Source organism: Lupinus angustifolius, chromosome LG08 (assembly GCF_001865875.1).
Source record: "Lupinus angustifolius cultivar Tanjil chromosome LG08, LupAngTanjil_v1.0, whole genome shotgun sequence".
In the NCBI taxonomy this organism is placed as follows: domain Eukaryota; kingdom Viridiplantae; phylum Streptophyta; class Magnoliopsida; order Fabales; family Fabaceae; genus Lupinus; species Lupinus angustifolius.
The window spans coordinates 15,308,296-15,374,125 of record NC_032016.1 but is presented as its reverse complement, the minus strand read 5'-3'; the positions used below and the strand labels follow the sequence as shown (position 1 = coordinate 15,374,125).

The window sequence follows — 65,830 nt, the reverse complement described above, 5'->3', positions numbered from 1 at the left end:
ATGTAGAATTACTTTCTTGCTTCACCTTGTAAATCCACCTGTTTTCCAAAACCTTCTTCCCTTTTGGCAATTTGACCAAATCAAAAGTGTGATTATCATGTAAGGACTTCATTTCCTTTTGCATTTCATACAACCAGTTCTTCTTTTCTTTATTCTCCATGGCCTCATGATAATATTCAGGTTCTCCATCATCTGTCACAACAACATAGTCATTAGAAGGGTGTTTGGTAGATGGTTTCCTCTGCCTATTAGACATCCGAAGTTGAACTTGAACACCATTTTGAACACATCTCCAAGCTTTTGAACACCAACATAATCATGTTGCTCACCATTTTGAACGTTATTCTCAACTGTATCCAAATCATGTATAGGCGTCCAGAATGGATCAAAATCAGACAATGTACTATCTTCCTCGGGTGTAGTCTTCTTCATCTTATCAATGTCTTCAATGGTTTGATCTTCCATGAACTTCATATCACGACTTCTAATAACCTTTTTCTCAATAGGATCATACAACCTATAGCCAAATTCATCTTCATCATAAATGATAAAGATGCACTGTCTTGTCTTCGTATCCAACTTGGACCTTTCATCCTTTGGAACATACACAAATGTCTTGCAACCGAAGAATCACAAATAGTCATACCTGACATTCTTGCCAAACCAAATCTTGTCTGACACCTCAACATTCAGAGCAACTGCAGGACTAAGATTAATAACATGCATTTCCGTGTACAAAGCCTCACCCCATAAATGTTTAGGTAATTTTGTTTCAGAAAGCATGCACCTAACTCTTTCAACCAAAATTATGTTCATCTTCTCCGCTAAACCATTAAGCTGAGGAGTCTTAGGATGAGTCTTTTCATGTCTAATACCTTGTTGCTTGCATTAAAAATCAAACGGTCCATAATATTCACCATTGTTGTTAGTACGAATGCATTTCAGCATCTTGCCAGAATGTCTCTCAACCAAAACATGGAATTGTTTGAACTTTTCAAGCACTTGGTCCTTTGTCTTCAAAGCATAGACTCAAAGCTTCATTGAACAATCATCAATAAAAGTAACAAAGTAAAGTGCACCACCAAATGACTTTACCTTCAATGGACCATAAATATCAAAATGCACCAATTCAAGCAACTCTAACTTCCTTGAGGGAGGATGCTTCTTAAAGGATACTCTAGTCTGCTTACCAACCATGTAATGAGAACATTTCTCCAACTCTACACTCTTCAATCCTGTAAGTACATCCTTTTTGGCTAAACAATTCAACCCTTTTTCACTGATATAACTAAGTCTGCGGTGCCACAAAGAAGTCTCCATATCCATGGCATTCAAACTTTCTTTAGCAACCAAAGCTTTTGTCCAATACAGTTTAGAAATTTTTTCCCCACTGGCCACAACCAAGTTACCTCTAGCGAGTTTCCATTTTCCAAAACCAAAGTAATTATCATAATCACCATCATCAAACATCTGCATAGAGATCAAATTAAAAGGAATATTTGGAGTATGTTTAACTCCTCTCAACAACAAATGCACTCCCATGTTGGTATGCAAACAAATATCACCAACACCAACTACCTTTGACACACCACCATTACCCATCTTCAACACTCCAAAATCACCAGAAGTGTAAGATGTGAAGAACTCATTCCTTGGTGTAACATGCAATGTAGCACCACTATCAATTATCTACACACTCTTATTCGATACAAGATTAACCAAATCACGGTCACGAAGAATAATAAGATCGTCACAAGTGGCAGTAGTAACACGATCATCATCTCCATAATTCTTCTCGTTCTACTTGCCCTTCTTGTCTTTCTTCTCCCTTTTCCATTGAAAACAATTCTTCTATATGTGACCGGCTTTGTGACAATAGTGATACTCCACATTCTTGTATCTGGACTTAGACTTACTTCTTCCTTTTTCTCTATCACCTTTCGGTTCCTTTCTATGACTTCTCCCCCCGTTTTCAATGACAAACACCTCAGAATGAGATGAAGTACCATGTGCCTTCCTTCTCATCTCGTCATTAAGAATAATACTTCACTTTATACTCTCGAAAGAGACAATACCATCAGGGGCTGAATTTGTAATTGAAACTCGAAATGTTTCCCAAGAATCTGGTAGAGTATTCAGTGGCCATAGTCTCAACACTTCATCATCAAACTTGATACCCATTCCTGATAATTGATCAAGACCCCTTGAAAATTATTCAAGTGATCTGAAATAGAAGCTCCCTCCTTGTACCTCAAAATCATCAAGGAATTCAACAAGTATAATTTATTATTCCCTTATTTAGAAGCATACAAGGATTCAATTTTCTTACATAAAGATTTTGAATTTTCCTTATTAGCAATGTGATTGTAGACATTGTCTTCTACATATTGCTGAATGAAACCACAAACTTGTTGATGTTGAAAATTCCAATCCTCATCAGACTTGGACTCTGGCTTCTCATTAACAAACATAGGAAAATGCAAATTCTTCACAGATAATAAATCTTTAATTTTTCCTTTCCATAAGTGATAGTTAGTGTCATTCAAAAATATCATTCTATGTGTATTCGCCTCCATCATTCAAGCAAGTCAAAAAACCTCAAACACCAAAGAGCTCTGATGCCACTCTGATGGGAAATTCAAGACAATAACAATGAAAACTCTAACAAAGTATATGCAACGGATAATAATTTCCCCAACTTGCTAGAATTTATGAGGAACAATAACAAATAATGCAGTAACTGATGTGAACCCAAATGAGCCTAAGGAGGATAATGAGGAATTAAGAGGCATAGGTGGGCCCATGACAAGGGCAAGGGCCAAACGTGTACACAATGCACTTAGCCTTCTCATGCAAGACATCAAGGGAATTCCCCTAAGCTCAAACCAAGGGAGTCACCTCTTTTATTACATCACCTTACATGTGGGTCAATGTGGGGAAAATAATTCCCAACCCTTTTAATAGGGCACGACCATGTTCTAAACATGGCTAGAACTCATTTATTGTGTCCTAAGTTGTTTTCATTCAAGCATTTAATTTGTCTTTTGTTTTAAATTTCAGAATAAATGAAGCCTTGAAAAGCTTTAAAGAAGGTCAAGTCAACTTGGCCATTTAGTGCAAAGCATTCAAGCCAAGACCAAGCATGGAAGGTTGCCGTCCAAAGCCTAGTTTGTGTCGTCCACTTAATTGTGACATCAAGTCAAGCATGACTTAATCTTCAAGGGAAACCGTCCACCAAAGTCATGCACAATTGACTGAGCCGTCCAAACTTGAACTCAAGGTGCCGCCCATCATAAAAGCCTAAAAATTGAGAGATGTTGTGTCGTCTAATTTTAATGCATTCATGAACCATTCAAGGTGCCGCCCATCATAAAAGCCTAAACATTGAGAGATGTTGTGTCGTCCAATTTTAATGCATTCATGAACCATTCAATGTGCTTTTTCGTGCAAGGCAATTAAAAATACATTGAATCATGAAGGCAATTAATTAATGAAGAACACAACTCCAAGGAGCCGAATTACTCATCAAAGAGTATAATGAAACCGAGACTTAGAACTAAGGCTTTGTCATGGAAATTCAAAATGTCATTTATGTGTAATTTGAAATACTTAGAATTTCGGTTGGAGCTAATTGACTAACCATGAGTTGGCCTATAATTGTAACACTTCGGATGGAATGAAACTAAGTTTAATTTTGAGTCAAATTACAAGGTTAATTCCTTTTGTGTGAGAGTGTATCTTGTCCAAACTTCTTGGCTGAACCAAGATTACAAATTCTTATCAAGAACCACGTTCTTGTGGCGAATATCACCCGACTTATCAACATTATTGTTGTGGCGCCATTCACCCTTCATTCCTTACCATATTCTTTTATTCTACATTGTTTCCTTTCGGCCTAAAATTTCACCTTCAAATACAACCACTCAAACCGTGGGTACTTTACACCAAACAAGATAGAATGTTGTAAAAAGGATCTCCTGAAGATATTCTCATCAGTAACTAAGAACACACAAGGGACACCAAAATTTTAACGTAGAAAACCTTTCCAATGTGAGAAGTAAAAACCATGGGCACAAGTCAGTCAATCAAGCTCCACTATGATCAAAATAGGAATACAATAGTGTCTTCAAAATACAGCACAAAACGTGCTCAACAATATGGCATACAACAGAGCAACAAGCTTGAAAATGAGAACAAGAAAAACTAGAAAAAACCAAAAAAAACAGCTGTTGTAATAGCTCGTTTTCTACCACCAATCCAACCGTTCAGAATGAAGTACTATAAGCCGTGAACCTGCTGTCCAAATTTCAGCCCGATCCATCGGTGAATGAAGACGCAGTCGCGAATTTCCCACGGCTGCTCGGAGTTCCTACGACTTGAGTTTTCTTATCTTCTCTCACACTTTTCAATTGCCTCTTTTTGCATCAATTTGCTACACACCCTTGCCACATCTGACCCCTATCTATTAAATTAAATGGGACAAGTGAGCTTTTCCCAACTGGGTCTTTCTCCACATAGAAAAGGTGCCCAAACCCAACATGAACTTTGTGAGCCTTTTGGTTTGTCAATTCTGTCTAGAAACAAAATGTTTTATTTTTGAAAAAAAATAATAGACAACTTGGCAAATTGAACAATGTCTTAGTACCCAAAGCGATTCCTTTAATAGTGGCAAGCAAAATGGGAACAACCTAAACCGTAACAACATGATTATGGAAGAGCTATATGTTAGGTAAAAGTTCAAATATTAGAAACTTAGTTGTTAGTTTTGTCATAGAATAATATTTTTTCCAAAATCTTTAAAATTGTCCTAAAACATTGATTAAAATCACGCTATGTGGAAAAAAATGAGTGTCTTATTTCCATTAGTTCATTTATTTTATGGGGGATTGTTTGATTAGATCTGCTCAATATTTTTGCTTTTTTGGTAGACTTTTTATTTTATTCTCATACTGAAGGTAATCATGTCCGAGCTAGAAGCATCTATAAGTATGCGTGATTAACTTTTCTAACATATATTTTTTTCATCTACAGACTTAACCCGAAACCTTGTTTATCATTAATTAATATATGATCAAAATGTACGTAGTTAGGTACTTTACTAATAAGTCGGTAGAGAATCTAATATCTTCCGCGATTTTACAAATGGAGTGCTGGTTCATTGCACATGTACAAAAAGACAAATTAAATCCATCTTCTTTTTCTTCTTACTAATTGATTAACATAATCTAGGATTATAAAGCATGATAATGTTAATTACTCATTCCATGTGAGTAAGACTCTTATCCATTACTAGAGAGGCCAATTATATTTTGTAGAGTATTTTTAAGGTCAAAATTATAACTTCAATATAAATTAAAGGTCATAAATATTATTATCTTTTGTTTTTAGTGCATTTTCTCATAATTATTATCTAGTAATGTAGAGGAGCCTAACACATTCCATGCATGACATGTGTCACAATCAAAGTCAATGGATGCAGGCCAATAGGGAGGTTTATATTTTCTATAATTCTATTAAAGATATTCATTACTATGGGATTTAACAAAGTTCATTTTCTTGTCCTTTCACTACATTTCCCTGTGTTTAGACCTATACTTACGCTCCCTCCAAAAACCCTCCAATTCATGAGAAATGTATGTTACTATGTTGCCTCTGACTTTTAGATATCAACTACACATTAATAATTTTAATCTTATATCATGATCTCTGCGTCTATAGAAAATTTAATCTTCGATTACTACTAGATGTGTGGAACATGAGATAACAAAGCACATGACTATTACTTCTAGAAAAATAATAATTCCTCATACCCACAAAATAGGTTATTTTAAACTAATCTTTAATAAATAAAATATAATTTTAACATATATGTTAATTTATTGTTGGTAAGTAAAAACATTTAGTAGGAATATATTACTCGCATTCGACTAATATGAAAGCTCATTTATTTGTTTCAACCATGTGCAACTCTATATCCCATGAGCAAATCAGTGAGTGAATGAAGATAATAATAGAACTAGCGTTATGTCCTTCTTGGACCACAGAAGAAAAAAAAGCATTTACCAAATTAAAACAAAGAGGTGTTAGAGTTAGAAACCAAGTTACTTTGGTTTCTCTTCTCTGCACTACTTGTAGAGCACGACCAAATGAGAAGAAGAAAAGAAAGAGTTTGTGTGAGAAGAAAACGTGTTGAGAGATTGAGAGAAAGAAGGAAGAAGAGGAAAGAAATCAAGATGAAAATCCTTTTTTTATTCAATGTATTGATTCCAACCTTGACCATTCTATTTATAGAAATTCATAACTACTTTGTTGTTATGATTTCTATTTATAGTAATGTGCCAAAACTAACTCAACTAATTTCTACACTAAGCTATGAATTACAATGCAATTATTACAAAATCAACACTCCCCCTTAATTCATGCTTTCTATACTAACAACACCCAATTGTGTTCTCTGCCTCTCAAAGTATTTACTCTTTAAAGGTTTAGTTAGCACATTTACCAATTGTTCTTTGTATTTGCAGAATTCCAACTTCAAATTGTTCTTCTCAACTTGATCTCTTAGAAAATGAAATTTGGTCTCTATGTGCTTGCTTCTACCATGAGCCACTGGATTCTTTGCTAGGTTTATTACTGATTTGTTATCAACAAACAGCCACATAGGTTCATCATCCTTCTGCATTCCTAATTCAGTGAGTAGTGCCTTCAACCACACAGCTTGTTGACCACCAAAACAAGCTGCAATATTCTCTGCTTCACATGAAGAAAGGGCCACTACTTTCTGCTTCTTTGAACACCAACTTATTGGTGCTTCACCAAGCTTGAATAGGTAGCCACTTGTGCTTTTCCTGTCATCCTTATCACCACACCAATCAACATCAGTGTATCCATGAATGATACTCCTTCCACTGCTTTGTTTTGTGTCTCTTGATGCAGGAAACAAGACGCCAAAGTTCATACTCCCTTTAAGATACCTTAATATCCTCTTCACTGCCACTAGATGAGTATGTCTTGGATTTTCCATGTACCTGCTTACTAGTCTCCCTGCATAGGCAAGATCAGGTCTTGTATTGCAAACATATCGAAGAGATCCTATCATTTGCCTGAAAAGAGTCGAGTCTACTGCCTTATCTTCTGAGTTCTCAATGCTGGAGTTGCATAGTGTGTTACCAGTTTCAATTGGAGTTGAAACTGAGTTGCATCCTAGCATATTGAATCTTCCAAGTATATCAGAGATATACTTCTTTTTGGTGCATTAAGATACCAACATCTGTTCTGAGAAATTCAATCCCAAGAAAGTATGAAAGGCTTCCCAAATCAGTCATCTCAAACTCATGTTTCAGCTTTTCTTTGAACCATTCAATTTCTTCAATATTGTTTCCTGTTATTACCAAGTCATCCACATATAGGCATGTAACAATAGAGGCTTCTGTAGTGACCTCTTTTGTGTAAATGTCATGCTCATTGATGCATCTCTGGAATCCTAGCTTCAACAAGAACCCATCTATCCTTTTGTTCCAAGCCCTGGGTGCTTGTTTCAATCCTTACAAAGCCTTGTGCAATCTATAGACTTTGTGTTCTTGATCTGGAATTACAAAACCAGGGGGTTGTACCACATAGACTTCCTTGTCTAATAGACCATTTAGGAAGGAAAATTTCATATCCATTTGACAAATGTGCCACCTTCTTGAGCTTGCTATTGCTATAACAAGTCTTATGGTTTCTAACCTGGCCATTGGTGCAAAGACTTCCTCAAAATCCAAGCCTTGCTTCTGTAGGAACCCTTTAGCAACAAGTCTAGCCTTATGCTTAGAAACTGATCCATCAGGCTTCAACTTTACTTTGTAAACCCATTTGACTATGATAGTTTTCTTGTTTTCTGGAAAATTTGTTAGTTCCCATGTAGCATTCTTTTCTATAGAGTTAATCTTTTTCTTCATTGCTTCTATCCAACACTTCTCTTTCATTGCTTGATCAAAAGACACAGGCTCCATTTCAGTTAATAGAGCCATGTGCACAAAATCTCATTCTTGAGTGATTGCAGAATCATCAAGAATTTCATAGTCTCTGAACCTTGATGGCAAGTGTCTTGATCTTTGTGGTCTTTCATTCGAAACAACTTGATCCTCATTACTTGTCTGAGTTTCCTCTTCTGTTTGTGTGTTGTCAATCATCATTCTGATTGATCCGTTAGGAGTTTCAGTTGTTTCATTTCAGTTCCATGCTTCACCTTCAATGAACTTCAAGTCTCTGCTATATGAGATTGTGTTGGTGTTAGGATTGTATACCTTGTAGGTACCTGTTGAATGGTAGCCTAAAAAGATCAACTTCTCTCTTTTGTCATCAAGCTTCTTTCTACTTTTTTCTGGTATATGGTATGTGTTTGAAGCAAATAGACCCAAATACTTTGAGATGTTTCACATTTGGCTTGTTTCCAGTCCAAGCTTCTTCTGGAGTCTTGTTTACCAACCTCTTAGTAGGACATCTATTTAGTAGATAGGTTGTTGTTGCTATTGCTTCTGCCCAAAACTTCTTTGGAAGTTCCTTGGTTCTTAGCATGCTTCTTGACATGTTCAACATGGTTCTATTCACCTTCTCTGCTGCTCCATTGTGTTGAGGAGTATATGGTGCAGTTATCTCATGAGTTATGCCTTCTATTTCACAGAAATTTTTGAACTCATGAGAAACAGACTCACCTCCACCATCACTTCTGACCAACTTCAGGTTCTTTCCACTTTGTTTTTCTGCTACTGCTTTGAAACTTCTGAATTTGTCAAACACATCCGATTTCTTCTCTATTGCATAAGTCCATAATTTTCTTGTGAAATCATCTTTGAAGGTCACAAAATACTTGTTTCCTCCAAGAGAATTTTCTTCTAATGGACCACACACATCGGTGTATACAACTTCAAGTGGTTGAGTGGTCTTGGTTGGAATTTGTGAGCATAATGTAATCCTTGTTTGCTTGCTTGCAAGACAATCATCACACACATCATTTGCAGCTTTGAGAGTAGGTAATCCATGCACAATTTCATCCTGACTTAAGTGCTCAAGACTCTTGAAGTTGAGATGCCCAAATCTCTGATGCCAAATCCATTTCTCATATGCTATAGATTCTAAACATTTCTAATTTCCAAGCTGAATGCCAATCTTGAAGGTCCTATTTTGTGCTAGAGGGGCCTTCAAGACTAACACTCCCTTCTTGTTAAACACTTTGAGCATCTTCTCTTCCAATCTCATTTTGTACCCTTTCTCAAGCAATTGTCCAAGACTTAGAAGATTGCTCTTCATTCTTGGCACATATAAAATACTTGAGATGTATGAGGTTGAGTCATCCTTCTTCTTGATCATCACTCTACCAATTCCTTCTGCTTTGATTATACTATCATCAACAAACTTTATTCTAGTTACCACTGACTTGTCTAATGTCACAAACCAATCTTTGTTCCATGTCATGTGGTTAGAGCAGCCTGAATCAAGATACCAACTACTTGAACTCTGATTTGTCATCATTAGTAGAGCATCATCAGATTTATTAGCTTCTTGAGAAGAATCAATACTCCTAGCCATCAACAATACCTCATCTTCTGATTCCTCATCTTTTGTCAGTCTTGCTTCTTCTTTTTTGGTTTGAATGACCCTTCTCTCTTTGCATTCTGAAGCAAAATGCCCCCAATTTCTACAATTGAAGCATTGAATTTTGCTCTTGTCTTTCTTGTTTTCCCTTTCTTGGTTTTGCTGACTTCACAACTATTACTCTGATTGTTAGAGTTGGTTCTCTGTTGTGAATTCAGTCCAAGCTTAGAATTATCAGTTTCAATTCTCCTACCACCTTGCCACTTTGCTTTGTCTCTTCTGAATCTATCATTCTGTCTAGGACCACCCTTCTTCTTGAACTGTGCACTCAAATCATGATCTGATTGTCTATAAATTTGCCTCTCCATGAATCTTTGCTCATGCACCTCCAAGGATCCTTGCAATTCATCAATTGTGAGATTGTCAAGATCCTTTGCTTCCTCTATTGCTGCCACCACATGATCAAACTTTGGATGAAGAGTTCTGAGAATCTTCTCCACTACATGTTGTTCCATTAGTGTCTCTCCACACCCCTTCATTTGATTGACCAGTCCCCTTAACCTGTTGAGATACTCAGCTATGGACTCTTTCTCATCCATTTGCATCAACTCATACTGCCTTTTGAGTGTCAGCAATCTCACATTCTTAATCTTCTTTCCACCAGAGTAATTCTTCTCCAATATCTCCCATGCTTCCTTTGAACAAGATGCTGCAGAAATCTTTTCAAAATTGGCCCTATCCACACACTGGTGGATAAAGAAGATTGCTTTGCAATCTCTCTTGCTTGCTTCCCTATACTCCACTGAATTTTTGTCTGCCATTGGCATTCCAGCTTTCACCACGTCAAGACACTCTTGAAACCCAAAATGGCCTTCATTTGAATGCTCCAATGTTCATAGTTCTTCCCATCAAGGATTGGAAGATTCATTGCAAATCCATTCGAAGTTGCCATACTTCTACACCTCTGATTTCCCTTCTGTTTTGCAGCCTTGGTTTTCAATCTGTGAGCTTCACTTCTTGAAGCTTCTTGTATCCAATCTTGGCACTACCACAGATCCCCGACCCTATAACTCTTGATACCACTATTGGAGTTAGAAACCAAGTTACTTTGGTTTCTCTTCTCTGCACTACTTGCAGAGCACGATCAAATGAGAAGAAGAAAAGAAAGAGTTTGTGTGAGAAGAAAACGTGTTGAGAGATTGAGAAAAAGAAGGAAGAAGAGGAAAGAAATCAAGATGAAAATCCTTTTTTTATTCAATGTATTGATTCCAACCTTGATCATTCTATTTATAGAAATTCATAACTACTTTGCTGTTATGATTTCTATTTATAGTAATGTGCCAAAACTAACTCAACCAATTTCTACACTAAACTATGAATTACAATGCAATTATTACAAAATCAACAAGAGGGAGGGAGTGCATGACCTTGCTTTATGTAAATCCAGCAATATTTATATATTGTTATTGTATAATTTATAATTTATTTTTAATAACATTGACTCTAAAAAATGTAATAAAAATAAATAATAGATGATATATTAATTGTCTATAAATATCTTCACACTAAAAATACATAGATATTACACTCCAATATTAATGTGGCATGGGCTAATGTATGCATATTCATTTTCTAACAACTCAACTTTGAAATGCTTCACTATCCCTTCCATTGGTTGGCTAAAGGCATGGCAAAGGTTAAAAAGAACCAAACCTTTTAGACAACATTTGATTTGAGAATTGAGAATAACCTCATTTCTTCATCCCCTTCAATGCCTTCACTCTAATTTAATCTTAATTTACATGTATTGTCCACTTGTGCAAATTGAATTTCTCTCCCAACTTATTTACCTAGATCTCCAATATCGAGTTAAAATAATGTATTCTAGATAGGAAAAACACTAGAGCATTTGGTGACCCCCAATTTCTATCAACCCAGCGAAGACCTTCCCACTAACCATGTGATGTGAATGAGTGACTTAGTGGAGTAGGGGTCTTCTTTATATTTCCACCACACAAAAATTGCACTATCTCTAAGCTATTGTGAATGTATCATTAAATCTTTTAAGCATATGCCACTATCTAAATGTTTTTATTGCTTCCTACATCCCATAATTATTTAGAGAGAAAAATATATGGATCAAGAGTTTGATACATTATTAATATTTAATATATTATCTATTATTTATATTTGGTAATCATTGACTTTTTTAAAAAATACAAATGAATAATATATTGACCGTGTATAAATGTTTATACTAATATTGTATAGATAATATACACAACTATTGTTGAAACTACCTAATGTCATAGCAGAAATTGCAGACTCAACTCATCACAGTCAAGAGGGAAACAATCAAGAAGAAATGACACTAATTGCAAATAAAGACATACATAGTCCTTTTAATTCCAGAAGAAAGAAAGAAAGAATTAATCCAAATTACAATAGAAATGTTACTTTATAAGTGTGCCCCTTGTGTTGTAGTTTTTCTGTTTTTGGTTGTTAAGTTTCCTTTATTAGAAAGTTAGTTTATAACTGATTAGAGTTAGTTAGCTTTTTAGGTCTTTTCTGTTTTTCATCTTCTTCTATTTAAAGGGGCACCTTTCTTCACTGTAGAATTAATTCATTCGAAATTCACAGTGGCATTCTTCAAGAATCTTTTTCTTGCCTTGTTTAGTTTCATTTTTCTTCTTCATTCTGCATTTTATTTTTCTCTGCTCCAATGGCAATTACTGTTTTGACAACTATTTCGAGTCAAATTTGATCAATATCCACTCAACTATTTAGAGTCAAAAGCACACTATGTACAGCTTGCTGATAATTGAAATTACGCATCCCTCACATAATTATTTGATCCATACAAATAGTGTTTCAAACACAACACATTCTAACTTCAACTTTAGTAGCTAGTTATAAAGATGTAGCATGTTATACTTTCCACACCAAATTAAATATATTGTATATGAAAAGTGATGGTTGTATTGCATACGAATTTTTGAAAAAATCACAGTGGCATGTTCTTTATTTTACATGTGAAGAGAAAAATATATTAAGCAAGGGGTTAACCCAATATAAACCAAGAAATAGTTAACATCACTCTTTAATACATGACTACAAATCCATATACCAATTTGCAAAGACAGAAGGATTAATTTCCATAGGCAAGGAGAATCAAGACCAAGACCTAATTTTGATCAAATCCATAGCATAGACATAACTACACTCCTTCCAATTGAAGACCATATATATCATTTCTCATCAACCAACTAGAGGGAACAATTGAGAACCAAAGCTTACACTATAGTTGAATCCCTTTCTTATTCCTACATAAACTAAGGTGCAAAAATAACTTTAAAATGTTAGCATATATATGATATGTATTATTAAACATATATGTAGTGTTTTGTTTTCAATGATGATACAACAATCCTTGAATGATGGAATTTGCTATAATTGAGTGGACCTTAGACCTGTAAGTATAAAGATACTAGAAATGGCAATTCAAAGTAATTGATGAAGGATCTTTGGACCAATGATGACTAAATTGTTTTTTAGCCACAAATACCTGATACTTTGGCATGGTGTAGCTAATTATCACTAATAATAATGTACTTGTGACCTCCAAGGAAAACTGTCAATTTTTTAGTTTTATTTCCCTTTCTTTTAGTTAGATACGTCTGGTCCATGTGAGAGGGAGAGACGAAATTCTTAATTGAGAAAGTTAACCACAAAATCGAAATTCTTAATTGAGAAAGTTAACCACAAAATCGAAATTCTTAATTGAGAAAGGTAATCAAAGAAACGAAACAAACTGATCAATGAGGACAAACTTATAAATTTTAAAAAGAAAGAGCCAATAATAACATGGCCCTTTATCCTTGTTGTGAAGTACAATAGCATGTAAGAAAAAGTGTTTCAATTGATCCAAACTCAATAAAAACAAAGAAGTGTCGTTTACTAACTAAGATATCAATAATACAAAAAATAATAATTATAAACTCAACAAGTTGAATAAACATATCAACTGTATCGAGTGCATAAAACTTCAATTGCCCACACCTTACAGAATATTTAGATTGACAAAGAATTAGACACCTTAATTAAGTTTATCTATAATTTACTTTTATTTACTAATTATTATTTGAATTTATCATTTATAACGACTTCTGTTTATATAATAAATTGTTTGAGACTAACTTAAATTGAATTTAATCAATCTTTATCATCCTTAATTTTCTTACATCGTATCAGATCGGTTTCATTCTTCGTGGCCTATTTGATCACCATTCTGCTACCAAGATGCCAAAAATAATTGGAACTCCAATTAGTCATATCCCTTTAATTTGTTGTATCACCTTATGTTAATTTTCATTCATTTTTTCTTTCAACCTAATATTTCCAAATTGCATACAAAACTCATCCAAATAAACAAATATCAACATTCTCCAATGAAAAAATACATTTCCTTCATTTTATATATTGAGTTCTCCTCCTATTGATGATCATTTCAATAATATTTATCTTCAAGTGATGAATTATATGAGCACTAACTTCTATTCTCATTGACGGTCATTTCGATGGTGATTATACTACCGAGTTCTCTTCCCACCAATGATCATTCCAGTGATATTTTTTCTTTCCACTGACGAATTATGTTAGTGGTGATTTCTTTTCGCATCGACTGGTATTCCGATGATGATTATACCACTGAATTTTCTTCACATCCATGATCATTCGAGTGATGCCTTTTTTCTTTCTCTCATTGAAGAATTATGTTAGTGGTAATTTCTTTTCTCATTGATGATTATTCTGATGGTGATTATGTTATTGATTTTCTTCCTATTAACAATCATTTCAGGAATGTCTCTTTTGTCTCAGTGATGAATTATATCAACAATAATTTCTTTTCACAATAATGGTCATTCTTATATTGATCATATCTGAAGATTTTGTCGTTCACAACATTGTTCAACAATTTTTGTGTGAACCCATATATTTATTTTGTAATTTTTGAGGAATTATTTTGTTTATCTCTTACTAAGTTTTAGCTTGATAAAGGTGTTAGAGGATATTTAGTTCATTCATGTTAGAGATGTTTTAAGAAGTCATTTGATTTCTCAAGTTAATGAGAAAGCTCCATTTATTTAAAAATAAAAATTATAAAAATAAAAATTAATATTTTAATATTATTTCGTGAAATTTGATTGATTCGAATATGAAAATAGAAAAATTATGGGATAAGTAATCCTTTTCCTAAACCTCATTTTCAAGAATGGGATCACCTGTCCAAAAATCAGTGTGTCCCCATGTCCCAAGCCAATAGGAGTTTTCCAAGTAATGCACATATGTTATTTTAAGTTTTTTAATTTTTTTTTTTTAATGAAGTGTCAATTTTTTATTAGACCGAGAGAGGAAAATGGGACAAGAATGGGGACATGTCCCATTTTCAAACTTTAAATACTTTATCCAACCAAACCCCTCATGCATCTCCCTTTCCAATTGCTTCTTTAGGCATATTCTCATCACAACATCCTCTCTTATCCCTCTCCGTCTGAACCACTGGAATCAGTATTAACTATTAAGCCACCAACTCTTCAACCGTTTCTCTCTATTCACACATGCATTTCTACAAACACTCGGTGCTCACTACTTAGCTCTACCTCAAAGCCATCGAAACCCACATACCCAAACGAAAACAACAACCCATTTTACCAACGTCGATCTTCTCCCCATCTCCGAAAGAAAAATCAAACTTTTCCATGGCCCTCGAAACTCTACTCATCAAGGTGAAAACTGCGTTCTCTCATAGCTTCAACCCTGTTCTACCTTCGAACCCAAAGAAGCTTTTTCTGAAAACGAAACCCAAAAACGTCGGCGTTTTGGCCTTCGAGATTGCCGGTGTGGTCTCAAAGCTCCTCCACCTATGGCGATATCTCTCTGATGCTAACATCATTCGTCTCCGAAACGACGCCGTTTCACTTGAAGGCGTTTTGAAGCTTATCTCAAACGATGAACCGTTCCTTTTAAGCCTCGCACGTGCTGAGTTCATTGATTCAATACGACTCATCGCTGACTCGGTCTCTCGACTCAGCCACAAGTGCTACGACCCCAACCTACGTTCCTTCCACCGAGTCTTTACCGAGTTTGCTAACTCGGGCTTCGACCCGTTCATGTGGACATTTGCGTGCCCCAAAGAAATCGAAGACAAACGAAAAATATTGGAACTTTACGTGTCACTCACGCAAACTCTTCGTAAAGAAATGGAAGAGCTTTCTATTTTGGAAAACGGGTTGAAAAAAACATTACTTTCTCATAACAATAGCAATGAAAAAATTGAAGCTTTTTCTTCTTCAACTGGGAAGGATCACCATAAAATCTGTGGCCTTCAGAATAAGATTTTGTGTCAGAAACAAGAAGTTAAGGAGTTAAAGGAAAAATCATTGTGGAACAAAGGTTATGATGGTGTTGTTTTGTTGCTAGTGAGGTTTTGTTTCACAGTATTAGCAAGGGTTAAGGTTGTCTTTTTTGGAATTGGACCTTGTTTGTCTAGAAGTTTATCAGCTTCAGCTACTGTTTATCCTTCAGCCACTACATTTGTTTCTGGGTCATTGAAAAGTTCAAAACTTGAATTAGAGAAAAGAGAAGATTTTGGAATTGAGTTTTTTGAGTCTAATTGTAAGCTTTTGAAGCCAGAGCAAAACACTTTAGGTGATTCTGCTTTGGCTTTGCATTATGCTAATTTGGTTATAGTTACAGAGAAGATGATAAAGTCACCCCATTTGGTTGGTATTGAAGCAAGGAATGATTTGTATGATATGTTGCCAAGTAGCATAAGATCATCATTGAGGTCAAGGTTGAAAGGATCAATTGGGTTTTGTGCTAGCGATCCTGTGCTTTCTTGTGAATGGAAAGAAGCATTGGTGAGGATACTTAGGTGGCTATCACCTTTGGCACATAACATGATCAAGTGGCATAATGAAAGGAGCTTTGAGCATCAGAATTTGGTCCCCAAAAGCAATGTGCTGCTTTTGCAGACTTTGTTCTTTGCTAATAAGGATAAGACAGAAGCTGCTATAACTGAATTGCTTGTGGGATTGAACTATATTTGGAGGTTTGAGAAAGAAATGACAGCTAAGGCTTTGTTTCAATGTGTCAATTTCAATGGGTTGTTGAACTTTCAGAAATCTAGCTAAGGGGATGGGTTTCCTTTTTTTATGTTCCACTTTCTTCTGCCTTAATGGGGGTTCTAATTTTGTCCCTGTGGTGGTTGATTTTAGAGAAAAAGATAGGTAAGTTCATATGATTGAAGGTTTGTTTAAGTTCATATGTTTAAAATCTGGAATGATATTGAAGATAGTAGCTTTTTATTCAGGATCAAAAAAATACTAACAAAATATAGTCTCTACATTCATACATGAAGGGGTGATTCTTTCATTAATAGAAAAACAAGAAAACATAAAAAAGAACAATCTCGTAGTAATATGGTAGATATACTAAACTCTACTTCCTAACTTGTCATTGATGCACATAGGGTTTTGTTTAGCCAAAGCTTGACGACCAATCTCTTTGAAATTCACATTGCAAGAATGCAGTTCTGGGTATCTATGCCTTCCACAAAACACATCACCACAACAACACTCAAATCCTGTTATTCCAACCTTCTTGTTGCAGCTCTTGCACCTATTCTTCTTCTTCACGCTCTTACAGACATCAACAACATCATTAGCAGTGACATTCTCATAAAAATCGAGTGGTTTTTGAGAGGTAGATGATGACCCATGATGAACAGAGACATTAACCTTCAAGTTCTTGGTTTCAGATTCATCATCATATGATTTAGTTATGTTTTCTTTGAGAAACTCTTTGTAACACTTTGAACAAAGGTTCTTGTTTGCAGCACAACCGTAGAAGCCACAATTTTTAGCACAAAGTTGTTGATCCATGTTTTTTTGACTTAATTTGGTATGAAAAACTAGAAAATATTTGATATGAAAAGAAGAAGGTTTATGAATAAGAGAGACTCACAAGGTTAGAAGTGTTAGATCTTTGAATGAGATGAGTTAATTTATAAGTAACAAAAACTCAAATACTTATCTCGCAAGAAATAGTATATTGTGATAAGAAGCAAATATTGCTTTCTAAAAAAAAGATATTGAAATTACCTTTCATTACAATATTCTTGACAATGATATTATCTTTTTCATGCTCTTCTAAATTAATAATTTGATACGAAATGATAGCTTCCTATTTATTATAACATTCAAATTTTGAATTGTAATCTATCCATGTCAATATCAATGGAAACTCAATATTGTAAAAAGATCGTAATATTAAATATCAATCATCTTATATATTCCCTTGAAAATCATCTTATCTTTAAATTTGTTTTTTTGTTCATAACTATTTTTTTTAAATATGAATAAATTAAATTAAATTTTCAAAATCTATTCAAGATTTCTTATAATCCATGAGATATCTAGAAGTTATTGTAGAAAATATGTATTTATATTTTAGTGAGTCTTATTCATATATTTTATCTTAATCTATGTCTAATTTGAACTGAAATTATTTTAGAGTTAGATGAACTCTATCAAGTATCAACAATAATTAATATGTTTTCATGTTAGTTGGGCCTCTTGACCAAGTTTTTTTTAATAATGTCTGCAAATAGCCCATTTTATTTGTTAGAAAAGCCCACAAGCATTATTAAATAAACTTGCCAATAAGTTCAATCAACATGGAGGCATATTAATTATGGTTCATGTACGGTAGAATGTGCAAAAATTGTGAGGTACAAGCATGAATGACTATTGCACTCTATTTTTAGTTGTGGACTACTTTGAGCATGTATATTTGGCAATCAGGAATCAACTATATATGCTACTTGAATAATCTGCACTGCTTATGTTTGCTTCATGGCCTTGATTTTCAGTGGTTTGTGTATTTGAGGTGACTTCATGTTGTAAAAGATTTATTTTTCCTTCTTCAACTTATAATATTTAACAAATGATAAATTAACAACATAGTTGACCGTTAATGATACTTATATTTTAGAAGTTTTGGCATGAGGTATCATTTCTACCTGCTCCGCTAGGATTATTTCTGTTACTATCTTTATAAAAATAAGGGTATGCTGCATCATTTATGTTACTTTGTTTATAAAAATACTAGTAGAGGGTATACATTTTTAATTTTTTTAATTTTATAATAGGTGGCAGCAAGCTTACCCTATCCAAATTTAGAACAAGCAGAACATGAAATTTAGCTGGACATTATATGTATAGGGTGGACAGAGATATATTTGCATAAAATAATATATTTGCATTATTTGGAGAAATCTCATTGGCTAAGAACATGAGGACATACTCATTTTGGGACAGGTGATCCACATTCATGGGTTACCCAAATTACTAATGTTAATGGCAAGCTATGAATAAGTATGCAAGAAGTGTTGAAGAACTATTGGTGCAAATGTTATTGTTTCTTATAGTAAAAGAAAATGATAAATCTGCAAAGTAATGCTGTAGAGGGGTCATTGACACTCTAAACGATCAAAAGTAGCATAGATCAACAATCACATATTTCTAGGGAAACAACTCTAAAAAATATAAGATCCCATTAAAATATAGAAATATGAGAGAAAGATAAAGGATGTCGTTCATGATATATTGTTTATGCAATTGCTTCAATAATCATCAATAATAATGAGCATGAAGCTTGAAATGTAAAAAAAATGTTGAAGTCAAATTAGTTGGCCAAAATAGAAAGAAATTATAAAACTTGAGTTAGATTTATTGGTCAAACATATAGTATTTGGACTAGTAGCTCATGCATCTGAATTTGTCAACCCCAGTTGAGAATGCAAGTGTAGCCTTTAACAATTTTGGAAAGACTTGTTCAGTTTTGCTCCAACCATGAACCCTTGTAGCAGCTGCCCTTATTATGCAATTAAGATGGCATTGGAATTTCCCTTAGGACAATGGATATATAATATAGTTAAATAAGAAAATGAGTTCAAAGGATAGTTCCCTAATTTTTCTTTCAGACCTCCCTTTGATATAGGAAACTTAAAAATCCAACTTTATTCAAGTTGAAGATCCATATCTGAATTGATTATTACTTTTGAAAAAACGGGTAACTTGGTCTATGGACATGCTCTTGCTTGTATAGTAGTGCATTTCAAACCAGCTTTTACTCTATTTTCCTCATAGAATTGTGCATACAAAATCACTAGAAAAGAAACCTCTTGGATGCTCACCTTTACAGCATGCCGCAATAAGATTGAAGGACTGCTACCTGCTCAAAAAAAGTAAAGAAATGAAATTTCCCAATACTCTAAACTAGCCTACGCATGTTGGAAAATCCGAAGGGATTTTAAATCAACCTCTTTTAGTTTTACTCAGTTGCCTCTGTTGCAAACTATGGGTTGAGAGTTGACTGTTGAGATTGTGCATTGTTAAGAAAATATCTTCTGCAATGTCATAATTCCCTGATTCATGAGATGGCTGATCTTGCAAACTTCTTGCTTCCATATGTGGAGCCAGCAAATACTTCATCAATAATGATATGGATGTTTTTATCTTCAGGAAAGTCTAGAAGGCTGTAAAGCATTTCTCATGTCATCATATTGCCAACAGGATTTGAAGGGTTGGAAATTAGAATTCCGCAAACTTTGACTCCTCTTTTTAAATTAGGATTTGAAGGGCAATCCGCTGCACGAAGCTCTCACCAGAGCAAACATGCTTGTAGCTCAACTAGCAGCACCTGTCTTTAAGACTGGGTGTGATTATAACATGTTAGACGTCCAATCCTCCACTATGCCACTTCAAGCCTACTGTAATATAATGACAAGAAAATAGTATTGAACAAAGTTTTAAATTGCCGCTACATTGTTTCAAATTTGGTGGTCCCCACAACCATATTGTGGCTACAATTGCGGCCACATCAATAATTTTTTTCCACAATTGCTCAAATGTAACATACAAAATCACTAGAAAAGAAACCTCTTTTAGTTTTACTCCAATTTAAAGCCATGTCAATGAATGTATATCCCTCATCATTCAAACAATATAAAGTCATCAAGTATGATTACCCTAAAGCCAAAATAACAATACAAAAGACACAAATTTTACTAGGAAGACACTTATCCTTTAAAATTATTGGGTTCAAACAATAGTTACTAGAACCGCTGCACACGTACATGGAACGACACAAATTTGGTATCCCATACGCAAAGTTAAGGAGTGAACCTAGTAACCTCAATTCAGACACTCCAGACCTTAGTTCTATCTCCTTTTGTTGCTCAATGGTAAATATTAGGGGTGTTCGCGGTCTATTTGGATCGGTTTTTAAGCAAAAAATCATCCGATCCAAACGTGTAATTAGTATGCGGTCCGGTCTGGTCCGGTCCATTTATATTAAGATGTCCGATCCAATCCGGTCCAAATATTATATGCGGTTTCGGTCCGGTTTGGATCGGTCTATTTTTTAGATATAAACATATAAATTCCTTCAATTTTAGCCTACAACGCCAACAAGGTAGTAACCAGAACAATGAAGAAAAATTTGATTCTTTTAATAGCAAGATTAGAAACATCAATATTCATATTGTTACGACAGTTTATATGCGTTTTTGCTGTGTTTAGCTTACTGCTTAATGTTTATGTGATATATTTTAGTTAACTTAATAATATCGGTCCGGTCTGGATCGGTCTGGATCCCAGACGTGAAACCGAAGACCGGACCGGACCGATCGGTCCTTAAAAAATAAATCCAATACGATCCAAATACATTCGGTTTTTGCGGTTTCGGTCTACTTTGGATCGGTTTGCGGTTTTTGTTTTGGACCGGTCTGGATTTGAACACCCCTAGTAAATATTTACATTTTTATCTTAAAAAGTACAATTCAGACACTCCATTCCATCATTTCCCGGGATAAAATTAGGATGAAGTAAACTACCATTAAATAATTTGATCACAAGAATTACATTCTATCACATAATAATAACATGTTTACCATTTTCAATTCCTCCAATCCATCAAATGGTTGATATGTCACAATCCCATGAAAACTCAAACCAACATCATGACCATCACCACTTCCCATAATAGATTATGCGCAGTTCCTCATCATCCAATCCCCAATCACATCCAACTACATCTACAATAAAAACCAACATTAGACAAATATATACGTACATACATACATACCCGAAAAAGAAAAAGGACAAAACACATGATAAAACGTGAAAAAGAAGAAAACAATCAACCTTGTTGTTGTTGGGATTCAAAACAATGGTACAGAAGAAGAATGTGCAGAGAATGAGTGAAAGGTATATGGAGAGAATTTTGTATTCTTATTATCCATTCAATAAAGATACAATGTATTCCTTTTATAGTAAGTCATTTCAACTACTAACTAATTCCCAACCAACTAACTTCTACAAATAATAATTCCTATCTGCTTTTTCCTACTTACAATCTATACTTGAATTATGCACCTACTTTAACATTCCCCCTTAATTAAAATACTTACCAGATTCAACATTTATTCCTCTCCTTATGTTCACACATCCTTCTGCCTTCAAAGCTTTGGTAAAACCATCTTCTAATTGTATTTCGGTTTTGCAATATACAACTTCAAGTTTTCCATTATTCACCAAGTTTCTTCGAAATTGGAATCTCACCTCTATATGCTTGCTTCACCCATGGCTTATTGGGTTTTTAGATGGACTAATGGCAGAGACATTATCTATCCTTAGTTGTAGTGGTGTCTTCACTTCAGTCTTGATTTCCTTCAGCAATTCCTCAAGTCATGCAAATTGCAGGCGACATAGCATCCTGAGATGTATTCTACTTCATAACTTGATAAAGCAATAACCTCTTGCTTCTTAGAATACCATGAGATAGGAGCTTCATTAAGCAAGAATAGGTAACCATATGTGTTTTTCCTTTCAACTAGGTCACCACCATTATGAAGAAGATCTTGCTCCTGACCTTGACATGATTTTGATGAAGACACCAATATCATATAAAGAAGAATACTTATGAAGACAATGAAGATAAAAATTCAATAAATTTAGAGTCTAAGTTTATAGATACTTCTATCCTTATACTCTATAATATACAATTAGAAGTATTACTCAAAAATATTTTAAAAGAAAATTAAAAACTACAAGTATAAATGAAAACAATTTTCAAAATACTATGTAACAGGTTACTCGATCTAAGTAGCAGGTTACTGTGACTAAGTAACAGATTACCAGAACTAAGTAACATGTTACAAGAGTGAGAAACGAGTTACCCAACAAAAACTGAATAGGGTAATCAATTACTCCATTTGAGTAACCGATTACATGGTTACAATATATGTGAGTAACTGATTACATAGTGTGATAAACGATTACTCATTTGGACAGAATGTTTGAGTAATCGATTACGTCGATGCTGTAATCGATTATTGAGAGTTGTTACACTAGATTTTCATATTCAAACTGAACAACTTTCACCCAAACGTAATGGTTTCATTCCAATCGAATCCTACCTTTTCATAGAAGTGTTATGGCTTATTGTAAAATCTATTTAAAGACATTGAAACTCATAATTCAAAGACACAACTCACATACACAATCTGAATTTTTTTAAAACACTTTTTCTGCACTTTCTGCAATTTGTTCTTAACTTTCAGATTAAATATTATGAAGTTGCTTTAAGTGTGGTTTCGAAGATTTTCAAACTTTTTGAGCATTATAACTAAGTGTATAAAGAGTTACCGGATTGCAAGAGATCATATTGTTCAAATCTTGTAAAGACAATCTTTGTCATTGTTAAAGTTTTCTTCATTCAATTTGTTGAAATACTTTATATCACAAGGGTGTGATAAGAAAGAGGATAGAGTCAATTGCAAAATTTATTTTCCAAAGGGTAATATAGGTATTAGAGAGCGAGTAAAGTGCAAGGAAGTCTCGGGGTGAGAATTTGTAATTACTACTCTTAATATCTAGTGAAGAAATCTTTTGTGCTGCAAGAGTACTGGATGTAACCTTCGGTAGACAAGAAGGTGAACCAGTATAAAACTCTCTGAGTACTCTCTTCTCCCTTATCTCCTTAAATTTACTTGATATTTTTCTACATAACCTTTCCGTTGCAACTAACTCTGAAATTTGCAGAAAAATCTATCATAGATTTAAGACAACTAATTCACCCATTTCTTAGTTGTCATCTCAATCTTACAATTGGAACCAGAACTTATTTTAAGTAAATTATTCTCAAATTTGATCTTGTATCTAAGATGGTCTCAAGATTATTTCTGGGAGAAGGTTCCAATATCAATCGCCCTCTAAGTTTTGTTGGAGAATAGTATGACTTCTAGAAAATTAGGATGAGAATCTTTATAGAATCTCAAGATCTAGATATTTGGAATGCGATTGAGGAAATACCTTATGAAACTTTCACCGTTGTTAATGGTGTAAGGAAAGTAAAGCCAAAATCCTCATGGAATGATGAACACAAAAAGAAGGTGCAATACAATTTCAAAGCAAAGAGCATTCTCATTTCAACACTTGGCATTGATGAATTCTTTAGAGTATCAAACTGAAAATCTGCTAAAGAAATGTGGGATACTCTAGAGACTACACACGAAGGAACTGAGGAAGTCAAAAGGTCGAGATTCAATACTCTATCCCAAGAATACTAAATGTTCTGTATGAAGCCTGGACAGAAAATACTAGATCTCCAAACGAGATTTACTCACCATATAAATCATCTTATTGCACTTGGAAAAATATTATCAAATAGTGACTTGAACTTAAAAGTTCTAAGATCATTCACTAGAACATGACAACCAAAAGTAACAACCATTTCTGAAAAGAAAAATTTATCAAAAATGTCTTTGACTGCTTTATTTGGTAAATTGCACGAACACGAATTGGAACTCAATCAACTTGACCAACATGAAGAGCAAGAAAAGAAGAAGAAAAATATCTCTCTCAAAACAAAGGCAGATAAATATGATTCATTAGGAGATGAATCAGAAAAGGAAGAGATGAAAGACATAAGTCTTTTGGTAAAGAAGTTCAGCAAGTTCCTTAAAAGGAACAAAGGCGCTAAAACTGGAAAAATGAATAAATTCACCAAGAATAATGATGCATCCACTTCAAATAAAAAATTCACATGTTTTGCATGTGGTAAGCATGGTCACATGAATATGGAATGTCCAAACCTGAAAAAGAATTCCTTCAATGGGAAAAATGAAATGAGGACTGGACGAAGAGCCTACATAGCTTGGGAAGACAATAACATAAGTTCTACCACTGAACCAGAAAATGAAGAACAAGCTCATCTCTCACTAATAACATCTCATCACTCTGATGATGAAAAGGTAAATAAAACTAAATTATTTTCTTCTTCTGAATTATAACTTACATTTAATGACTTGCATGATGAATATGTCAAACTCGCTAAATTGTTTTTAAAACAAAAAACTGAGTTGGAAGTATTCAGAAATAAATCATCATCTTCTTCATGTCAAAACTACATTACTCTTGAAAAGAATGTTTCAACATAACTCTTGAACTTAATAAATTAAACAAGAGTAGCAAAAATCTGGACAAAATGATTAAAGATCAAAGACATTCTACAGACCGAAGAGATCTTGACTATTCTAACAGTCAAGTTTCTAAGAAATAAAATGTCTCAATGAAAATAAACTTTCAGAAACAAAGTATCCATGCATTTACTTGTAGCAACAATAAAACTAGGATACATAAGCATAATCTCATATGTACTTATTTTAAGAACCATGAGCATACATCAAATACTTGCATGATTAGAAAATATGGTGTGCCCTTAGGTCACTATCGATGGATTGAGAAATGTGCTAACCATGTAGGACCCAAGGAAAATTGGGTACCTAATACTACCTAACCTGTTTTGCACGATAAATTGAGAGTCGTCTGCAATCTATGGTACTTAGATGACGGCTGCACAAAACACATGACGGGTGACAAAGATAAGTTCTTTGTCCTTACTCCATGGGATAAAGGCTATGTTACATATGGTGACAACAAAAAGGAAAAATACTTGGAGTTGGTAGAATCGGGAAGCCACCTTCAACAACTATAAAATGAGTATTGTATGTTGAAGGACTCAAACAAAACTTGTTGAGCGTAAGTCAACTATGTGACAAAAGATTCCATGTGGCATTCTACCCTGATAAGGGCATCATCGAAAGTAAGGATTCTAAAAACTCTAAACTAATTGGTAAGAGGATAAATAATATATATATGATTGACTTAGATTCTTATTTACCAATAGAATTTTTAGTTGTTAATAATAATCATGATGTATGGCTTTGAGTATAGGAGAATTGCTCATATCCATATGAATCATTTGAATAAACTGATTAAGAAAGATTTAGTTGTTGGTTTATCCAAAATGAATATTGTTAAAGACAAACTATGTAGTACTTGTCAAATGGGTAAACAAACAAAAACTTCTTTCAAATCTAAGCATATGGTTTCTTCCGATAGACCATTGTAATTACTACACATGGACTTATTTGGCCCCTCAAAGACCAAAAGTTATGGTGGTAACTATTATGCTCTTGTTATAGTATACGATTATTCAAGATATACTTGGACTCTATTCTTAGTTCATAAGAATGAGACATTCAATGTCTTTAGCAAATATGCTAAAAGAGTTTAAAATTAAAAATCAATGAAAACCGCTGCTATAAGAAGTGATCATGGGGGATAATTTCAAAATGCTTCTTTTGAAGAATTTTGTGATGATCTTCGTATCAATCACAATTTTTCTGCTCCTAGAACACGACAACAAAATGGTGTTGTAGAGAGAAAATATCGGTCCTTAGAAGAACTTGCTCGTACAATGTTGAATGAAACTAATCTCCCAAAATAATTTTGGGCTGATGCAGTTAGTACAACATGTTATATTTCAATCAGAATTCTTATAAGACCAATTCTCGAGAAAACCCCCTATGAACTCTTTAAATGTATAAAACCAAACATTTATCATTTGCATGTATTTGGTTGTAAATGTTTTGCTTTAAATAATGGTAAAGACAACTTAGGAAAGTTTGATGCAAAAGTTGATGAAGGACTCTTCCTAGGCTACTCTCTTACGAGTAAAGCTTACAAAATTTTCAATAAAAGAACTCTAGCCATGGAAGAATCTGTTCATGTGTCTTTTGATGAAACCAACCCTATAATAAAGGATGGGTTAACTCTTGATGAAGAGGACTTACCAAGTTCCCCTTAAAAGAATATTTACCAATACAACAATCAATATTGAGCATTTGAAAATGGATAATACTCTATCTTCTCAAGAAGAGCATATTCATTCTGATTTACTAAAAGAATGGAGAACTCATCGAGATCATCCTATTGACAACATCATTGGCGACATAAGTAAGGGTGTCACTACCCGTCTAAAGCTAAATGATACTTGTTTAAACATGGCCTTCGTTTCTCAAATATAACCTTCCAAGATTGATGATGCAATCGAGGATGAATACTGGATTCTTGCAATGCATGAAGAGTTAAACTAGTTTGAGAGAAATGAAGTTTGGGAACTTATCCCTAGACCGAATAATAGACATGTTATAGGAACTCGTTGGGTATTCCGAAATAAATCAGATGAAAATGGAATTATTATTAGAAATAAAGCTAGTCTGGTAGCACAAGGATACAATCAGGAAGAATGAATAGATTTTGATGAAATCTTCGCTCCTATTGCTAGACTTGAAGCTATTCAGTTATTACTTGCATATGTTTTCTCTCTAAATTTTCAGTTATATCAAATAGTCGTAAAGAGTGTATTTCTTAATGGTTATATACAAGAAGAAGTATATGTCGAACAACCTCCAAGTTTTGAAGACTACAAATATCTTTCTCATGTATATAAACTAAATAAAGCTCTCTATGGCTTAAAGAAAGGTCCATGTGCTTGGTACGATCGTCTAACAAACTTTCTACTTGAAAAAGTCTTTACCAAAGGAAAGGTCGACACTACACTTTTTATTAAGAAAATAAATCATCATACTCTTCTTGTTCAAATATATATAGATGATATTATTTTTGGTATTACTAATGAGATATTGTGTAGTGATTTTGGTAAAATGATGTAAGGGGAGTTTGAAATGTCCATGATGCAGATGTTAAATTACTTCCTTGGATTGCAAATCAAACAACTCGAGGATGATATTTTTGTAAGCCAATCCAAATACTATAGAGATTTGCTAAAAAGATTTGAAATAGATGAGTGCAAGACAATTGTCACTCTTATGGGTTCTCAGACATACATCGATACAGATGAAGCTGGAAAATGCATTAACATATCAAAGTATCGAGGTATGATTTCTTCCCTACTTTATCTAACTGCCAGTAGACCTGATATAATGTTTAGTGTCTATTTGTGTGCATGTTATCAATCAAAACCAAAAGAATCACATTTAGTTGTTGTCAAAAGAATCATGAAATATCTAAAAGGCACAACTGACGTTGGATTATGGTATATAAAAGGAAGCATATGTGATTCGGTAGGATATTCAGATTCAAAATTTGCTGGATGCAAAACTGAGAGAAAAAGCACAAGTGATACTTGTCATATATTAGGAAATGCACTGGGTTCATGGTCATGCAAGAAACAAGTATGTGTTGTTCTGCGTACTGCTGAAGCATAATACAAATTAGTTGGTAGTTGTTGTGCCCAAGTGTTGCGGCTTAAACAACAATTACGAGATTATCGCTTAGATTTAGGCTGTATTCCCCTAAAATTTGATAATATTAGTACTATAAATCTCACAAAGAATCCAGTAATGCATTCTAGAACCAAACACATAGATATAAGACGTCACTTCCTTAGGGACCATGTACAAAATAAAGATATGACTTTAGAATTTGTTGATACTCATGACCAACTAGCAGAAATATTTACTAAACCTTTGGGGCAAAAGAACCTTTCTATAAAATTAGACGAGAATTAGACATATTTGATGAAACTTACTTGTCTTAAATGCTTATACACAATTATATGTTTGTTTCATTGTGTTTAGCTTATGCCTACTTTACTTAAAATTGCTTAGTTTTGTTTAAAATTTTCAAATTTTGGGGTATGTAATCGATTACATAGTGTCAATAATTGATTACCAGGCATCATTATGCTTGAAGAATCGAAATTTTAGGGCCAATAACCGATTACTTTAGAGAGTAACTGATTACTGAATGGGGCAAAAACCTTTAGTAATTATTACCATTTGTGTAATCAATTACCTAAGCTTGTTGTTTGAATTCTAATAAGTTTTTATACTGAGTAACCGATTACTGACTTTGAGTAACCAATTACTCAAACCAGTATTTAAGTGTTCATCTCCATTTTTTCCAGACACTTCATCTTCTTCGTCAAACCCCTTTTTCATGTCTACCCTAGTTTTCCTCTAAAAACTTCATTTTTGATCCGATTTGAGTGATTTTCTGGTCATTTCATATCATATTTTCAATTCTAAACACTTACATTCCATAATTTTCGTGTTTAGTGGCCAAAATAGAAAATCCCAAAATCTCTCAAACACTCAAAACCTAATTTTTTTCAAAACTTCAATCCAGGGCTTCATCATCAAAATCTAAGAAGCAACGTACCAAAATGTCTCAAAAGAAGCAAGCCACTTCATCTTCTGAGGCTAATCCTCTGGATTTGGCACGACTTCTTGTCAATGATGAACAATGCAAAGTCTTCTCGGAGAATTTTCTTGGACGATCAATCTTTGCTCCTAAGTAGGACAAGATAAGTAACTTTTAGTTTGAAGATTTCCATTTCCCTATTCTACTTAGGCAACAAAATCTTTTTGATTTTTGTGAGGAATAAAATGCCTACTACCCTAAACTTATTAAAGTATTTTACTGCAATTAGAACTTGAGGAAAAACGTTTAACATCCTCAGTGAAAGGAAAAGAAATTATTTTAGATTTAAAGACTTTCAATTCAATATGTTGTAATATACCCTATCAAGGTAGCATAAAAGATTTTGGTCTTGCATGTGAATGAGATAATTATAATCTAAAAGAGTTCCATTACTATATGCATAGATTTTCTAAACGAGAAATCGAAATGCGTAGGCAACATACTTTAGGTGAAACTGTAAAGAGTAGAGATATCCTTGTTGTAGGAAATCTCAATCTCGAAGATCGTTTACTTCACTACTTTCTTAGCTATGTCATACTTCCAAAATTCTTAAATTAATGCCATGGAACTACAATTGATGTATGCTCTTAAGCATAACCTTCAAATCAATTGGGCTTTGACAATAATGGGACAAATTTAGTCTGTGCAAGAAACTCACAGCCTCTTGCCTTATGCAATCATCATCAGCAACATACTTGAGCATTTTAGTGTATCCACATCTAGTGAGTCCAAAATCACACTCGATGCACGCGATTGTAAGATCGATGTGGATGTGATCCAAAAAATGGATTTCTTTCGAGACCAAATTGATAGAATTTATAAGCATCAAAGTGATAGACAGGCTGAACCTGCTGATCCAACTACAAATGTCTCTGTTAACCCTCATGAACCTAAACATTCTGAATTTCATGTTGAGTCTCTTCATCTGCTGCCACGCCTACTAATCAGATGATCATGGGCGAATTATTCTCTCTTTGAGGCTGCATCTCTAATCGGATGGATGCTCTTGATGCTCAGAATCAACAAATCCAAGTTGAACTTCAACGTCTATCTTATAATATCAACAACATGGATCTTGATGATGATAGTACTGAGCCTGAGTCTTAGAATAATGGAGATTTAGGTTTCTCTTTGTAACTAAGTGTATAATGAGTTACTAGATTGCAAGAGATCATAAGTTCAAATCGTGTAAAGATAATCTTTGTCATTGTTAAAGTTTTCTTCATTCAATTTTCTAAAATAATTTTTATCACAAGGGTGTGATAAGAAAGGGGATAGAGTCACTTGGAAATGTTGTTTTCCAAAGGGTGACATAGGTATTAGAGAGTGAGTAAGGTACAAGGAAGTCTCGGGGTGAGAATTTTTAATTACTACTCTTAATATCTAGTGAAAAAATCTCTTGTGTTGCAAGAGTAGTGGATGCAACCTTCGATAGACAAGAAGGTGAACTAGCATAAAACTCTTTGAGTACTCTTTTCTCCCTTATCTTCTTAAATTTACTTGATATTTTTTGGCATAATTTTTCCGCTACTACTAACTCTGAAATTTGCAGAAAAATCTATCATATCTTTAAGATAACTAATTCACCTCCCCCATCCCCTCTTGATTGCTATCTCAATCTTACAAAACCATATGCTAATTGCATTTCGGTTTTGCAATATACAACTTCAAGTTTTCCTTTATTCACCAAGTCTCTTAGAAATTGGAATCTCACCTCTATATGCTTGCTTCTACCATAACTTATTGGGTTTTTAGATGGACTAATAGCAGAGACATTATATATCCTTAGTTGTAGAGGTATCTTCACTTCAGTCTTGATTTCCTTCAGCAATTCCTCAAGCCATACAAATTGACAGATAATATAGTATCCTGAGGTGTATTCTACTTCACAACTTGATAAAGCAATAACCTCTTACTTCTTGGAATACCATAAGATATGAGCTTCATTAAGCAATAATAGGTAACCAGATGTGCTTTTCCTTTCAACTAGGTCACAACCATAGTCTGAGTCTGCAAAACCAACCACTTCTACTGTAGATTTTTGTGTTCCAGTTGGAAATAAGATCCTATAGTCTATTGTCTCTTTTATGTATCTCAAAATTATCTTGGCAACAAGGATGTGAGACTTCTTTGGCTTTCTCATAAACCTGCTCACAAGTCCAACCCCAATGGATAGATCTGACCTGTTGTTGCATAGGAATCTTAATGATCCAACTATTTGTTTGAACAGAGTTTCACTCAGTGATTCACCTTCCTCATCTCTGGTCAATTTTAGATTGACTTCAGCAGGGGTAGCCACTGTATTACAGGAGTTCATGTTGAAATTCTTTAGCATTTCACTTAAATATTTATTTTGGTGCATCAATATTCATGCAGTGGTGTATGGAAACTCCATACCAAGAAAGTAACTTAGTTTTCTTAGGTCAATCATGTCAAATTCACATTCCATGATCCTCTTGAACTTTTCAATTCCTTCTAGATTTGATCTAGTTACTAGCATGTCATTAACATATAAACAATGCACTTTTGGAAGTTGGGTTTGTACATGAAGGAGCCAATCCTTCTGTTCTAGGCATAATAGTTAAACTCGTGAGTTAACTCATAGGATCATTAGACCTTACGATTTTTCAAGAGTTAATGATTCACGTACCCACTTTGAATGTGATGTCACTACCGTTGGTGAGATCATCGGGGAAGACCATAGGATCGTGAAATCGGGAAAGATCTTATGAGTTACTTTTTTTTACAAAAGCCCCAAATTGTAAACTCCTAATCTTCTAAACCCGAATAGAATGGAAACCCATGGCCCAAAATCATTTGACCCACCCAAAAATTATTTTAAACCCTAAATAGCAAGATAAAAAGTATACCATACCAAAAATTAATTTCCATGTCAAAGAAGTCCATAAGTTTCTCTCATCTTCATAAAGTAAGTTTTCCTTCTTAATCTTCAACATACTTACTGTGTTCTTTTTGAAAATATTATACTATATCTCTCTTCTTTGAAGAAAAACCATTACCATTTCTCTCCCTTCTTTGAACCTGTTTTGCGTAAATGACAATTACCCTTTCTCTCTCTTCTTTGAATGTGGTCTGCACCTCTGCCTAAATGAAATAATATTTTATTTTTGTTTGCTCTATGTACAATGTTATTTCTCTCTCCTTTTATATATATATATATATATCACATTCACAATGGTCATGTTAATCATATTATATATATAATATTATATACATAGAGGACAGGTTGTGCATAAGCACAGTGGCCATATTTTATGTAGGACACGTTGTGCATGTATATAATATTATATACATGGAGGATACATTGTGCATAAGTTATGCTATGCACAATCATATTTTATGCTTTAATAATTGTAGGCTACAGGATGCACATATTATTCAGAGTGGGCACATTTTATATTATATGTATACAACATTGCATACTATATTTTTTTTGTGGGATGTTATTTATTATTTTTAATTTAGTCTTATAATCATATTAATATGTTTCAGACTTTAATTTGATAATGGCTTCAATTGGGTCTGGTGATGCTAGTGGTGCTTCGGTTCATTCAACTAAAGGTTCAAGTCATTCCAAGGTTCCCAAAAATGCTCCAAGAAATAGAAGTGATATCCGTTTGAAGTATGACATCTCAATTGATGGTAATACGAAGAATAACAAATGCTATATTGCCAAAAGACAATAACTGGAGGAGTTTATAGGCTAAAACATCATTTGGCGAGTACTCAAAAAGATGTTGGAGCTTGTATTGATCTACCTGATGCAGTCAAAAAGGAAATATGGAATATTGTAGCCTCTTTGCAAGATAAACAAAATAAGAAATCAAAAAATGGAGATGATGGAGAAGACGTTGGTCGGAAAAGAAAAGTGAATGAGCTAACTCTGGGTGTTTTTAAGAAAAGGGGAATTAGCACTCAAGATACCATCAATGCTATTTACAAGAAGGAGCTGCCATAAGAGGCTTGTGGTGAAATTGTAGCATTTTTTATGATAATGTCATACCATTCAATGCATCAAGGTCAAAAACATTTGATAGTATGTTTGAGAAAGTTGTAAGATATGGTTTAGGATTTAAGCCAACATCCTACCATGAGCTTAGAGGTAAGTACCTAATGAAAAGGTGGAATCAACCAAGGTTATTATTGAGAAGCATAGAGCTTATTGAAAGGACATAAGATGTACCATAATGTCCAATGGGTGGACTGACAAGAGAAGGCGAACCATATTGAACTTCTTAGTGAATGGCCCTAAAGTGACGGTTTTTTTGAAGTCCATAAATGCCTCTCACATTTAAAAAACAACCGAAAAGATTTTTAAGAAGATGGATGATGTTGTGGAGGAAGTTGATGTGGCAAATGTGGTCCAAATTGTGACAAATAATGCTACAAATTACAAAGTTGTTGGACAAATGTTGATGGAGAAAAAGACAAGATTGTATTGGACACCTTATGCTGCCCATTGCATTAACTTAATGTTGGAGGACTTTCAGAAGACACATGTTCACAAAGAGACAATACCGAGTGGAAATAAGATTACGATATATGTATATATTGAAGAAATTTTTTTATTTCTTTACTGCAAAAATTCACCAAGCGGAAAGATTTGGTGAGGCCAGCCATGACTCGTTTTGCAACATCTTACCTAACATTGGGTTGCTTATTGAACATCAAAGGAGCATTGAGAAGAATGTTCACATCTATTGAATGGAAGGAAATCCAACATGCAAGGACGCGATATGGGAAAAGTGTTGAGAATATGATCATGGATAATATGTATTGGAAGAATATTGTGACTTTCTTGAAGGGTGTTTTACCTCTAATCAAAGTGCTCAAATTGGTGGACTCAAATGAGAAACCAACAATGGGGTATATCTATGAAGCAATGGACTTAGCTAAGGAGAGCATACAAAAGGCTTTCAATGGTGTCTTCAATAGGTAAATAATCATGAGAACTAATATTGCTTGAATTTTTTGCATAAGTAAAGTGTATACTTCACAAATAATTCATTTTTCCTATTTTTTTAGTTATACGCCTCTTTGGGAGAGAATTGATGAAATGTGGGACAATCAACTTCATTGGCCTTTGTATGCCGTATGTTATTATCTTAATCCCATGTTGCACTATGCTCTTGGATTTAAGGCTAATTATGAGGTTAAGCCAGGAATGTATGATTGTTTGAGAAAGATGGTAGGGGGTGATATTGAGATAATTAAGAAGGTTGATACTCAGCTAGAAGACTTTAAGGGTCGAAAGAAGTTTTTTGGTAGTATAATAGCCATAGCTGGACATAAAACCAAAACTCTAGCACAATTGAGGGAGTCATATGGCGATGAAAATCCAGAGTTGCAAAACTTCACAATTCATGTACTAAGCTTGACATGCAGTTCATTTGGATATGAATGTAACTGTAATGCTTTTGAGATGGTAAAAATTTAAAATCATTTATCTTGTCCTTTATAAAATAAGTTATTGATTGGTTTGCTAAATGATAATTTGTTTTCTTAGGTCCACAAAAAAAAAAAAGGAATTGTATGAAACAAAAGACAATGAATGATGTTGTCTTTGTGATGGTTAATTCAAAATTGGAAAACAAGAAGCAAACAAGGAAATCTTACATTAAATTTAATCTTGATGACATTTCTGATGATGATGAGTGGATTATGAACAATAATGAAGATGATGAGAATGCAGAAAGAGACAATGATGATTTAAATACTCCATTAGAAGAAGCCTTGCTTGAAGGGGGAGATGGTGCTACAACTTGTGTCCGTCAAGAGTTGGAGATTCCACAATTTGATTATGATGATGAAGTTGATAGAGATGAAGCACATGTCGAGGAGCCACTTGATGAGATTAATGAAGATGAAGAAGTCAACGAAGATGGTTATCTTGATATGCCTTTGCGTGATTTGATTTATTGATTTAGATATTAGGTTCTAATACTTGTTGGTGTTTTTTGCTGTCAAACACTTGAGTTGATTGTGTTGTCATATTAGTTTTGCATTATGTGAGACCTAATACTTTAATATAAATATATTTTGATATTGAAGTTTAAGTTTTATCAAGTGTTACTTGTTAATTTTGTTAATTATAGCAATAGAGAAAACTGAAGTTTTTATTATCTTGTGTATATGTATATATAAAAAATCAATATTTGGTAGGATCTTACGATCCGTATTATAATCACATGTATTATGTTTTCATCTACCCCTTCCGATCTTACGTAAGATCTCGATCTTGTCAACTATGGTTTCAGGACCTTGGGGCTTGTGTCAAGCCATACAAGGCCTTCTTTAGTTTGTAGAACTGGTGCTCCTTGCCTCTTGTTATGAATCCAGGTGGTTGTTGTACATAGACTTCTTCTATCAGAGGTCCATGAAGAAATGTCGACTTTTCATCAAGTTGAAATAGTGACCAGTTTATCGCACAAGCAATTGCAATCACCAACCTGATAGTTTCAATCCTGACAACATGGGCAAACACTTATGAGTAGTATAGGCTTTGTTTTTGTAAAAACCCTTAAGCAACTAACATTGCTTTATATTTAGAGACTAATCCATCAGGGTTGATCTTTTGTTTGAAGATCCATTTAACTCTTATTTGATGCTTGTCTTTTGGAAGCTCAACTAGACTCCAAGTCTCATTTTTTTTCAATAGACTTGATTTCTTCATCTATTGCATCATTCCACACTTTATGGTTTAGAGCTTCAAACTCATCTATAGGTAATGCTTCAGCCATCAATGCCAGATGAATTAAGTCTTGTTCCTTATTGATCTATTCATCAGTATGAACCTCATAGTCACTGATTGTGATAGGACTTGATCTATGTCTCTAAGATCTTTGAGTTGTTGGAATTTCATTTAGAGTAGGCTCACCTTCTTCATTAGCTCTTTCAATTATGTTTTCTAGGATAGGTTCATCATTACGGACTTTACAAACCATCTTCTTTAAACTAGTATGCATTTGCTTCCATTCTCATTATTCATCTTCTAATACCAGCACATCTCTACAAATCATTATCTTTTCTCTGATTGGATGAAAGAATCTGTAAGCTCTAGTAGGGTGGTAACCTAAAAACATCATTGCTTCACTCTTGTCTTGGAGCTAAGTCCTGTTTTGATCTAGCACATGTCTGAAGGCTAGTGACCCAAAGATTCTGCGGTGACCAATAGGTGGTTTCTTCCTGACCAGACTTCAAATGGAACTATCCCCTCAAGCTTCTTGGTTGGACATCTGTTCAAGATGTATACTGAAGTTGACACAATTTCATCCTATAGCTTTTATGGTAAATCCTTCTTTTTGATCAAGCTTCTGGCCATGTTCATGATGGTCATGTTTCTTCTTTATGCAAGGCCATTGAGTTTAGGGGTGTACGGTACAAATACTTCATGCTTGATCTCCCGCTTCATGCAATAGTTTTCAAATTCACCTGAAGTAAATTCTCCTCCTTCATCTGTTCTAAGCACTTTTAGTTGTTTTCCACTTTCCTTTTCTGTTGTTGCTTTGAAGTTTAGAAAAGCTCCAAATGCATTACTTTTGGCTTTCAACACATTCAACCAAATCATCCTACTGAATTCATCCACAAAAATGATGAAGTTTATGTTTCTAGCTAGTGATGGGTGTTTCAAAAGGGCCACATACATCAGAATGTACCACCTCCAATGCTGATTTTGATCTCATATTCACCTCTGACTTGAATGAAATTTTGGTTTGATTCCCAAGCAAGCAAACTTCACAAGCCCTTTTCTGGTTGAGATGTGATAGGAATTCCAGTGACCAACTGCTTTGACCCTAGATGATGTAGACTTTTAAAGTTCAAGTGTCCATATCTTGAGTTTCACAACCAACTTACACCATTGGTTTCCATAGTGACCTGACCTTGTACTTCAGCTACCTTAATATCAAATTGGAATGTCCTGTTCTTTATCAGTTTACTTCTGATGATGAGCCTCCTATCAGGGTCAAAAAATTCAAGTAGGCCATTCTTCATAAGAACACTAAATTCTTTCTCTACCAATTGACATATGATAAGCAGATTACACTTCATCTTATGCACATATAGCACATTTGAGATCATGGCCTTTGATCCATTCTATCTCGTAATGATCACATTTCAAGTTCCTTCCATCTTAAGTGAGCTATCATCAAGAAATTTTACTTTGCTCTTCTTTGAGGAGTCAAAATCTGTCAGCCACTCCTTGTGTTTTGTCATGTGATTTGAGCAACCTGAGTCTAGATACCATGACTGAGTGTGTGAATCTCCTGCATAGGTTGTCACCATTAGGCTTAGAGGTTCTAGGTCTTCTTCTTGTGTTGTATAAGCTTCTTCATTATTCTTTGTCATTGCCTTGTCTGAATCACATTCATAGGAGTAATGTCCTAGCTTGTGGTAGTTGTAACACTCCACCTTCCTCTTTTCAAACCTTTTTTGACTCTGATTCATTCTTAACCCTCCTCTTCTATCAGAAGACTCAGGCCAGTCATGAATAGGTTTGCTTTTGTTTGAGTTCATAGACCATTTTTTCTAATGGCTCTATTTCCCCTTCCATCTTTTGTATTTCTTCCTCTTTGAAGTGACTTGCCTTTAGTGCTTGTTCTGATTTCTTGATTGGGCATCGATCAAGGAATCTCATCTTATGTACTTCTAAAGAACTTTGAAGCTCCTCAATCTTCATCACATTGATGTCATTTGACTCTTATATTGCCACTACAATGGATTCAAATTTTTGAGACAAGGATCTCACAATTTTCTCAATTATCACGATATTTGAGATCTATTCTCCATAGCCTTTCATCTGGTTGGTAATAGTTAGAACTTTTGTGAGGTAATCACCAATTCTATCACTTTCTTCCATATTCACTAATTCATATTGTCTCCTAAGGGTTTGAAGCTTTACCTTTTTAATTTTGTCTCCACGAGCATGGCTTTGAATCAAGATGTGCCAAGCTTCTTTGGCAGTAGTAGCATTTTGAATTTTCTCAAAATGCACATCATCTACACACTGATGAATCAAGAACAATGTTTTGTTTTCCTTATTCTTGGCGTCTTTGTATGTTGTTCTTTGTAACTCAGTGGCATCAAGATTCAATAGTCCATCCAACCTCACTCACTTCTTGCCATTTCCTACCATCTTCAAGGCTTTGATGAATCTATCTGTAATCTTTCTCAGATTGTGACTCCACCAAAATTGCAACACTTGATCAACTCCTTTTCTCATGTAATTCACACTTCGAGCAGTATTGAGATCACACCCTCACACCCTCTTCTTGAATCTGTGTGTCTTCAGTTTTTGATTAGGTTGTAGCTCCCTTTTTCACCATGCCAACATGTCCTCTTTTCAACTGGCTTGTGATACCAATTTGGTGGGATTCAAAATAGTGGTGAAGAAGAAGAAGAAGGAGGAATAAGAGGAAGAGGAGGAGGAGGAGGAGGAGGAGGAGGAGGAGGAGAAGAATGTGTAGAGAATGAGTGAAAGGAATGTGGAGAGAATTTTGTATTCTTATTATCCATTCAACAAAGATACAATGTATTCCTTTTATAGTAAGTCATTTCAACTACTAACTAATTCTCAATCAACTAACTTCTACAAATAGTAATTCCTAACAATTTTTCCTACTTACAATCTATACTTTAATTATACACCAATTTAACAGTTACCAGACAAACCAAGTTGAATAATCTCATTGGAACTATCAACCTTATCGTACAGATCTTGAGCCACTCTCTACAACCCAATGTAATATAGAGATTCCTCATCAGATTTTGAAATGAGTATAGCGAGCTTCGATATGCAGACACATCAATCAGATCCACGGTTCGAGAAACTGGACCTGGAAGAAGAACAAGGCAATTCAACAAGGTTAGAAGATGAAGTCGTTTGAAGTAGAGTTGATGGAAATAGAAGGGCGCACAAGGTATGGGGGAACCAAGAAGAAGCCCGCCACGACCTTAAACTACACCTTGGAGTGGCACGAAGAAGAAGGAGGAGGAGGAGGAAGAGGAGGAAGAGGAGGAGGTTTTGTTTGTTTTTGGGTTTGGGTAATGTGATTTGGTTTATGTGGTTTTATTTTGAAGAAGAAAAGATGAAGATGTGAGTGGCAAGTGGGAAGAGTGCAACCAATTTGGTTGTGTTTTTTTGTTTTTGTTTATCCTTTTCAGCCGCAATCAATAACAACCGCGTAATAGTAAGACATATAAGACAGCAAGTGACAACTACATCATTTTCTTTTATTTTTTTCTATAAATTTGGGGAGGCGACAAAGAATGTGTTTGATTGTGCGTTAATCATATTTATCCTTCAAAATTCATTGTATATTTATATTTAAAAGAAAATCATTTGTCTATTGGTGTAAGATCATATTGTATATCTAGATAGAATAAAATATCAATAGTTTAATTCTTAGAATGATACTTGTTGGAGAGACATTCACACACCCAAAAAAGTTAAGTGTTGTGTTTTTGCAACAGGAAAAAAAGGTTTAGTGTTGTATTTTTACATATGGTTAACTAAGACTTCATAAATACTTAACGTATTTTTTTAAGCAAATGGACTGATGTAACTTTGTGAATGAATAAAATGGTGTGATTGACATGTGCCTATCACTTAACCTATGAGAAAATATATTAATATGTTGAGGGTATATATTCAAAGTAGAGGTGTCAAAATAGGCTATCCAGACGGGTTCGGGCTAAATCGGGTTGGACTAAAAAGTCTGGATATAATTTATGCATATCATATTGTAGCCCAAATCCGCCCCAAGCGGGTTGCAGGTTGTGGCGGACCGACCTGCATAATATTAAAAAAGTTATTTCAATTTTAACTTATTTATTCTATTTAATATATATAATTGATATTATTGTATAATTTTTTTAACACACTTCCTATGTTCAATATAACCAAACTTATAGATCTAATGTCTTGTTTTTTAGTTAAGACGTGAAATCCACATTAATAATTTTTAACATAAATCATTTATTAAATATTTCATTTTTATTGGACTCTCACTCTATAACACAATATAATTTGGACTTCACTATAATATATAAATTTTTAGACACTATAAAAATATTATCATTTGTATGTTCTTTATCAACATTTTTATTATGAATTGTTATATTAAGTTTGGTTGTGTGGAGTTCTCTATGGAAAAAAATTATGTTGTCTTTTGGTTTTGTTGCAAAAGTTATTTTCTTTATTATGTTTTTGTTGTAGAAGTTAAATTTAATTAGGTACACAATTAAGAAATGAAAAGTGAAATCTATATGATTTAATGTCTTCTAATTTGATTTGATACATTATTTTTTATTGAGCTTAAAATAATATTATGCAAAATAGGAAAAATAATATAATGTTTAACTTTATAACATTATTTTAATATATAAATATTTATGGTATAGACATTACTCTATTTTGTATTCAAAGTTCATAACATAATATTTACTATCTATTTTTATTATAAGTTGTTTTGGATAATAATTTTTACCTAAGGCTTATTATCAAGCCAAAGATTCCAAAAACAATTAAAAAAATAAGGAAAATTGGGTAACCTGAACCCGGTTTTTATATATTTGGGTCAGGCTAAAATGTCCAAGTGCAATAAAAAGTGTCTAAACTGATATCTGAGCCCTATAAATTTTTGGGTTTTAGCAGATCAACCCAACCGGATTAGCCCGTTTTGACACCTCTAACCCAAAGGATCGAGCACTTTGAGAATAAAAATGTCCCTTGGCATGAATAAGGGTTGCATATATTATTAATCATATTTTTGTATAGGTGGTGTATAAATTTTTTACAATATTACTATATTATAAGGATAGCAAAAAAACCCGACCCGTGAGTACCTGTGGAAATATCTGCAATGGGTACCCGCAATAATAACTTAAGGGTGGAAACGAGTTTTATGATATCTGCCTCGTATGACCGCAAATTAATAAATTAAATTTTTAATTAAATTTTTATTTATGTTATAATTTTTTATTATTATTTTAATATTATATATCATATATTTTATTACTATTTCATAATAAATTACACATATTTGACTATGATCATAAACTTATCATATAATATCATATTATTCATGTAATAATTAATTTTGCCTCTTGATTATTACAAAGTATATAAATATATAATTAAAAGTAAAAATTCGTTGGGTACATGCAAATATTTGCTACCTGCACTGCAACCCGCAAATATTGTGGGTTTCGGAATGAGAAAACACTACTCACGCCCGTCCGCCCTCGTTACCATCCATAATATATTATCTACATTTATTATTATTATTTTTATTTTAAAGTCAATGATAATTAACATTTGAATTGTAATAATAATAATAATAATAATGTGAGTATAAAAAAAATTTTACACTAAGATATAGATGTTAAACTTTTTATATATTGTCTCATGGACTCAAAAGATTTATAAAAATAAAGTAAATATTGAAGGGTAAGATTTTTAGAATTTTGATATCACCAACTATTAACAATCTTCACTATATAACCATGACTTTAATTATATCAAATCATATTAAGCCAAATGTTAAAAATTTAATTTATAGGAAGAACATAGATCTTGAAAAAAATCATATATGATGAGATTCCTACAAGGAGGAATAGACACCCCAAAATAGACGAGCATAGCATGTTTCAAGATATTAGAGTTAATCATCCTAACATATTTCACAAAACATTTGGTTAACCGTTTTTTAAAAGAAAAAAAATGTATATATTGTCAGTGCATCATTTATGATTCATTTTTTATTATTATAGATTTTGACTTTTAAATGAAAGTAATGCAAAAAATGATAAATGATATACTGATTGTGTATAAACCTCCACAATGAAATATTTACCCTCTTTTTTAATATGGTCGAGTGAGCTATCCCATGATTTGATCATATATGCAAGATTGGTCAGATTGAGCCAAAACTATGCCAGAGTTTCTTATCTAAATTTGCCCATTAAATATGTGGAGTTATATGGACTCACATTATCACTTCTCTCAGTATTCTATTGTGTGTTCATTGAGGAATCCTGAAATCATAAAATAAGTAAAAATATCAGGTCTAAAATTAATAAATCAATCACTTTCTAACTAAACCTTGGCTTTTATAAATAAACCCCAAAACACGTGTGTGGGGTCATGCATATGATCACCAAGTAGAAAACCCAAACATATATACATATCCCTTAAATTTGGAGGTAGAGGACAAATCACATGCCAAATCCGTTTGACACTAATTTATGCCATTCTTCTATTATTAGCAACGAAATCTCCGGCAGTCTCCCATATCATTTTCCATTTCATATTTCACCCATCACCCACAAACCAATATCTGAAAACACGAAACTAATTACTAAATTAAATAGAGAAGAACATTGATTAATTAATTGATTAAATTAACATTCAAACTCTCTCTCTCTCTCTCTCGTTTTTTCCGGGAAAATCGAATTAACGACGAATTTTCTCAGGACTACGAGAGAGGCGGGGACAAAATTCGACGCTGATTCTGAAAACTTTCATTGATCTTCTCTTCAATACATTTTCGCTCTCTCTCTCTCTTTCGGTGTTGGTTTTGATCATTGCCTCTTCCTCATTCTTCCTTGCATGGTGAATATAATAATAAACTCATTTATTCTTCTTCAGAAACAGAAGCGGACACCCAATTTAGGAAATCATTGAAAAAACGAAACTTGTTGAATATGAATTTGGGTACAATAAAAATGGTACCTTTGTTTTGATTGTGGTAAGTTAATGTTCTAAAGAGAGAGGGAGAAGAAAATTGAGAGAGAAACATGGAGGAAGTGTTTGAGAAGATTGAGGTTGATGGCTCTATGTGTTGTGATGAGATTGATTTTGAATATGAATTTGATGCTCCTCGGTTCTGTGATTTCACGAGACCCGAGACTTTCATGGATGCTTTTGAAGCTGAACAGTGGTTTGATTACGCTACAAGTTATCCACCTTCACGTAAGAATTTTAAGAACTATCTTTGTTTTCTTTCGTGAATTATGGTTTTTTTGTGTATGAAAATGTGATTGTATTGTTTTTGGAGAAAATTATGGAACATGTTCACCAACTCATGAAGTTGTTGTCATGTTGTCTAAACAAACCTCATTGTAATGTACTAATGATGTTTAATTGTGTTTGAAAATGGGATTGTGTTGTTTTTGGTGAAATCAAGCAAACAGAAGAAGAAACTCATAATGATGTTGAATTATTGCATTGAAATTGAATATTCGGGAAAAAAAATTAAGGTTTTGATGTATTATATTCGCGTGTGTAGCATTTCTCTTGAAGTTTAATATGGAAAATGCTGGTGCAATGGAAAGTGAGAATGACATTGCTGATGATGAAGAAGTTTCAGCAGTTGATGACAATAATAGCACAGGTACACTTTTCACTTCATAGGGGCTGCATTGCCATTAAATTATGGATAATTGGAAATGCATACCTGATTTCATTGAATGTGCTAAAAAGTTCAAAGGATTATTACACGTTTTTGCATTACGAACACAGTATTTTTCAGTTGTATTGTTAGATTAATACCTTGAACGTTTGAGATCACAGAATTATAGTTGATTGGTGCTTTGTTATAAATTAGCCTTGTGCATGAATTCTCTTTTGCTTTCTATATATTATCTTCTAGTTTTGCACTGAATACAGATTTACTTGAATTTTGTAATCATACAGCAGAAGATTCTTTGAACGGTAAAATGAAGCCTTTCAGCAAGTTAACTCAATCAATATCCAAAATTTCGCGTTTTATGATGCCAACAGCAAGTCATTTAGCCAAGCAGAAGAACCCTACAGAAGTCCAAAGCACTCATTCTCACAGAAGGTTTTAGTTATACCTCAACTCATCACTTTCTATATTTAGTTTTTTGAGATACTGTATGAGTTTTTTTCTAAATTAAAGATTTCTTTATCACTCTGTTAATCTTTTGGATCTTACAACTGATGCTGAACCACTCATTATTTTGGATTTTATCTTGTGAATAATATCACTGGGCACAATTCTTCTTAGGTTATATCTTTTCCCTTGTAACAATGTTTTACCCTTTCACTCTTTTCCTCTTTGGTTTTGAGTATGTAGTTTTTAATATTACCTTCCTCCTTTTCTTTCCTTTACCCTTCCTTTTAAAAATTACATTCAAACAATGCAGGTTTCCGAGTCAGAGTTCTTCCATAGATATCGAATTAACCAAAAGGCAGAAGCTTGAAGCTGGTTACTTGAGCAAGGTATGCTGAAGTTTATATAAGGATGTATATTTCTTCTAACAGTTTTGTGATCTTTACATAGCTGAATCTATTTTTAAATTTTTTGCTGCTCACCCTTTTGCCCTCTTTCAGTTAATCACATTATCTGTTTCTAAATTAAGGGAACCAAAAATATAGCTTATTTTATTGTTTAGATAGGAGTCCATATTCTCTTCTTAGATTGCTTTCTTTCTAAATTTCAGTATAATTGTGTGCAATGATTTTTCCCTGGTTATTTTGTGCTATAAACTATTATATTTAGCAAAGGTTTTCCAGATTTAAAAACAAAAATAAATTCGTTGTTAGTATTTGATTGTGATATTTTGATTTTCATGACAGGTTGCTCGTCTGAAGCATCAAACTCTTTTTAGGCATAAGAAACTCAAGGAGGTAACAAGTTTTTCATGAAGTATTTAATCCATTATCTGTTTAGACTGGTGCTTCTTCTTTGTTGTTTGATCACTATTGTTATACATGAGGTAAGTTGGTGTATTAATCAGGACAATCTGTTTAATTTTGGATTGTGATGCAGGTTGATCTTGCGGACAACAATGTCGTGTCTAAATCGAGAGTTACTATTCCTAGAGAACCTAATCTGGAGACAGCCTCCAGGGCACAAAAACACAGGTATATCAACTACTAATCCTATTATAGTGGAACAGTTTTAATCCTTTTTTGTAAAATATGGTATCCTTCATGAGAAATTATTGGGTGATGTGCCTTTTTAACAGGTCTAAGGCTAATGCTGTACCTGGTGGAGATACAAAGTCAAGTTCTAAGACAATTAAAGCTCGGCCTGTAAATAAAAAAGTATGTAATTACAGTTTGTACTTCTGGACGAAATTCGTAAGTGATTAATCATGCAGGATTGTAGTTGCTGTCTTGCTGATAATCTAGTTTTTGCATGTAGCAGATTTTGGTGCCTTCAACACCACCTTCCAACAAGAAGACACCGCGACTAACAGAATTTAATGTAATTGTATTTTTTTAGTCATATTGGATCTTTTATGATGAATCATTTAATGGAATGCATTGAAAGTGAGAGTATGAGAATTGTGGAATGTAACTTATAGTTGGTTGCTTGTTATAATTTTTAAATTTAATTTTCAGGTGTTCCATTTAAGAACATCTGAGAGGGCAATGCAACACACATCTAGTAGTGTGAGTTACTTAAAAATTGCTTTTGTTGTATCTTTCAAACTATTTGCTTATGTTTCTATTTCCCTGAAGTGAGATGATTTAGTTTTTCAAGAAAGATTATTCTCCTTACTCATAGGGTGATATTCACATGATCTTCAATGTCAGCAACTGATTCCTTTTCCTTTGCAGGCTGGAGGTGTTTTGAACAGCAATTCTGTCTCAAATAGTGAAACAAGGAATCTCCAAAGGTATTGGCATCTAGATTTTATATCCAGATTGCCATGATACACAGTCGGTTCTATGCTCAAGAAAGTCGTGTTAGGCAGTTGACAGCCAATTTAAAATTTAGTCAAATATTCATGATAAGAATCGATGATGTGATATTGTTAATGCTCGACCGTTGCCCAGAAGCAACGCATTGTATCACTTGAGTACAACATCAAATGAGCAAAGGTGCTACATCGCCACCTGCATGTAGTGAAAAATAAGCAAAGGCTCTCGCATTTGCGTGAACAAGTGTGGGTAAACAAGCTAGTTTACCAATTTAGGATATGAATCGAAACATGGAATATAGACACTCTTACATGTAAATCAATGGGAATAGTGGACACGTTGATTAGAAGGAGGATCAATTTTATGTGCCTACTAAGATCAACGGAAAAGTGTGTATCAGAGATTAGAATGTTCGTTGGATGAATGAACACACAAGATAAGATAGGATTAAGAATTAACATTAGGAAATACTTAGATATCAATGTTTTGCAATGAACATGATTTACGATAATGGATTATGACATCATTTGACATGTAGCTGACTCTACCTATTGAAACTACCTATTAATAAGCAATTATAACTGTAATTTGCTCTTATTTGGTTGTGTTCCTCGCTCAGGACAAACTCTAGTGATCGTTCAATGCAGGAGAAGTGTAGAATGGTTAACAAAGGAAGCCCTGATGATAAGGTAGTTATCACAAATGTTCTAGCTAGCAGTATAGGTACAATATTTTCTCTCTGTTTCACTTTTGTTACTAAAGAGGCTGATTGATCATATGTATGTGTCTTGGACTTTTGTCAGCGACTCTCACGTAAAGAGGAAAGAGGTGTCTTCAGAAATATCAAAGTGTTTCCATTGGTAAGGAATTCATCACATGTATTTGTGAAGTTATCATTTTTGTGCATACTTTTTGTTATGCCACTTAAAAAATTAAATGTTTATTATTTTTTCTGTTTTTACTTCAATATCATTGATCTGATATATAGTTTGAGATATTGTTTCAGACAACATATCTTTGTCCAGGTTAAGATGTTGCATGCATGCATTTGCATGGATAATTATTCATTTTTCTATTTTTCCCATTTTTAATTCTTGTGCCATAATTTTCAGCTCTCCCTGGCTTCTGATGTCAAACAAACTACAAAATCACAATCAAAGAAGCAGCCGGTTTCTAAGGTTCATCTCTATGAGCATTTTTACGACAACCTAGGATTATTTTGTCTGTCCTGCATTCCTTCTAATGCATGGTTATTTCTGTTGTTTTATTACAGGGCTTGAAGGAGAATAGACCTGGATCCATGCATCAAGAGCATGAGGTATATCTGTTTTTTGTGAATGTACATTCATTGGTTTTTTATTAGCCGTGAATCGCATTTAATGATGTTGAGCTAACAAAATTTCTTGTATGGGCACCAATTGCTCAATAATCATTAGACTAACAATTTAAAATGAAAACAAAGCTCCTACTACAATTATTTTAATGCTATCTGAAATTTCGATTCACCGGGCCTATGCAAAGAATCACTGTAAAACTTCTGATAGTATTGAATGTGAACTTTACTTATATGCAAGTCTCAATTTTTGTCTTTCAACTATTAACTTGTAGAAGATGAACATGATCAAAGAGGGAATTCAGATACTGTGTAGGAAGCAGAAGCAGTATAAATGCATGAATGAAATGGGGTCCCTCATATCAAAGCACACCTCTATGCCAGTAAGTAGAACCAAATCTAAACATAATTTGGTTCAGTTTGTTTATATTGGCATCATTTAGAAAGTAGTAAGTTACACAAAAGTCTTGTTTTTGACACAGGAACTTGGACATTAGCTGAAAAATTAAGTGGTGGTTCTTCTGATTGGTGCTCATTAGTCTATATACATTTTTGCTTAAATGTCACTAAAATTATCCTCAATAATTGGAAGATCAACTCTAAGTTATACTGGAAACCATCTTTCAAAGGGGACCTTATTTGCTGGAATTCTGAATTCGCAAGATGGTGGAACTTAATACCTTGCATTGTACAACAATTAGACTTTTGGAAATGTTTTTTATCCTTTCCCTTTGGAATTAACTATAGAGTGTGTAATATCTATGCACTGTCGGTATACAAATTTATACACAATCACTACATTATTTACTATTCATTTCGATTACTTTTCTTGTTTGAAGAATGAATGATATTAAATATGAATAGTGGATAATAAAGTGACAGTATATAAAACTCATACACTATTAGTGCATACATTTCTTTTTTCGTTCTCTAAGGAAGCTTGCAAAATGTAATTTGGTACACTGTGAAGCATAAAAATACTATAACTTTTAAATGACTTCTGCTTTCCTTTACTGCTCTTTATTATCCCTTCACCGCATTTCTGACTCCAACAGTGCATTTCCCTCTTTTTACTTTCATTGGATTCATAATTTCATATACTATCTCTCTAGTCATTTGTCATTTAGAAGTTTTAAAATTTAAATTAACTTTTTTAAATTGAAGGGGTTGTATTATCTGTAAAGCTTAGCAGTTTTTCAACAACAAAAAAATGTAACCACGCCAGATATTTAATCAGAACATAAAACTATATCAAATTGAGATTAGACTAATTTCTAGAGATAATGGAAGTAAAAAATTATAAACGAAATAATTAAAAATGAATAATTTAAGAATAAGCATAATTGTGATTGACTATTATGTTGGTGTTAGACCCATATAGTGGAGTAAGACTTTATATATTGAACTTATTTTGTATATAATTTAGTTGGATAGTTTTTATTTTCCAACTTCCCAACAAACATGGACAGAGCAAAAAATTTCAAAATCTATACTCTACAGTACACAATGTCCAGAATATAATTTAGTTGGAGAGGCAAAAATTACGTCAAGCTATGTGCAACAATTGTGTGCAACTCTAGCAAAAGGTTACATAAAGCAAAATGGTCTGAAAATTATATGTTTCACCCAAAAATTAATTAATGATTTTACAACCAAAACATCAAAGTGATTATGTTTTACATATTTGATGAACTTTTTAGTATTTGCCTGATTAGACTGGAGTTCTCACGCAAAGTTAAACATAAGAGACAATAAAGTTGTATAAAGTTTTGTGCAGCTGATATAGATGACCTACATTCATCATTATCCCAATTTTATATTCTATTCAAATAAAAAATGTCATTTAATTAAAAATAAAATTTTCTAATATAAAATAATATTTTTATATTATTATAGGATAGGAGATCATGTTCTCATATAGCATTATATGATAGTTTCTTCAACGGGAGCATATATATTGTTCCACACTTTGTACACATTCTCACGATTGCACACTTTATTTCAAGATTTTTGATGTTTTACATACCAAATTTCTATGTATTTTAGAAACTTAGTACATAAATATATATATTTTTAAGTACACTTTTATTTATTATATTTTTTATAATGTACCAAAAAATGCTTCACAATTTCATTACTTTTAAATGATAGCATTTTAGTGTATATATATTTAATTTTACATCATTTATTAATTTATATGTATAACCTTAAATATAAAAAAAATTGAAATAATGTAATTACATAGTTAGAGAGGTAAAAGCTAAGATGAGTTCAGTGAAATAGTTAAATAGTTACTCTGGCAAACAGCATGGAATAAAATGGCCTCAATATGTTAATTATATGTCTCATCCACAAACCTAATTAATGATTTTAAACCAAAATCTCAAATCAAATAAATTTTTACTTATTTGATGAAATATTTAGGAATTAAGTGATTGGAGCGACATGGTAAGACTCCTAGGACAAGTCAAGAGAGTTGTATGCTGAGATCTTAATAGAATTTACTACTGATTTTAATGAAAAAATAGGAAACTTTACTACTGATTTTAATGGAATTTTCTAAATTTTAGAATGAGAAAGTTTTCATTGCATTCTCAATTTTATTTATAAAGTCAAATAGAAGAATGATTATGAATATTATATTGATCCGTGCAACAAATGAAATGATCCCAATATTCATTGTTGTGAGTTTTTGGCAGTCAGATCCGTTTGATCATTGACTAAATTTAAAAACAACTCTAATTTTCAGTCTTAATTGAATGAAAGGTTAAATAGTTTTGAATTGCGGAATTTCCAATCTGACTGTATTAAAGTCAGTTAAACCGAAATAACTCGGAAAGTGAACTAGACGGTTCACTTAAAAAAATGGAATACTACTATAATATTTGTTTTATTCCGATTCAAAAAACATAGAAAAATATTATTTCAATATAATTATATATAATTATTAATTATATAAAATTTTCGAATTTTATATAATTAATATTAGTAGATAATTATTAATTGTATATGAAGTCACTTAATATGATTAGACAGTTTAATTGTTTAAACTAATTAAGCCTAATATGAGACAACTTCTAATTTGATATTAGACTCAAATTTCATTAGACTTGTCAAAAACTAATTTGCACATGAAAAATATTCATATTTTTTAAAATCACATATTCATGATTCAAACATTGAACCTAATATTTATTTTAACGTGACTAACCACTAATTCATTTCAATATTAATTTTCCAATTAATAATATTTATAAATTTATTATAAAATATATAATTTAACTAATATATAGTTTAATTAGAGAATTATTCATTAATATTTTTATTATACTAGTAAAGTGAGAGATGTGATAAAAAGATAGGATATTAATATGAGTTCATAGAATTTGAGGTGGTTACCTAATCTACCATAATTTTTCTGAAATGCCTTTTTATCCTTTATCTTAACAAAAAGGTATCAATTTAATCTTTTGTTTATTAATATTAACCTTATATCATAACAATGTTGGATTTTTATTTAGATATGTCAAATTCTTGATGATTTTTTTCAATACTAGAAATAAGAATGTGAGCCTCAAAATTCTTGATGAATTTTTGATATATCAAAATTATAATATTATGTCAACTAATATTTCATGTCTGTCGATTCGTAATCTTATTTTTTGATATAAAGTGTGTCATCTTCATATTATTATTCTTCAAGAAAAATAATTTAAATATAAGAAATACAGTATACAAACTTAATTATAGACTCAAAATTTAAAAAGATTTTAATATAATAATCAATATAGAGTTGTTAAATATTTTTTCAATACTATTGTAGTTGTTAAATGTGTTTTTTTGGATCCACCAATATAGAAGTACAAAAATATGTGGAAGAGTGGAAGAATAACTATGAATTGATGGAAAAGAATGAAATGAGTCAAAGAATATATGAAAGTAGTTTATGATAGTTATTAAAGAAATATTACAAAAAAATTAAATTTAAAATATTTAATTATGTCACGAAGATTACTAATTATTTTGGCTTTAAAAATGGTATAATATATCAAATTCTTGATGAATATTCATTTCTAGACACGAAAATTAGGTTTGGCATTAAAAATTGAATATTTTCTTTTTTATATCTTTTTTCTCTCGTTTTCATACTTTCTCTGCATCACAAAATTACGACAAAATCAATGAAAATCAAAGTCTTGCTATGAAGATATCTCCAACAATTATTTGATATATTATAATGAAAAATTAGTTTTATTATGACTATATTGATATCATTAAAATATAAACAATTAATTGACCTTTTTCTAAATAAGATAAATTAAAATAGTATTTTTAACCTTATTTTTTCACCACAAAAGAGTACTGCTCATATTCCTATTTATCTGTTCGATTACAAACAAAATGCTTGTTAAAAATATAATAATTTTGTCAATTTTAAACACACTTAAAATGTAAAAGATTTTGACGTTATCATTATATAATTTATTATTCATATTTAACTATCATTAATTTTTAAATATAAAAATAATAGAAATGAATGACAAATGAAATATACTATATATATATATATAAATCTTTATATTTTAAATATATAGAAATAAACTTGAAATGAGGTAATAATAAGATGGAAAGATGATGAAAAGTAAAAACATTATTTTCACTAAAATAGTCACCATCTTTCAAAGTTAGAGAATTGTTAGCCTTGTTCTTTTTGTATGGTGAGATGATAAGGGCAAATTTACTTTTGTAGTGTAGTTTGACTATAAATTTATATTAGTGGTGTAGTTTTTGTGTTAATTACATGTGTAGTATATTTTTTCTTAAATCCGCAACCACGTGCATGATTCCTTTATTTTTTTTCCTCTTGGGCCACTCAACACTGGTGACATTTTATTTTCATAACATTTACATTGACATTGATTTTTTTTGGATCCACCAATATAGAAGTACAAAAATATGTGGAAGAGTGGAAGAATAACTATGAATTGATGGAAAAGAATGAAATGAGTCAAAGAATATATGAAAGTAGTTTATGATAGTTATTAAAGAAATATTACAAAAAAATTAAATTTAAAATATTTAATTATGTCACGAAGATTACTAATTATTTTGGCTTTAAAAATGGTATAATATATCAAATTCTTGATGAATATTCATTTCTAGACACGAAAATTAGGTTTGGCATTAAAAATTGAATATTTTCTTTTTTATATCTTTTTTCTCTCGTTTTCATACTTTCTCTGCATCACAAAATTACGACAAAATCAATGAAAATCAAAGTCTTGCTATGAAGATATCTCCAACAATTATTTGATATATTATAATGAAAAATTAGTTTTATTATGACTATATTGATATCATTAAAATATAAACAATTAATTGACCTTTTTCTAAATAAGATAAATTAAAATAGTATTTTTAACCTTATTTTTTCACCACAAAAGAGTACTGCTCATATTCCTATTTATCTGTTCGATTACAAACAAAATGCTTGTTAAAAATATAATAATTTTGTCAATTTTAAACACACTTAAAATGTAAAAGATTTTGACGTTATCATTATATAATTTATTATTCATATTTAACTATCATTAATTTTTAAATATAAAAATAATAGAAATGAATGACAAATGAAATATACTATATATATATATATAAATCTTTATATTTTAAATATATAGAAATAAACTTGAAATGAGGTAATAATAAGATGGAAAGATGATGAAAAGTAAAAACATTATTTTCACTAAAATAGTCACCATCTTTCAAAGTTAGAGAATTGTTAGCCTTGTTCTTTTTGTATGGTGAGATGATAAGGGCAAATTTACTTTTGTAGTGTAGTTTGACTATAAATTTATATTAGTGGTGTAGTTTTTGTGTTAATTACATGTGTAGTATATTTTTTCTTAAATCCGCAACCACGTGCATGATTCCTTTATTTTTTTTCCTCTTGGGCCACTCAACACTGGTGACATTTTATTTTCATAACATTTACATTGACATTGATGATTTCAAATTTATATATTATATGTAAATCGTTTACGGTGTAGGCGTTTTATGTGTAGTTTTTTTATTTAAATTTTCTTTGAAAATTGGCACTCACAATGGCGTTTTCTATATGTGTATATATATAAATTGTTTACGGTGTAGGCGTTTATCTTTTAGTGTGAAGTTTGTTATAACAAAGCAGATTGGTACAAAATATTATATACAAAATATTATATATAAAATATTATATACAAAATGTATAAATCGCCTATAACAGTGGCGATTTTCATGGAAAAAAACGGTTACACATAAAACTAAAACGCCTACACTGTATACAATTTACATATAATATATAAATTTGAAATCGTCAATCGCAGTGACGATTTATGCAGAAATGTTAAAAAAAATAAAAAAATATACTGTAATTAACATAAAAACTACACCATTCATATAAATTTGTAGTCAAATTACATTACAAAAGTAAATTTGCCGATGATACGAGGATTATTAAAATATATTAAAATATTAGTTTTTATTTTTATAAATTTTATTTTTAAATAAATGGAGTTTTCCGATTGGTTTGGACACCAAAGGATACATAAATAGTGAGACGTGATTCGGTGATTGCCATCCAATTCAAAGTTCCAAATTAGCATTAGGATGCGTGTTATCCACACGTTCAGGAAACACGTGTCCTTCATTCTTACCTTATTATCTCATCTACCTAGTTCTTGAGTGTGGTAGTTGTGAAATCCAATAAGAAGAAAGAGTCACACACAGAAAAAAAGACCCTTTCAATGGAATCTGTTCTATTCCTAAGCCATAGCATAATCCCATTGAAGGGTTTATGTGAGAACAAAAAGGGAGTTATAGGTACCCATTTCAATTCTTGCTCCTTTGGTATTAATGGTAGGAAACAAAGAGGTGTGGTTTTGGTGAAAGCAGAAGCTGTGAGTATAAACCCTGATATAAGGAAGAGTGAAGGCAAGGTGGTGGATTCTGTTGTGGTTACTGAACTTGCTAAGCCTCTCACTGCTTATTGCAGGTATGGTTTACTTTGTGAAGTTTTTCCCTTTCTGGTTAATTCTATCATTTTATGTTATGTTTGTTAAAAATTCATGTTAAGACATCTCTTTCCATGTCTCTTAATTTCTTTTATAATACTTATGAAGTTATCATCTTTATTGGTTTATGATTATACTCTGTGATAAGCCTATTTAATTGAGATAATGTAATTGTGGTGTTATGTGTGGGAGGGGGAGGGGGTAATGATCTTAGGCAATAACATATATTGGAGAAGATTGTTGGACTTGGAGGATTCATCTAAGAGCGTAATATTTATGCACTGTCAGTGCAAAGATTTATACACACTCAATATATCACCGTTCATCTATATATTACTTCTTTTGAAGAGTCAAACATGAATAGTAGAGGATATACTGACAATGTATAAAACTCATACATCGTTGTTGTATACATTTTCCCCTCTTCATCTAATAGTTAAGTCAGCAAACTGAATATCTGTCTCTCAATGGGAAAAAGAACAAATTGACTAGAGAAGTGGTGATTGGGTACATAGTTACACAATTATCTAATTTACCCTAGGTATCACCTACCGAATTCAGGGTACCAGGAATCGGGTTAGTCACAAAGAAAGTCTTATAAAATTACTGTAGAAAGTGATGAACCATGTATCCAAGTGAACCAAGTAACTATAGTTGGCCAATGTTTGCGCAGTTGGCGTTGTGCGGAATAATCTGGAAGGACCTTTGCCAAACATGAGATATATGCTTAACAGTCTCTATGAGCTACAGGGCTAGATGAACCTCTATATCGTCATCAAGAAAAGTACTTGACCTTAGATTAGGATATTCTCTGTTAATTTCCAAGTTTCTCCTTCTAGCCGTATAAAAAGTCCTTAGTTAGTGCCTTGGCATAAAATCCATAAATCTCATAAAACTGCATTCGTTTTAGTTGCTTTGCTGAAGGCACACCTTCCAGTAGATTAAGCAGCTGTAGGAAGCATTTTACACCATTATTGGAGTCAGGGCATATTGCCTGATCGAAACGGCACTTTACTGACCAAAGTTTGATATACACTGCTGCCATTGAATTCAAGATAACATCCGACACAAAAATATATTATTTTCAAGGAAACTTGATCTATTAACTTTGGATTTTGGAATCTTGGATGGTAAGATAAGGTATGGTTGGCTGCAAGATAGTTATATCTTTTAGATCTCTGTAACATTGTGCTAGTCCTTATTTAATTAGGTTGTCCAATCTCAACTACTATTATTTGTAACACTGCCTGTAAGGTGGAACTTGATAACTGTCTACATCTCTATGTTGTTCTTGTCAAACCAAATGGAAATAGTTTCTTATTTCATTGCAGCTTAAGAAAGGATTGTTCACAAAGTCTTGTGGTTTTATTTGGTGAAATATGATTTACTAAATCTATCATGGTAAATACTGAAGTCCTATTGACAAACATTCTGAGATTTTTTTAACACTTAAATTCATGCTTATATGCATCATAAAATCGCCGTGTGGAAAGCACTGTGAGTGTTACTACTTCTAAGTCCCAATTACAAGGTCATGGCATGAAACTTGTTTGATGTGGTATCAAAGTTATGGTTTTGAAATTCGAAAATAAAGCTTTCCTATTAAATCTTCCATTTATTCGAAAAAACTTGAGTATCCCCTTTCGAGATTGTGATTGATGTGTAGTTCAAACTTTGTGTGTATCATGTTTAAGTTCCCAACAATGATCTTTCTTTGTTATTGGCGCAGATGTTGGAGATCAGGGACCTTTCCCCTATGTGATGGAAGCCACGTGAAACACAACAAAGCCACAGGGGATAATGTTGGGCCTCTCCTTTTGAAGAAGTAAAATTATGATGTTTTCTTTGTTTTAGGCTTGTTTTGTTACCAAAAAAATTCCAAGAGAAGATTGTGTATTTCAGATTTGGCATTTCAATGATAGAAATAAAATGTGGCATATTTTATGTGATACCTCTGTGTTGGTTTGATCTGTGTTTTTGGTCAAGTCCAACCATGTGAAAACTTGCTTGATTTATGTATTACATGTGTTGCATCTCTTTTTCCATGGTTTCTGCGATAACAGAGTTAACAAACATTGTAATGAACCTAATCTATGTATGAATCGTGTGTATGTTATGTAATTTAGAATCACTAAATTCATGCATCAATCCTGGTAGAAAGAGAGGAAGACATGTATGGACATGAAATAATATGAAAAATTAGATATATTAAAAAGACAATGAAACTCTTGTCCAAATTACTGTTATGAAATCTAGTATAACTGACATTATTTATATTCATCGAAAGCTAGCTCATTTTCTCACAAACTCTCAAATCAACAGTTTGAAATACAAATCTAAAACGTGGTAAAAACAAAGGTAAAAGTTGCAATTTGATTTCAGGATTTGTTCCTCTTACTCATCCAATTTAGTCTACTTATGACAGACCATTCATTTTCCTGGATTAGATAATACCAATAATATATGGCATGAGAGAACTAAGATACTGCAATTGATTGACTCCAACTTCAGTAAAACATGGTGGACGAAAATATGTAAAACACTGCCATGCAATCAAACATCTAAAATTAGCTGAAGGTAGTAAGACAAGATCAACTAGTAGCAGATCCATGACCTTTCAATTGAGAGGATAACCCTGCAATGCATACTGCTAAATAAAATTCTATTGTAGAATCATCATAACGCATACCACTTAGGTTCATCATAAAAAAACATCATAAAATTAATGTAAAAAATGATGAATTGTATATATGAACCAAGTATAAGGTAAGTATGGTATCTTCAATGTAAACAATTGGATTCCTTTTCCCTCGAGAACAGTATACCACTATACCCCTCTCTCCTGCTCAATATTGCTTGCATTTACACCTTGCCTTTCTTCCAACAACTTCTGCTATTGCTTCAGCAGCATAACTAAAAAGCTTTTGCCTTGTGTTCATTTCTTTGAAGGAACTATTAGAGCCACTAAGCTTTACATTCCCTTTACTATATGTTACAATAACAAAAGTGTTGTTAAGTGGCATTTTTATATGAACAAAATCTGCATTCTGCTCTTCGTGAATTGGAGAGAAATGAGAATCCCATGAAACCCTTTCCATGTGCCTCAAAGTTCTCTCGGACTCAGCATCATTCTCGCTTCTCGAGTTTACATCTTTTCTGTCCTGGCTAGTTTTTTAAATTGCAGTTGCGGTCATGATTGCGGTTATTGCGACGTCAGTCGGTGCGATGTAGATTGTGGAGTTGCATTGTGAATTATTTTATAATTAAAAAATATTTTTGAATCTGATGCGGTTGCATTGCCGGCCGATATGACCACATCATTATCATCCAGCGTCACACTACAATTGCGATGTGATGTGTTACAACCGCAATATTGCAGCCACATCAGGTGATGTCGTCCACAATTTAAATCACTTACAAAATCGGGACGAACATTTGCTAACCAGCAAATTGGTTGTTATTTTTAACCAAACGAGTTGTCACAAACAAGTATATAAGATTGTCGAATCCATAAGGTTGCTTGATATTCTTTTAATCAGCAAACTAATTAAATCTGGGTTGAAAAATGTTTTGAATTGGTGAAAATATTAAAATTAAACTAATGTAAAAGTAAGCGATTTAGAGATATTAAGTTGATAGATGAAGACCTTGTAATTAAATTTCACTATTTGTCATCCAATAATGACATTCATATATGATTACTTCTATGATTTCCTCACCACCATTTTTATCTATTTATCAATTCCTTGACTAAACACATCAAATGATTAAATAAACTAATTCTCAATTCCTTGACATATTATTCATCTCATCATAATAATGAGTGTTAGAATGACTAGTTCATTTAATCTTATTCATAGGCATCAATATGTTACTAGTTGATATATTCTAGATCTAGTTTAAACATGAAAATTCTCATTACTCATCTTTAAACCATAGATCATGCATCAGGTGATCAATCAAAATAAATATTAAGAATAAGAATAATCAAGGAAAAACAATGGAATAATATTATACAATTAAATAGTCATATTGGACACATCGAATTCAAATAATTACATCTGGTTGATTGACATTCTTCTTCGTTCCAAGCTTCCTAGATGGTTGTTGTCTTAATCCTAATATTTTCTCCTCTAAGTCGTGTTTATTGATGATTAGTGACGATCATTGATGATGGGTGATGCCTTCAACCCATAGCTAGGCTCCTATTTATACTAATTTTCCATATTTATTTTCCTTATCTTCAAATATTATGATTAGAATTAGGTAGTTGAATCATTATCTTCAAATATTATGATTAGGTTAACAACTTTAATGGAGTCCTCAAAATTAATCAACTCCACGCAGTCATTCTCTTCAGCTGTTGGCCCCTCTTCTTTCGCTGCCATCTCCTCCTCTAGAACATAGGACAAATGCTGCGAGGGAGTCACCACCTTTGCATCCGCCTGGAGGTCTGGCATCGTCCGACGAGCTCCTCTCCTCCATACTGGGGAACTGATCGTATCCTCCCAAGTCCGTCGCCTCTTGGAAGACCCCACAACATCTGGACCCTGAGGGGTCACAGTCTGGGTAAAAAATTATTTGGAATTTTAAACATAAAAAAAGTTAGGAAGATATTTAGAACATTTCAACGGTTGAAAATGTTCATAACATATATAGAAACATCATACTAAAATTTCATAAACATCTAATGGTTAGATCTTAAGAGATGAAGAAATCAAAAAGAAAAACCATGAAGAACTACATTGAGAGTTCTTAGAGAATGCAAAGTGAAGAAGAGTTAAAAAATGCGAAGGTATTCTCTTAGCCAGGGTTTGGCTCCTTAAAGAGAGAAATCAGATTTGGCGGGCAAAAGTCAATGGTTTTTCAAAAAGTAGTTTGTGTAAGAGATATGTGAGTGATTTTAGGGATTTGGTGTAAGAGGATATGTATTTTTGCTTGTTTAACAAGTAAGCCTCTTACATGAAAGTGATGTGACTTTTTCAGCGAAACATTCTCGATTAAAATATGCCCGAGTATTGTCGGCTAATACTCGGTCAGATATTAAAAATCTTCCGATTTTGGTTTACGGTTAGAACTTTGAAACACGGAATTCAGAGTGAAAATATTTAGAAATGCGTTCTGAACAAACTTGATGTCTATCTTGACTCGAAATAATATTTCGAAGCCAATGACGCAATCAGAATTCGATTCCGAGTTATGAAACTCAAGAGGGATAGGACTCTTTCATGTTGTCCTCGACTTCCCAAGTCGCATTTTCTCCATTTGATTGGTTCAAATCACCTTGACCAAGGCAATCTCCTTGCCTCACAACGTCTTCACACTATGATCCGCAATTCTCAAGGACATAGTTTCAAAAGTGAGATTATCCTTTAGCTGGATTGAATCAGGTTCAATGATGTGCGACGGGTCACTAATGTATTTTCTTACTTGAGACACATGGAAGACATTATGTAAATTTAACAATAAAGATGACAAGGCTATTTGGTACGCTACTGTTCTGACTTTTCTAAGGATTTGGTATGGTCCTATGAATTTAGGGGTAAGCTTACGTGCTTTAAGCACTCTGTCAATACCAATCGTTGGAACCACCCTCATTAACACATGATCTCCTTCCTTAAAACTGAGAGGGTTCCTCTTTTTATCATAATAACTCTTCTGCCTACTCTGAGGTGTCTTCATGTTTTCTCTTATCATTCTGATCTTTTTCGTCGTCTACTAAACCACATCGGGTCCTAGTATTAGATTTTCCCCCGCTTCAAACCAACATAACGGTGTTCTGCACTTTCTGTCATAAAAAGATTCATACAGCGCCATGCCGATACTCGAATGAAAACTGTTGTTGTAGGTGAACTCTATCAAATGCAAGTAGTCCGCCTAACTTCCAGAGTGTTCTAACACACATGCTCTCAGCAGGTCTTCCAAAGATTGGATAGTCCGTTCAGATTGGCCATCCGTCTGCAGGTGGTATGCTAAACTCATACTGAGTTTGGTACCCAAGGTTGTTTGCAAACCATCCCACAATTTCGAGTCACGAGAGGCTCCCCTAGGAGGGGAATAAAATACTGTAGAGAGTATGTAAGCTTAATGGGTGACACTCGCAATATATTCATGGGATTGGGAGGTCGCATGTCAGAACTGAGGTGTTATAAAATCCGCTCACAAAATCAATTGCGATGTTATCCCATTTCCATACGGGAATATCCAAAGGTTGAAGTTCCCCTCCGAGTCTCTTGTGCTCGATCTTTGCCTTCTGACATGTTAAGTAGCGTGAGACATACTCTGCCACTTCTTTCTTCATACCAAACCACCAGAACATCTTCTTCAAGTCTTGATACATCTTGGTAGCTTCAGGATGAATACTTAATTTACTCTTATGGGCTTCATCCAAGATTGCCATTTTCAAATTGGGGTCTCTTGGCACACAAACTTGGTTCTTGCATCTCAGCACTCCATCGATTCCTTCTTGAAATTTCGGGGCTCTCCTTTCAGCCAACAAGGTTCTCTTCTCTTGCAATTCTAGATCAGAACTCTGCAAGCCTTTTAGTTGTTCCAGAAATTCATTTGTTACTGTAAGCATACCTATACTCAAACTCTTTGGTTTTACTTGAACTGTGAGGCTTAAATTCCTGAAATCTTCAATCAATTCCATCTCTCTGACCATCATGGTTGACATATGCAAAGACTTCCTACTCAAGGCATCAGCTACCATGTTAGCTTTCCCAGGGTGGTACTGGAGATCAAAGTCATAATCCTTGAGGAATTCAATCCACCTTCTCTGCCTCATGTTCAGCTTTTTTTGATCAAACAAATACTTCAAACTTTTGTGATCGCTGATGACTTCAAATCTTACACCATAAATATGATGCCTCCAGATTTTGAGAGCAAATACGATCACAGCCAACTCCAAGTCGTGCATCAGATAATTTTGCTCATGTGTCTTTAGTTGTCTTGAAGCATAAGCTACCACCTTTTGTTGTTGCATCAAAATGCAACATATGCCCTGTTTAGATGTTTCACAATACATGTTGTAGTTCTCCTTCGGGTCTGGTAGATTCAACACAAGTGCTGTAGTCAATCTTTTCTTCAGTTCTTGAAAGTTTTCCTCACTCTTCACCGTCCAGACGAAAGCCTTGTCTTTCCTTGTTAACGTAGTCAGTGGCAATGCCAACTTCGAAAATCCTTCAATAAACTTCCGATAGCATCCTCCTAAACCGAGGAAGCTTCTGATTTATGTTACGGATTTTGGAGAATTCCATTCCATCATCGTTCCCACTTTAGCAGGGTCGACAACAATTCCTCCACTTGATATCACATGCCCGAGAAAATTCACTGATTCTAACCAAAACTCGCGTTTCGAAAGTTTGGCATAGAGTTGGTTGTTCTTTAACACTATCAACACTATTCTGAGAGGCTTCACATGTTCCTCCTGCTATTTCAAATAAATCAGGATATCATCGATAAATACGACCACAAATGTGTCGAGGTATGGATGAAAAATATGATTCATGTAATCCATGAACACTACAGGAGCATTGGTTACACCAAATGGCATCACAAGATATTCGTAATAACCATATCGCGTCCGACAAGCAGTTTTCGGAATATCCTCTAACTTCACGCTTATTTGGTGGTACCCAGATCTACGATTGGTCTTTGAAAACACGGTAGCTCCTCTAAATTGATCCATCAAGTCATCAATTCTTGGCAATGAGTACTTGTTCTTGATAATGACCTTGTTCAACTATCTGTAGTCAATACACAATCGCATACTACCATCCTTATTCTTCACGAATAACACCGGATAACCCCATGGTGAAACACTAGGTCTGACAAATTGTTTTTTAGCAAGTCTTCAAATTGCTTCTTCAACTCTGTTAACTCCAATGATGCCATCCTATAGGGAGCTATAGAGATCGGTCCAGTTCCAGGAACCAGATCGATAGCAAACTCTATCTCCCGTACCGGGGGTAAGCCAGGAATATCATCCGGAAAACTTCGAAGAAATCCTTGACCACGGGTAGATTCTGAATCTCTTCTCCACCCTTCTTTTCCAATGATACCAGCATCATAAATACTTGAGCTCCATCTTTCAAGAGTTCCTTCATTTGACCAGTAGTGGTGCTTTTGGTTTCATAACAAGATTCAATGGGGTTTCGGGGTCACTAAAGATTATTGACTTTTTAAAGCAGTTCAGAAGAATATGGTTGTTAGACAATCATTCCATCACTAATATGATATCTAGTTGGAATAAGGGTAGACATATCAGGTCTACTACAAAGGTTCTTTCATCTAAAGTTATGGAACATTGAGAACACATAGTTGACACTATGATAAGTTCATTAGTGGGCGTGGATACAATTAGGTCATAGGGTAAAGACGTTATAGGTAATGCTAATCGGTTGACAAAATCATTAGATATAAAAGAATGGGTCACACCCGAATCAAACAGCATAGATAAGGAAATCTCATTAATAAGACATGTACCTTGTATGAGGTCATCGTTGCCCTCGATCTTAGTTCCGCTCATGGTGAACACCCTCCGTTTGGCCTTAGGTCTTGCCCGTTGAACAATATTCATGTCTTCCCTTTTCAGCTTAGGGCACATCGGCTTAATATGTCCAGGCTGATTGTAGTGATAACACACTGGGCAGTTGATGCTAAAGTGCTTCCCCTTGCACTTCAAACACCAAGGTGGTGTGTTGTTGTTAGAGTTCCCAATTGGCGAACTCATTTTGTTGTGTTTGTTGTTGTTGTTGTTGTTGTTGCTGCTGCTGTTGATGTTATTGTTTTCTTGTCGGAAGCCTCTGTTGTTGTAACGCTTGAATTTCCTCTGTTGATTCCCTGATGACGAAGCATAGGGTTTTTGGTTGCGGTTGAAGGACTTTCCCCTTCCAAGTCCTTGCCCAAAAATCCTTTGGGGTCCATAGGAATTTCCGGGTGGTACGACACTTTTTAGTGCCGCATTTCTTGCCTTCACACTTTCTTAATAAAGTCGACATCTGTTAACCAGAGTTGCAAAATCTGGTGTATGTTGATGTATAAACATCACTTTCAGGTCTTGTCTGAGTCCATCCTGAAACTTGGGACATTTGAACCTTTCATTCCCCACTTGATTGTAGTGTGAGACATGTCTAGCCAAATCTTCAAATTTGGCAGCATATTCTCCAAATGTCATGCTTCTCTGCTGCAGACGCATGAATTCCATTTCCTTCTTGGTTCTCATATCTATAGGAAAGTACTTCTGCAGAAATCTATCTTTGAAACTTGTCCATTTGACAACTTGTTGTTCATGCACCATCTGGCGGCTAGTAAACTCCCACAAGTTTTCAGTCTCCTTAGTAAGCATATAGGTCGCATAGGTGACCTTCTGCTCCTCAATGCACATAAGTGCCCAAAAGATCCTCTCCAACTCCTAGATCTAGTCAATTGTAGCATCTGGTGCAAAATCTCCTTCAAACTATGGGGGTTGACGATGACAGAATTCGTCCAAGCCCCTATACTGAGTCGATCCTTGAGTTGGTGGTTGTTGTTGCTGATTCAGTTGATGCAAGTTAGCATTCACACCCTGAATTGCTGTAGTCATTGCAGCCATGAAGTCCAAGTTTGTAGTTCCACGTCCAGCCATCTTAAATCTGTAAACATTAGACGCATATGAGATACTTCTTCTATCGAAATTATTCACAGGGTGTATTTCTAACCGAACAATACAAGCAATTAGTTAAACACACAAAGTCACACAAGAAAGCATGTGAGGTCATACCCAAGTCCGAATAGAAAAGAACTGCTGTGATACCATGTTGTAACGCCCCAAAAATTACTGCAACAATCTTACTAAAAAATGGGTACTTTTTTTTAATAATGAAGCCATATAAATATTTTTTCCTTATATTCGTTTCATTTTTGGAACATCAATTTAAGTAACATACAATGCGAAAAATCAAAAACCATTACTTAATGGTAACCGTAAATAACTTTGAATAATACTTCATTATAATATCAGAAATGTTGGTACAAATTACAAGGCGGAATCCTAATCGTCGCCCAAATAAAACTACTCCCAAAATAAATACCTTACATAGGTACCCTAATCAAAAAGAAAAATAGAAATAGAAACAACTCCTAGCAGCTAGCCCAACGTCTGCGAGTGTGTTGGTAGACTCGCTTGGGTCCTCCTCTACCTCTGTGTCGGAGGAGAGGTTGACAACTTCAACGAAGTCCTCAATGTTAATCAACTACACCCAGTCATCCTCTTCAACTGTTGGCTCCTCTTCCTTCACCGCCATCCCCTCCTCTAGAACATCAAATGAATGTTGCGAGGGAGTCACTACCCTTGCATCCGCCTGGAGGTCTGCCATCGTCCGATGGGCTGCTCTCCTCCATACTGGGGAACTGATCGCATCCTCCCAACTCTGTCGCCTCTTGGAAGGCCCTGCAGCATCTGGCCCCTGAGGGGTCACAGACTAGGTCGACAGCACAATAGGTGCCGATCTACGAGGTGGCAGGGTGAAGGAAGCCTCCAACTCCTCGTGATGGTAGGGAAAGCGCATGGAAGATCCATCACACACCATTTCTATCTCTAAGGCACAAGTGCCTGTGTAGGTGTATCTATGACCATCACTAGTCCATGCCTGCTCTTAGGACATCGAAAAATGGTAACTCTAAATCCTGACCGAACCATCCATATGAACAAACACGAATAGAAGACAAATTGAAAGAAGAGGGAGTAATATATCTAATGAATATAACTCATTGACGGCATGAAATTACATAGAATGTTACATCCAGACAGACATGCATAACATTCACAATAAATATATCACACACATAAATGCAAATGATGAATGACGTTATAACTCAAACCATAAGGGTTAATATCCACGAGCTCAATGTATGAATGCTATGTTTATTTCATCCACCCTTACACCAATATCCTCCCAATAAACAATTCAAAAATAACCGAGAGTGCAGGTCCCATAACAAGCCGATTTGAACGCACCAAACTATACCTCACAAGGATATATGATCGATCTGTTCCAAAGAACTGTCCATTTCAGGACGATGTCGTCTCAAACACTTTCTGGGCATCGCTCTCATCGATCTTGATTGCAAAGAGGGGTTGTCAGAGATCGTCTAGTTTGCACTGTGAGAACTGTCCGATCCAACAGAATACTGCATCCAGGAATACAAGGGACTCGTTTCACCTAGACTCACCCTCCAGACTTTGCTGACGAAACACCGCCATCGCCGTCCCTCTCAACATCTCGAGGCTCGTTCATCTACCGTAAATTTCCTCTCTACTACTTCATTATCTATAATGAATGTGCACACTAACCGAGGTTAGCCAATTAAATCTTTTAATCATTCTTTTACATGATCGACCCAACCTAGGACATCTCCCAAATGAATGCTTCTTGTGGGACCCAATCTTACGTCATCACGTAATAGAGGAATAACATCCTTACTACTACGAACC

At 33.7% G+C, this 65,830-nt stretch overlaps 6 protein-coding genes and 2 long non-coding RNA genes across 11 annotated transcripts; 4 read left to right on the top strand and 4 right to left on the bottom strand.

Annotated features, from left to right (window-relative positions):
* Nucleotides 9,606-10,397, bottom strand: LOC109353929. The gene has a single exon (XM_019596286.1). The coding sequence runs from the start codon at nt 10,395-10,397 to the stop codon at nt 9,606-9,608; it is 792 nt and encodes a 263-aa protein (XP_019451831.1).
* On the top strand, nt 15,036-16,918 carry LOC109353513. The gene has a single exon (XM_019595822.1). The coding sequence runs from the start codon at nt 15,336-15,338 to the stop codon at nt 16,767-16,769; it is 1,434 nt and encodes a 477-aa protein (XP_019451367.1). The 5' UTR covers nt 15,036-15,335; the 3' UTR covers nt 16,770-16,918.
* On the bottom strand, nt 16,989-17,585 carry LOC109353514 (zinc finger A20 and AN1 domain-containing stress-associated protein 5-like). The gene has a single exon (XM_019595824.1). It carries the CDS (start codon nt 17,517-17,519, stop codon nt 17,070-17,072), a length of 450 nt encoding a protein of 149 aa, XP_019451369.1. The 5' UTR covers nt 17,520-17,585; the 3' UTR covers nt 16,989-17,069.
* Nucleotides 19,750-21,927, bottom strand: LOC109354113. The gene is made up of 3 exons (XR_002108501.1): nt 21,846-21,927; nt 21,593-21,736; nt 19,750-20,410 (listed from the first exon to the last, which is right to left on the bottom strand). It is a non-coding gene; the product is annotated as an uncharacterized LOC109354113 (long non-coding RNA).
* Nucleotides 33,913-35,216, top strand: LOC109353928. The gene is made up of 3 exons (XM_019596285.1): nt 33,913-34,229; nt 34,320-34,696; nt 34,801-35,216. Exons 1-3 carry the CDS (start codon nt 33,913-33,915, stop codon nt 35,214-35,216), a joined length of 1,110 nt encoding a protein of 369 aa, XP_019451830.1.
* LOC109353657 lies at nt 42,566-48,051 on the top strand. Of its 4 annotated transcripts, none has more exons than XM_019596000.1 (16): nt 42,566-43,266; nt 43,583-43,687; nt 43,990-44,137; nt 44,463-44,538; nt 44,896-44,946; nt 45,089-45,183; nt 45,288-45,366; nt 45,467-45,529; nt 45,667-45,717; nt 45,886-45,944; nt 46,589-46,658; nt 46,773-46,829; nt 47,082-47,147; nt 47,243-47,287; nt 47,581-47,685; nt 47,785-48,051. In XM_019596000.1, exons 1-16 carry the CDS (start codon nt 43,092-43,094, stop codon nt 47,797-47,799), a joined length of 1,260 nt encoding a protein of 419 aa, XP_019451545.1. In that variant the 5' UTR covers nt 42,566-43,091; the 3' UTR covers nt 47,800-48,051. The 4 variants fall into 4 exon arrangements, with proteins under 4 accessions (XP_019451545.1, XP_019451544.1, XP_019451543.1 ...); XM_019595999.1 differs by having other exon boundaries at nt 42,568-43,266; nt 43,993-44,137; nt 47,578-47,685; XM_019595998.1 differs by having other exon boundaries at nt 42,569-43,266; nt 45,470-45,529; nt 47,578-47,685.
* On the top strand, nt 54,023-56,369 carry LOC109355481 (CDGSH iron-sulfur domain-containing protein NEET). The gene is made up of 2 exons (XM_019598670.1): nt 54,023-54,335; nt 56,084-56,369. Exons 1-2 carry the CDS (start codon nt 54,088-54,090, stop codon nt 56,181-56,183), a joined length of 348 nt encoding a protein of 115 aa, XP_019454215.1. The 5' UTR covers nt 54,023-54,087; the 3' UTR covers nt 56,184-56,369.
* Nucleotides 56,203-56,506, bottom strand: LOC109355482. Its single transcript, XR_002108663.1, has 2 exons — nt 56,378-56,506; nt 56,203-56,323 (listed from the first exon to the last, which is right to left on the bottom strand). It is a non-coding gene; the product is annotated as an uncharacterized LOC109355482 (long non-coding RNA).

Bases quoted from the DNA above. Each gene is read 5' to 3' on its own strand.
- LOC109353513 (XM_019595822.1), top strand. From the start codon at position 15,336: ATGGCCCTCGAAACTCTACTCATCAAGGTGAAAACTGCGTTCTCTCAT.
- LOC109355481 (XM_019598670.1), top strand. From the start codon at position 54,088: ATGGAATCTGTTCTATTCCTAAGCCATAGCATAATCCCATTGAAGGGT. The intron at 54,336-56,083 runs GTATGGTTTACT...TTATTGGCGCAG, and splicing joins CCTCTCACTGCTTATTGCAG to ATGTTGGAGATCAGGGACCT.
- LOC109353657 (XM_019595997.1), top strand. From the start codon at position 43,092: ATGGAGGAAGTGTTTGAGAAGATTGAGGTTGATGGCTCTATGTGTTGT. The intron at 44,947-45,088 runs GTAACAAGTTTT...ATTGTGATGCAG, and splicing joins GGCATAAGAAACTCAAGGAG to GTTGATCTTGCGGACAACAA. The intron at 45,367-45,466 runs GTATGTAATTAC...TTTTGCATGTAG, and splicing joins CTCGGCCTGTAAATAAAAAA to CAGATTTTGGTGCCTTCAAC.
- LOC109353928 (XM_019596285.1), top strand. From the start codon at position 33,913: ATGACTCGTTTTGCAACATCTTACCTAACATTGGGTTGCTTATTGAAC. The intron at 34,230-34,319 runs GTAAATAATCAT...CTATTTTTTTAG, and splicing joins TTCAATGGTGTCTTCAATAG to TTATACGCCTCTTTGGGAGA. The intron at 34,697-34,800 runs GTAACTGTAATG...TTGTTTTCTTAG, and splicing joins CAGTTCATTTGGATATGAAT to GTCCACAAAAAAAAAAAAGG.
- LOC109353929 (XM_019596286.1), bottom strand. From the start codon at position 10,397: ATGGCAGACAAAAATTCAGTGGAGTATAGGGAAGCAAGCAAGAGAGAT.
- LOC109353514 (XM_019595824.1), bottom strand. From the start codon at position 17,519: ATGGATCAACAACTTTGTGCTAAAAATTGTGGCTTCTACGGTTGTGCT.